The sequence below is a fragment of the Eschrichtius robustus genome, chromosome 6, assembly GCF_028021215.1.
Source record: "Eschrichtius robustus isolate mEscRob2 chromosome 6, mEscRob2.pri, whole genome shotgun sequence".
Taxonomy (NCBI): domain Eukaryota; kingdom Metazoa; phylum Chordata; class Mammalia; order Artiodactyla; family Eschrichtiidae; genus Eschrichtius; species Eschrichtius robustus.
Genome location: NC_090829.1, coordinates 50116262 through 50188350, shown reverse-complemented (window position 1 = coordinate 50188350; position 72089 = coordinate 50116262). Strand labels below are relative to the sequence as shown.

Genomic DNA, 72089 nt, shown 5'->3' with positions numbered 1-72089 from the left:
TAAAGGTTTTAATTTTTCCGTTGAATCTGAATGAGATCCTTGCTGGATAGAGTAATCTTGGTTGTAGGTTTTTCCCTTTCATCGCTTTAAATATGTCCTGCCACTCCCTTCTGGCTGTCAGTGTTTCTGCTGAAAGATCAGCTGTTAACCTTATGGGGATTCCCTTGTATGTTATTTGTTGTTTTTCCCTTGCTGCTTTTAATATTTTTTCTTTGTATTTAATTTTTGATAGTTTGATTAATATGTGTCTTGGCGTGTTTCTCCTTGGATTTATCCTGTATGGGACTCTCTGCACTTCCTGGACTTGATTGACTATTTCCTTTCCCTTATTAGGGAAGTTTTCAACTATAATCTCATAAAATATTTTCTCAGTCCCTTTCTTTTTCTCTTCTTCTTCTGGGCCCCCCTATAATTCGAATGTTGATGCATTTAATGTTGTCCCAGAGGTCTCTAAGACTGTCCTCAATTCTTTTCATTCTTTTTTCTTTATTCTGCTCTGCAATAGTTATTTCCGCTGTTTTATCTTCCAGGTCAGTTATCCGTTCTTCTGCCTCAGTTATTCTGCCATTGATTCCTTCTAGAGAATTTTTAATTTCATTTATTGTGTTGTTCATCATTGTTTGTTTGCTCTTTAGTTCTTCTAGGTCCTTTTTAAATGTTTCTTGTGTTTTCTCCATTCTATTTCCAAGATTTTGGATCATCTTTACTATCATTACTCTGAATTCTTTTTCAGGTAGACTGCCTATTTCCTCTTCATTTTTTTGGTCCGTTGGGTTTTTACCTTGCTCCTTCATCTGCTGTGTGTTTCTCTGTCTTCTCATTTTGCTTACTTACTGTGTTTGGGGTCTCCTTTTCACAGGCTCCGTGTTCATAGTTCCCGTTGTTTTTGGTGTCTGCCCTCAGTGGCTATGGTTGGTTTAGTGGGTTGTGTAGGCTTCCTGATGGAGAGGACTGTTGCCTGTGTTCTGGTGGATGAGGCTGGATATTGTCTTTCTGGTCGGCAGGACTGCATCCAGTGATGTGTTTTGGGGTGTCTGTGACCTTATTATGATTTTAGGCAGCCTCTCTGCTAATGGGTGGGGTTGTGTTCCTGTCTTGGTAGTTGTTTGGCATAGGGCGTCCAGCACTGTAGCTTGCTGGTTGTTGAGTTGAGCTGCATCTTAGCGTTGAGATGGAAATCTCTGGGAGAGCTTTCACTGTGTGATATTACGTGGAGCCGGGAGGTCTCTGGTGGACCAATGTCCTGAAGTCAACTCTCCCACCTCAGAGGCACGGGCCTGACCCCCAGCCAGAGCACCAAGACCCTGTCAGCCACACGGCTCAGGAGAAAAGGGAGAAAAAAAAGAAAGAAAGAAAGAAAGAAAGAAAGAAAAAATAAATAAAATAAAGTTATTAAAATAAAAAATTTTAAAAATTATTAAAAAGTAATAGAAAGAAAGAAGAGAGCAGCGAAACCAAAAAAACAAATCCACCAATGATAACAAGCACTAAAAACTATACTAAAGGAAAAAAAGAAAGCAAATAACGGACAGACAGAGCTCTAGGACAAATGTTAAAAGCAAAGCTATACAGACAAAATCACACAAAGAAGCATACACATACACACTCCCAAAAAGAGAAGAAGGAAAAAAATACATCTATCTATATGTATTCAAAAAAAAAGGAAGCGAGCAGCCAAATCAATAAACAAATGTACCAATGATAATAAACTCTGAATACTAAACTAAGATAAACATAAAACCAGGAACAAATTAGATGCAGAAAGCAAACCCCAAGTCTACAGCTGCTCCCAAAGTCCACTGCCTCAATTTTGGAATGATTCGTTGTCTATTCAGGTATTCCACAGATGCAGGTACATCAAGTTGATTGTGGAGATTTTATCCGCTGCTCCTGAGGCTGCTGGGAGAAATTTCCCTTTCTCCTCTTTGTTCGCACACCTCCTGGGGTTCAGCTTTGGATTTGGCCCTGCCTCTGCGTGTAGGTTACCTGAGGGCGTCTGTTCCCGCTCAGACAGGACGGGGTTAAAGGAGCAGCTGATCTGGGGGCTCTGGCTGACTCAGGCCCGGGGGAGGGAGGGGTACGGAATGCGGGGCGAGCCTGCGGGCAGCAGAGGCCGGCGTGACGTTGCACCAGCCCGAGGCGCACCATGCATTCTCCCGGGGAAGTTGACCCTGGATCACGGGACCCTGGCAGTGGCGGGCTGCACAGGCTCCCGGGAGGGGAGGTGTGAATAGTGACCTGTGCTTGCACACAGGCTTCTTGGTGGCTGCAGCAGCAGCCTTAGTGTGTCATGCCCGTCTCTGGTGTCCGTCCTTATAGCTGCGGCTCGCGCCCGTCTCTGGAGCTCGTTTAGGTGGTGCTCTGAATCCCCTCTCCTCGTGCACCCCGAAACAATGGTCTCTTGTCTCTTAGGCACGTCTAGAGTTTTCCCCGGACTCCCTCCCGGCTAGCTGTGGTGCACTAACTCCCTTCAGGCTGTGTTCACGCAGCCAACCCCAGTTCTCTCCCTGGGATCTGACCTCCGAAGCCCGAGCCTCAGCTCCCAGCCCCTACCCGCCTCGGTGGGTGAGCAGACAAGCCTCTTGGGCTGGTGAGTGCTGGTCGGCAGCAGTCCTCTGTGCGGGAATCTCTCCGCTTTGCCCTTTGCCCCTATTTCTGTGTTAGTGTGTGGAAACTTTTCCTCCTTCACAGCTCCCTCCCGGAGGTGCAGGTCCTGTCCCTCTTCTTTTGTCTTTGTTTTTCCTTTTTTCTTTTGCCCTATCCAGGTACGTGGGGAGTTTCTTGCCTTTTGGGAAATCTGAGGTCTTTTGCCAGCGTTCAGTAGGTGTTCTGTAGGAGTTGTTCCACATGTAGATGTATTTCTGATGTATTTGTGGGGAGGAAGGTGATCTCCACATCTTACTCCTCCGCGATCTTGAAGGTCTCCTCCTCCACCTGCATACTTTGAATGTTAGTTCCCTTATCTTTATTTTTTTTTTATGTATGTATGTATTTATTGATTGATTTTTGGTTGCGTTGGATGTTCATTGCTGCGTGCGGGCTTTCTCTGTTTGCAGCGAGCAGGGGCTACTCTTCTTTGTGGTGCGTGGGCTTCTTATTGCGGTGGCTTCTCTTGTTGAGGAGCCCAGGCTCTCGGTGCACAGGCTTCAGTAGTTGTGGCACATGGGCTCAGTAGTTGTGGCTTGCGGGCTCTAGAGCGCAGGCTCTGTAGTTGTGGTACGTGGGCTTAGTTGCTCTGCGGCTTGTGGGATCTTCCTGGACCAGGGCTTGAACCCATGTCCCCTGCATTGGCAGGCGGATTCTTAACCACTGTGCCTCTAAGGAAGTCCACTTCACCTATCTTTAAAATGCATATGATAATGATCTATCCTGAGGAGATAATCCTACAAATAAACAGCTTTGTGCATGAAAAATAAATCTTAAAGGTTATTGCAGGAAAAAAATATATTAAAGGTACTGGCTCATCAAAATTTATTGCTGATTTTTTAAAAAACTTTTTAGCCTACCTGCCTAAACTAGGACCCTTGGTTCCATTTGACTGAGACTTTGAAGCATCCATACTGCTCATGAACTGCAGTATAAAGCATTTATGTTCAGGTTTCCTAACCTTTTCTCAAGGAATAAAGCCCTTAATGAATGGATCTGATCAAGTCGTACAAGTAAATTATCACAGGTACCATTCGTTTCAAGAGATTTTTAAACTAAGTTGTTTCTGAAAATCTTTTAAAAGATTATTTTATTTTGTTCTGTCTGTCTTTTAAAGGTGAGTCGTTCATCTCTGCTGATTGAACAGCCTGTGAAAAAAAGGCCTATTTTGGATAATCAGGTGATAAATTCTGTGTGTGTTCAGCCAGAGCTACAGAATAATGCAAAGCATGCAGATAATTCATCTGACACAGAGATGGAAGACATGATTGCTGAAGGTTTGTGGATTTTTCTTTAAGATACCCTTTAACTTTGACGTTTATTGTTTGAAACAAGACATGGGTATTTATTCCACACAGATTTTCACTTGGAAGTATTTACTTTTTTTCTCATATAATGCATTATTTGACTAAAATAGTGGGAAAGCTAATCAGACTCTTAATGGTCATATAATTAAAATAGCAAGATTGGTGTTAATTTGTATACTATCAGTTTGACATTTGAAGGAGTGTGGTTGGGAAAAGTTCCATTATATATGAAACTAATTCAGAATTTTAGGATCAAAACAACCAATTCTCTTTCTTAAGCAGACTTAAGTAAATGACTATTTTGCTTAAAAATTTAGAGCTTCTGGGTTGTTTGGTTTTAGACTTTATGTATTCAGATGTTTGCTATCAGGTGGGTATTACAGTTGTGTTAAGGACGTAGTCTTCAATCAAAAGGTGATTAAATTTGTTCATGGAGGAAAATATCACTAAATCTCAGTGTCAAAGAATTTTTTTTATAGACCTTATTCTAATAGTGAATATTCCATAAAAGTCAAAGTGGTAATGCAAAGTGACTTTAGGAAAACAAACACAAATAAATGCAAAAATGATATATTTTACTTTTTATTGATTCTGATCATGGCTCTGCAGTTGGTACCGTTCAGTTTAATTAAATAGCATTTAATATAGTCAGAGCTCTATAATAGTGAATTAATTAACATCTGTGTCTAAGTAATTATCCTCAATATATTAATATATTTAATATATTAATATATGTCATCTAAAATTAATTTATTCATTTTATTCATTTTGTAAATATTTATTTAGCATATATTATGTGCCTGTACTTTGCTAAAATTAAGTAAAATAGCATGCTGGTAAGCAAAACAGATACTGACTTGGCTCGCAGTTTTCCTAATTCTAAAGAGGAAGGCACCTCTGTCATTGTGGTAAGTTATGAACTGTTGCAATGTATTTATCACTGTTTTACTTCTTATTTGAATAGCAAGGAGTATGATAGTAGTATAAAATTTTTTTACTGCTAACTTACGTTGAGTTCAATTTGATTTTTTGTAATTTAAAAGAATGTTAAACATGAAAATTTTCAAACATACATACAATTAGAGAGAACTGTATAATGAATCCCAACTCACCCAGATGCAACATTACCCAATTTTAAACATTATTTTGCCACACCAGCTTCATCCATCCCTTTTGATTTTTCTCCCTACATTCCCCCCTTCTCTGTTTCTCTGTTGCTTTTTCTCTTTCCCTTTTCTCCCTTTATTCCTCTGTTTAAAAAAAGGTCATGGTTCTTATTGTATTTTGCTAGTACATGCTTCAGTGTGCATCTATAAAAAGTGTACATTTTAATGCTGTGTCACACAAAACAACATTAATAACTCTTTGGTGTCATCTAGTACCTGGTCCATATTCAGATTTCCTCAATTGTATAATTGCTTAAATTGTATAAATGTTCTTTTATAGTTATTTTGTTCAAATCAGGATCCAAACAGTGTCTACATTTTGCCTTTTGTTGTTATGAATTTAATTTCATTTAATTCCTAAATACTTGCTTTTAGTTATGCATACTATTTATCTGAGAAAATTTTTCATTTGAGATAAAGAGTAGTAAAGATGAATGTGCAGGGTTTTTTTTTTTTTTTTTTCTTGTCTGTATCTATAAGAATAAGAAGTGTATAAACAAAAGTTTTCTAGGCTAATAAGCATATGTAATGTGCTCTCTTGTGTGCACATATTGGAGAAAAATAGAAAACTGCTTAGGAAGCTTCACAGCATATTTTGTGATCCTCATGGTTTATAATATAATACAATTAAAACATATGCTGGACTATGCTAGAACCTAGAGGAGCTTTTGATCTAGTAGGAAGTAGCAATCTCCACAACAGAACGATAACTAAGGAGCAACATGTGATAGGTATTAAATGAATTATTACAGACAGTAAGAACTTGGCACTTTAAAACTGGGTGAGATTATTGCCAGTTTGGTGAGTTTTCTGTAGAGATGGGATTTGACCTGGGTCTTGGCTGGTAAAGCATAGATTTAAGATAACAGGAATAACCTTTCAGGTTAGCATACCATGAATAAATGCACAAAAGATGTGCAAGTGCTAGGTAACTTCAGGAGGGGGCAGTGAAGAGTAGACAGTTGGGTTAGAGAAGTAGTGGGTAGGTAGTAAGGCAGTCAGAGTCTAGCATACTTCGATATTCGACTATGGAGTTAGGAGTTATCTTGCTGTCAAGAGGATGGTTACTGAAGATTTTTTAGGCAGGTGACACGAAAAAGAGTGTTTTTGGAAACTCTGCTGGTCACATGTAGGTGCAGTGTAGAGGTTTGGCATGTTATTGATACCTGTAGTCATGGTGGGAAGAGGAAGAGAAGGCAAAGGGTGGTTTTAAAGGACAAGATACCAGAGTAAGGAAAAGGGAGATTAAAGATGATTAATCTACGCAATGAATAATAAATAAGCTGTAGAGATCTAATGCATGGTATAATGAGTATAGACAGCAATATTGTACTATAGTCATCAACCTTGCTAAGAGACTTAAACTTAATAATCCCAGTGACTAAAATGAAAGGATAAAAATGTAATGTGATAGAAGTGCTCAATATTGCTACAAAGGCAGTCAAAATATAATATATAAATGTATCAAGTTAATGCATTTTACACCTTAAATTTACACGCTGTTTTATGTTAACTATATTCAGTTAAAAAGAAAGATTAATCTATTTCATAGTGGAGATATATTTACTGAAAATGTGTCAAATTTTAAAACACTTCATAATTTCCCAAGGTAATTTTATAAAGGGTTTCTGTTACTGTATACTTCGGTGTTTATGGGAAGTATTACAGGGTGAAATGGTGAGGTCACTTATTTAGTGGCTTTGGTTGTAGTAGTATATACAGTTTAATTCAGTATGAAAAACAATGTAAGGATTATTCTTTTTTTAAAGGATAAACTATGTCTCTATTTGGACTGGTTCTGTAACCAGAATCTCCAACCAAAATGTGATTTACCAGAATATCTTATGTCTTCCCTGGTAAATCATCACACTGATCATGGTTTCTATCTCCTCGCCTCTCTTTGCTGCTGATCGTCACATGATCTCAAGTCTTCAGGGAAATTGAAAAGTAACTCCTCCTTGCACAAAATAATTGGGGATCTCTATTAGTTAGGATATGTGTTTGGCCACTCCATTAGAGACCCAGAATAATACCTGATGAACTAAAAAAGTTTCATTTTCTCTGACTTAGTCTAAAGGTGAGCAGCGCAGGGCCCCATGGTGTTGGGCACCTAAGCTCTCAGCGGCTCTGCCATCCCTAGGATGCTGCTCACATTTCCAAGGTAGCTGATCTTCATGATCACGTTCTAACTGTAAGATGGGAGAAAGGGCACCACCTGGAATTTGGTCAGAAATTGGCCACACATGGGGCAGAAACTGTACTTTTTATTCCCAGTGGCCATATTCCTAGCTAAAAATTAGGATTTTGTTACTGCGGGAGAAAAGTGAAGAATGGATATGAGGGAATTGCCAGCCGTCTCTGCCATAGAATCCCATCTTTATTAGCTAAAGCAATAGTTTTTTAAACTCATTTGGCTCTGTAATTTTTTATTTACAAATGTGAAAAAGTAGCCTTGGTAACATTACCAGGTTTGTTGAAATTTTGACCAAATATTAGAACTGGACTTTTTTGAATCTGTTAATATTCCTCTCTTCTTTATGAGAAATAAAACTGATGTTCTATTTTTGTCAGGTTGTTAACCCTTAGACCATACCTGTTTGGGATCTCCCCTCTCTCACCAGCAAAAACATTTCCTTCTCCTTCATAAGGTATTCTAACCTATTATCAAGTGTTGCATATTATTATGTTAATTAATACAAACTTTTGAAATAAAGCTTTCAGTATAGTCGAAACGGAACAAGTTGACAGATGGGCTCTTTGGGGCTGGATTGGTGTCAGTGGTGGTCGAATGAGAGGTTCTGTCTCCTGTGCAGGCTTTTCAAGGTCAGATCTGGTTACAAGCGTGACAGCGTAAAAACAATACTCCTGGAAGTATGACACTAGGTCCCAGGGATGTGTTGAGGGGCACAACTGTGTGAAAGCCTTCATTGGAAGGAGCAGTTTTTACTTTACTTGCTTGGAGACTCTTTGTTCCTCATTGCTACTAAATAGATGAGTTTTGTTTATTAAGACAGTCTTGAGAATTTCCTTGAGATGATCACTTGCTAGTTTATGATTTGATTGGTCATGACAGTGTATTTGGATGTCCCTTGGAACTTCAAATATTTCACAGTGTGTTTTTTAGTTCTTGCTGCCTTCACTTAATTTAGCACTTTGCTGTTTGCTTCTCCAGTAACACTGGGATAATGTGATGCTTGAATGTACTGAGTACATGTCATCCATGTCTACATTTCAGAGCCCCTTTCTTCATCTTAACAACTCTTGCTTAAATGAATAGCATAGAAAAGCACATATGGAGCTCATAGCTAAAGGCTTTAGTTAGTGGAGTTCTTTTTTTGTATATTTTATATGACTCGGCACAGGAATTATGATGATGCATGAAAATGGCAAAATATGGTGGATTTAAGAATTTAACAGTTTTCATTGAAGTATTTCTTAAGCACTTATTACAGGTCTTAGTACTCTTAGTTCTTATGTGGAAAATAGGAAATGGAACTGTCACTTTTTTATGCCTGCTACCTATTGGGCATTCATGTAATCTTCACTGCAATTCTTTGGGAAAGGTATTTTAAACTCCATTTTACAGATGAGAAAACTGTGGGTCCTGAAGATTAAGTTGCTTACTTACAGGTGACTGCTGCTGCTGAATACTTGAGGATTTAGGTGGGAAGTTTCTTTGGGTCCTGTGGTATGACTTGAAAGTTATGGATATAGAGGTGGAGGGAAGGACATTCTCATTTAACAGAGAAGCACCCTGACAAAAAGGAGCAGAGGTTAGAAGTTACAAAACCAATGGTGATTTTGAAGGTAAATGTAAATTACTTTGTTTTAATATGATAAAACTAAAAGGGACTGTTTTATAATTAGATAAATACATCTTTATATATTCTGTTGTACATTGCAGATCTTTGAGAGTGTTAACTGTTTTAAATGCTCTTCTGAAATCAGACATCAAAATTTTACCTTCTTTTTGGATTCATCCTCATTTTCTCCAGTTAGAAGTGTGTTCTTTGCTATATATATTGTACATAGCACAGTGTATCAAAATTCACATACTACATGATGCTTTTTGAAAGGTAGCGACTTTGCTTTATTTTGCACATTTTAGGTAGGTTGGATTCTTAGCAAAATGAACCTTTAAAAATGTATTGCTTACTTATATAGAGAAAACTCCATAAAATATTTTCATGCAGGAGCAAGAGGGAATTGGTGGAAGTGGTTGTCTTGTGGGGCTTTGCCTTGCCGAAGTGGCTGTGGACTGAGAAGTTAAAAGACCGTTCCTTCTAAGTTTCCTGGAGGGTCTGAACACTAGCAGCATCCAACCAAAGTAGAAGCTAAAAGAAAATTTGCCACGATTAAATTTTTGGAAGTTTTTTCTTTGTTTTCTTCTTTTTAGAGGCATTAGAAGAAATGGACAGTGAGTTGCTCAAGTGTGAATTCTGTGGAAAGATGGGGTATGCTAATGAATTTCTGCGGTCAAAACGATTCTGCACTATGTCGTGTGCCAAAAGGTATTTCTGTTCTCTTGAATTTCCTAGAGCACAAGCCAGCAACTGCTGTAACAAAACCAAGAAACTTATAGAGTTTACCATTAGTCAAAACTAGATATTACAGAGGAGTGATATCAAATAGGCATTATTTGGAGCTACTTTGCTATTTAGTTGTTAACTTTTGCTCCGTGAAAACTGCATATTCATAACACATACAGCATAATCTGATATTGAAGTGGCAATCTTCTGGTGGTAAGAATATGCTTAGGAGAACCCCTCCTGTGAATAGACTACTAGTCCTTAAGGTGTCAAAACAATATTTGTTTTATCAATATTGAAATAACCTGGATTTACTTTGTTATATTTTAAAATGTTTCATTTCTTTTAACCGTATCCTATTTATTTTAGGTTTCTAAGTGGGACAGATATAGCATAAGTTCCCCACATTGTTATATTATCTGACAACAAAATGGCCTGTCTTCTAAACTTGTATTTTCAATAGTAATATTATAGGTGAATAGTATTACTATCAAAAAAATTTTTAGTATCTTCATTGATCTAGTCGCAAGTTTAGTTTACATTAAAGAACACCCCTCTAATTCTGATTATAAATCCTAATTATAGGTATTTCCCACTAAAGGTGAAGTGTATGCACAGGTTGATTATTTTGAAATTTGTTTTCTATTCCAAAAGTTATTATTCTCTCAAAGAATTTAAGATCTTAAAGATACATCCAGGGAATTTCTTGCTTGAATACATTATTTAGTATGGTGCCCCTAAAATATACTTAGTAAAACTTAAGTTAAATAACTAGTAGAAGTATTTTCCTCTAAAAATGGGTTATTGGTTTTTCAATTGTCAATCTGTTATTCAGATATTCTTTCATGTTACTGATAATCCTAATCAAATTATGTAACTCCTGTTTTAACTTAGGAGTTTTTCCAGTTTGCATGTACCACAAGAAAGAATATTGGCTCTCTGATTCTAAGGGATTAAAAACTGAGGGAGAAGGATTGCCTTTCAGAATATTTTAAACTTCTTGACTATTTAGAAATATTTCAGGACATTTAACACACTACGATCACTCTTCTCCCAGAGGTGATTGCTCAGTTGTCCTGTTATTATACCTTTAGGCGAAGCTCTTTAGAGGTTTAGGGGTCCTAATGTAGGAAAATGCAGACGAGAGAAGAGCAAGGAGGAGAGGATAAATTAGGTCTCACCTGAGAACTGCTGTTTACATGTCTGCCTAGGGATCTGTCTTAGATATCTAAATATTTAGGGACTAAATAGCAAGTGTAAAGTTAGTCTCTCTTCTCTGTTCTGTAGTCAGCTAGGAAAGAAGTTTTGTCAGTTGATGTGAATGGAAATCAGAAACCTTTAGAGCTGAGCCCACAGATGAGCATAATGAACGCGGGAGGAGCTTGTTGAATTGTCTTAGGGTAAAATGAAGTGACCATCAGGACACTTTTCTTTTTTATATTTTTAGTGGAAAAATAGCCTGTTCACTCTCATAGTACTCCTTACTTCTACCTCCTGATATTTTCATAAAACATAGGTGAGGAAATTCTTGTCATTTCCCTGAAAAATCATCTTAAAGCAAAAGAGTTTTGAAAATAAGATATTACAATGGCAGTTTTATGTGTAAAAAAAGAGGAACTGTGTATATTTTTCTTAGCCTTTGTGTAGCTTTTCAGACATTTGTCTTAGATCATCTCTTTCCACTCTTCTTTCTAGGGAAGGGGTTGGCAAACTATGCCCAGGCTGAGTCCTTTTTGGAGCCTATTTTTGTATGGTCCCTGAACTAAGAATAGTATTTAAATTTTTAGGTGGTTGAAAAAGAATCAAAAGAATAACATCTTGTGACACCTGAAAATTACATAGAATTCAAATTTAAATGTTATTAAATAAAGTTTTATTGGAACACATCCATGCTCATTCATTTTTTTTAAAAAGAAATTTATTTATTTATTTTTGCCTGCGTTGGGTCTTTGTTGCTGCTCACGGGCTTCCTCTAGTTGCGAGAGTGGGGGCTGCTTTTCATTGCGGTGCGCGGGCTTCTCATTGTGGTGGCTTTTCTTTGTTGCAGAGCACAGGCTGTAGGCGTGCAGGCTTCAGTAGTTGTGGCGCGCAGGCTCAGTAATTGTGGCTAGCAGGCTCTAGAGCACAGGCTCAGTAGTTGTGGCGCACGGGCCTAGTTGCTCTGTGGCATGTGGGATCTTCCCAGACCAGGGCTCGAACCTGTGTCTCCTGCATTGGCAGGCGGATTCTCAACCACTGCGCCACCAGGGAAGCCCCCATGCTCATTCATTATTGTCTATGGCTGCTTTCATGTTACAGTTGCAGAGTTGAGTAGTTGTGCCAGAAACTTGTGTGGCTTACAAAGCCTAAAATATTTAATATCTGGCCCTTTATAGAGGAAGTTTGCCAGCCCCTGTTCTAGGGTGTTGGAACTCAGTAAATGGCATAGGACTCTTTTAAGCTGTCATCATGCTTTATAAAGGTCTACATTAAAAAATTTTAGAGTGTTCACTTCGACAGCACATATTCTAAAATTGGAATGCTACAGAGAAGATAAGCATGGCCCCTGCACAAAGATGATAGGCAAATACATAAAGTGTTCCATATTTTAAATATATATATGTTAAAAATTTATATTTAAAAATATTAGACAGTCTATTTTGATAAAATAAAAATAATCTTTCAGCCAATTTTAAAGAATTATATATATTTGAATTCCTGAGAGCCATGAATTCCTTGTGGAACTTTGAAATCTCAACTTTACCTTTTCATTCCTTGATTTTAGTTATATTTGAAAAATATTTTACTAGCCATTTGAGATTTCCCCCTCTCTACTATATTAACCTCTTTTTATTAATCTCTCTTCAGAAATGATTACCTGGAAAAATAACAATTTGAACGTTTAAATAATTAATTCATAATTTCTTTTCTCCTGGAACCTTGAATTATTTTGCAGCTGGAAAAATGAGTTATCCTCTGTATTTTGCAGAGAGTTTCTATCATGCTGTTATTAGGAGAAAATATCAATACCTTGTTATAGGTGTCCAGTATTATATTGAGAGCTATATTATGATGTAGAACGAGGCCACTTTTTTTTTTTACTGTTAGCATAATTAAATCTATTGAACACTATGGTTTACTTTCTGAGGTATTACAGACCATAATGAAATAAATGGCACTTACTGATTCACAGCTGCACTTTAAGGTCATAATTAATTACTAAATGGAGTGTCCCATACATCATTTAATTTTTTTCTTACTTGAATTTCTTAGGTACAATGTTAGCTGTTCTAAAAAATTTGCACTTAGTCGTTGGAATCGTAAGCCTGATAATCAAAGTCTTGGGCATCGTGGCCGTCGTCCAAGTGGCCCTGATGGGGCAGCAAGAGAACATATCCTTAGGCAGGTCTGTAGAAACTTTGATTCAATGTACAATACCCTTTTCAGAAATACAAGGAAAGTGCAATGCTGTATTTTACCTGTACTACATTTTCCAGCTTCCAATTACTTATCCATCTGCAGAAGAAGACTTGGCTTCTCATGAAGATTCTGTGCCGTCTGCTATGACAACACGCCTGCGCAGGCAGAGTGAGCGGGAAAGAGAGCGTGAGCTTCGGGATGTGAGAATGAGGAAAATGCCTGAGAACAGTGACTTGCTACCAGTTGCACAAACGGAGCCATCTGTATGGACAGTTGATGACGTCTGGGCCTTCATCCATTCTTTGCCTGGTATGTGATTGACCACTTTAGCCTTAATATTTGTCTTGTGCACACACAGAGGAATGACGTTAGATCCATCCACACCTATTGCTCAAAAGGGTTAGAGAAGTTCTATGTATGTGTACTCATTAAATGGCATTTGGTATTGAAATGTGATCTGTCTCCTCTTGCTTATTCCCTCAGCACAACTGGGTATTTTCTCATACCCCCCAAGTCGATAAAAACTGACTAGTCCTGCTTCTGCTGTGACACCTCAGCCGGTGAAGAGATTAAAGGTGCTCTCTTCTCTTCAGTCTGATTTCTCTCGAGAGGTCAGTAGAGAGATTGAGTCAGACACTTCTTCCCTTCTGCGCTTCCAGTTTTCTATTCTATTTCCTCCTTATTTCCTAATTTAACCTTTTTTAAATGAAGTAAGAGAGACTATAATTTTTTTTTTTTTTTACTTTTTTGAAAGCTAATCAGCACCTTTTAGAATATAAAATTTTGGCTTCTTTAAACAAAAACAAGCTGTTTCTTTTAAAGGAGGCTGCATTCTTTGATTCTTTGCAGTAAATAGACATCAAGAATACTTATGAAACTAAGTAGACAACTGAAATTCAGTTATGATATTCCATTCCAGTATTGAGGGTTACTTTCTTATTTATGTTTTCTGCTCTCTCATTTGGTACTCTTTCCATCAGCTTAAGTCATTATGTTCTTTATCTTTTTTCTTTACTACAACAATAATCTTTTATTTCCACTTTCTCTAAGGGGCTGGCTACTGAAGACAGCTGCACCTTTGCTCATCATGAGACCCACACTGCTATATATGTTAAGACAATATATATTTTTTTAATCAGCAAACCTTTATCATTCACTTTGACCTTATAAATATGGAAAATAAGGTTTTAAAAATATTTGTTCCATTTTGGTTTTTCGGTGAATCTATCACTTCTCTTGACACAAGCTTTCCAGAAAAATACATCCCCTTTGAACTTGTCTACAGACTTATTAAAATTAATCCAGCTATTTTTGCTAATTAATCTTTCTATGAAGGTGACCACTGTCTCAGAAGCAAACTTAACAGCTAAAGTGTTGGGAGTTCCCTGGTGACCTAGACATTAGGATTCATCGCTTTCACTGCAGAGGCCCAGGTTCAGTCCCTGGTTGGGGAACCATCCCACATGTCACGTGGTGCGGCCAAAATACAAAAAAAAATAATAATAATAAAAATTAAAATAAATAAATAAAGTGTTGTATGAGTGAAGAAAGTATATTCAGAAGTATTCTGCTTTTTAAAAAAATCCTGACTTGTGATGGGTCGACTTAATGAACTTTCTATTTTATGGTGGTACAAAAACAATACACATGCAATAGAAACTGTGCTTCAGTTTTGAATTTTGATCTTTTGCTGGTGATATGAAGCACAGCACTCTCTCCTCAGGTTGGGTAGGGCAGCTCCCAGTCAGCCACGCTGTCACGAGGGTAAACAGCTGATAGAACCATTCTGCACCCATGCAACTCTGGTTTTCACTTTCAGCACAGTATTCAATAAATTACATGAGACATTTAACACTTTATTATAAAATAGGCTTTGTGTTAGAAAATTTTACCCAACTTACAGTAGGCTAATGTAAGTGTTCTGAGGACGTTTAAGGTAGGCTAGGCTAAACTACGACGTTCAGAAGGTTAGGTGTATTAAATGCATTTTCGACTTGATGTTTTCAACTTATGATGGGTTTATCAGGATGTAAGTTGAGGAAGATATATGTACAGAACTCTGAAATTTTATTAAATTATTTTTTCAATAGCTTGTTTTAGAAATGTTAAATAAGTTTTTCTTTTTTTTTAAACAAGGTATGGTCACTTTTAAAGAAAGATGAAATTGTTTAAAGAAGGGATACATTTTTCATGGGAAGATTTTTAAGCATGCACCTAGGAAAACTTAGGTGTGATTTAAGTGCTGACCGTGTGGGTTTAGAATCTGCTTTAAAAAGCTGACATATTAGAGAATGGTGAGTCTTCACTGGGTGTGGTTTTAATACTTAGTGCAAAAAATTTTAAGTTTTATACCAGTCTAGATATCTTGAGAATTAGCATTGGAATTGACACTAATCCCTGAGGCTGGACTTTGATTCTGTCATCTTCAGACATAGTCTCAGTCTTCCAAATGGGGTACATGAGCTGTTAGCCTGATTTCTCATTTGGCGGAAAATGTTTCTTTTCCTTTGGGGAGGAGGAAAGTAGTTGGCCAAATAATTAACAGATAATAGATACTGCTGATTCTTCTATGACTTCATATGCTTTTTTTTTTAGGGCTAGTTTTCTGATTTTCCCCAGCATCCATTTGCCACGAGACTACTCTTGGCTGCTTTATTAGAACAAAGGCTAACTCCTTTGTCTTACTCTTGCTTCATTTGAATTGAAAAAAATTATTTCTTATAACTTGAGATGCTTGTCTTATTGCGTTCATCAAGACACTTAATTTTGTTGCTAATTGTTTAGAGAACATTATATATAAAGCAGACTGCTTTATAATTTAGAATTGCTTGGTACTGTTTAAGAGTTTGCTGAATACAACTCTGCTTTTCTTTTACCTGATTAAATGGGAGTATTTCTAAACTGCTTTGACAGGCTAAATAACAGGCTTATTTGTGTGATCAGTTAACATCTTCTTTCTCAAAGTTTTTCTCTGAATAATGCCTGTAGCTTAAGGTAAATCTCAGCCAGAAAATCTTTATTTCTCTATGTTCCTCTGGCCTTTGTAAACTTCCTTTTGAGCCGCTTTCAGCTCATTCAGGGCTGGATTTTTTTTTTTTTTTTTTCCCTGAGCTTTTCTCATGGAGTGAACAAACTTGTAAATTTTGTAATCTCTTGTATTTTGTTTCCTTCCAGTTGAGGCTAGGTTTCCCTCTTTCATCAGGGCACCTATATTTATTCCTAAAGTTTTCTCTTCTCATTGTGTAATGTCATCTTGTGAACCATCTTGGTGGGACCATGTTAGAGCTGGTATGCAGACCAGTCTCAGAGCTGTTACCAGAGTGAAAAATTATTTTCTTCTAAATTTTTGTACATTAAAAAGTTCTCTATAGGAATGGTTCTTTTTATTCTCAGTTTACTGCAGTTATCTTCTTTAACTCTTCCTTGATATAGTGAACTGCCTTTTGCAAAGATCACTTTAGTCTTTAGTATTTGTTGATCTGTGATCACTTTAGTATTTGTTGATCTGTGAATCTGCAGTACATTTGGTTTCCCTGTAGGCATATAAAGTAGGTATTGTCTAAAGACATATGACTGCTTACTGGTTTTCATAATACTGATATTGAGACTTTTTAATCAGTAGTATTGAGTGCAGGTAATATCTTTTCATCATCCTTACTGATGTTAGTTTTGGGGTGGGGTGTTTTTGTTTTAGGTTTAGCTGGAAAAGTGACTGGACATTGGTAAGGTTCATTTGGGACCCATGTCCATGTGCAGAGGTCCATGCCCATTCTGGTGGCTGCTTGTGGTGAGGTAAAGCCAGTTGAGCCGACTGGTTGCTGCAGTTGGGATATGTTCTGTAATGTTCCTGGGGTGCCAGCTGTTTTACAGAAGTAGATTCTAAATATGTCAGAAATTCATAGAACTATAGCTCAGTATACCTTGAGCATCTAGGTTTTTAAAAAAAATTCATCTTTCTCTAATATGTTTCAGGAAAGCATATTTGCTTCTGCCTTTTTTTTTCCCATTTTTCTTCTTTAAGTCACTTTATTTTTTCATTTCTATACTAATGTATGGTATAAATACCCTTTTTGTGGTTGGCTTAAGAAAGTTGTGATCTAAAATTCTGAAGATAATTCATTCCTGTTTGATCATGCTGTTTCCCAACTTTTTGTTCTTTATTATTTTGCTAATACATTTACCGTCTGTCTACAAGAAGACATTTGAAGAGCGCTCTGATAATACCAAGGAACAAGCACATGCTATGAATTTCTTCATGGAGAACTCCTTGTTTCTATTCCCAAATGTAGCTCTTATGGTCCTCATTACTTCTCATTGCTTCTGTTTTCTGAATCTAAGTAAGTCCTACGCTATCTTTCTCTCTCTTCTTTTCTTTCCTGTGTTCTTGTAAGTAAGACTGAAGAGAGAAGAACATTTAGTTCTTTCATAAAAAGAAGGATGAAGTCACAACTAGATGCAAGATTAGTCAGTTTTGTCTGCCCAGTTTTGAGAGCTACCTCTGGGAAAAGAAAAGGGGCTTTTCTATGGTGAGTAATCCCATTTTAACTATATAGTTTCTTTTATATGGTAAGTGGCCAAAAGCATAAAAATTTTGCATAGGGTACTTTTGAAATGTCAGTTTTTAAAAATCTGAGAAATTATTAAAATAGAGAAATTGTAAAGCTGATTGCTGTATAGGAAACAGGAAGGATACAACCAACAGAGAAGATGGAAAAGAAATAACCAAGAGAAAAGCTGGCCACACAGCTGAATACAGAAAAAAAAGTTTGTGTTACTCTTACGGACAGCTCCTTTTTAGCAGATTCTGTTTTTGTTCATTATTCATTCAGTCAGTCCTTCACTTATCCAAAAATATATGTATTTAGCACCTACAATGTTTTGTGCTTGGTGCTGGGGTTATAGGGATGACATTATATAAGAGGGTGGCATCCTCTTATATAAACAAGAGGATGATACATTTGCCGTAGAAAGAATAATCATTCCAGCAAAATTGTATCCAAAGGTATAATGTAACCATTTCCATTATCTTTTTCTTTGTGTTCTCCCTTAGAATGCTAATTTGAATAGAAAAGAAAGACTTTAAGCTGTTAGTTTTTATTCTTAAATTCACTTTTATAATTTTGTCTTTTATAAGGAAGCTTCCACATTTTTGCATTGTCTCCTCTCATGGTTCCTTAATTCATTACCTTCCCTGCTGGTTTCTTTACCCTTAGTGGGGAAGTTTATTAGCCAGGCTGTGCAAAATTTGGTAGATAATAGAAACGTTTGAGGTTCAAGTAGAGTGCTCACGTTGTTACTTGCTCTAAAGCACTTGGTTCACACAGAGAGGTAAAATATTGGTTATTTGTCAAGAGATTAGCCAGCAAGCTCAAAATTTCAGTGAGAATTTATGTTTTCTTACCAGAAGTGGAGATTAGTCCAGTGATATTAAGATTTGAAGTTGAAAGTACAAGTTGATCATGGTAATACATTTCAGCAATAGATTGATACTGTAATTTTGATGGATTGTTTCTGTCCTGAGTGAATAATAAAAATGTTTTGGATGTGCCTGGCACATTGAAGGTTGTAAATCAGAATGAAGGTACAAATGATAATGAAAGTGGTACTTGAGAAAATATTTCTAAATTATTATTTAAATGGCAGAACATTATATCTTATTCTTTTGTACCTGTATGTGAAGGATATGTTATACAAAGTAAAGTTCTTGAGGTATAATGACTAGTTAATCCAAACTTGCTGTATGTGTGGCATGCTTTCAGGTGACAGCATTGTCCTTTTCATGAAGGTATGTTATATCTGGACTGAACAGTCTGTACATTTTACCTGACTTATAATTATTTCTGCAATATTATTTTTAGAACAAGAATTCCAAATAAATTGCTTTACCTGGATTTCGAATTCTTACATTTTAGAATGTCAGGAAATACTCTCTTCTTCAAGAGTGAACCCAAGACTACCATCAATAAATTTCATTTGTTTCTCAGCCTGTATTTCAGATACTCAGACCCAGGGAGAGCATAATTGTGACTGTTAGGAGTAACCTCTGATTGTTGTGTATTGATTCTAACATCCTTCCTCTGATCAAATTCTAGGCTGCCAGGATATCGCAGATGAGTTCAGAGCACAGGAGATTGATGGACAGGCTCTTCTCTTGCTAAAAGAAGACCATCTTATGAGTGCAATGAATATCAAGCTAGGCCCGGCCCTAAAGATCTGTGCACGCATCAACTCTCTGAAGGAATCTTAACGGGATCATGAGGCTTTGAGATAACAGCAGTTTTATTCTTAAACAAACTTGTAAGGTAAAGGCTCAAGTTGGCCTACAATATTATCACTTATTGTGATGGATAGCCAAGCACATTGGGATCTCTGCATTAAGGCTGACATTTCTTCTACAGATACAATAATTCATTATATTGATACATTTTCATAATTAGCTAACATTGGTGAATTAATTTTACAGGTTACACACAACATTGAAAGACTTGTTATAGAGGGCCATGATATTTTTCAAAGTGTTTTACTAGATAATTTTTTTAAAGGTGATGTTTATCATTAATATAAAAAATCCTTTTGAAAGTAATTTAATGATTTACATTTCTCCTCTTTTGATTCGGTTTTCTTATACATTTTTCTACCCTATAATTTTTCTATGGGTTGTTGTGAGAGATATAATTTAGGAGTGATTTAGGAATAATTTTGGAGTCCAGTGACCGGAATTGTATGCAGTGAGATATCACTGTATGTTTTAAAAAACATATCTTTCAGGCAATTGCTTTGTTTATAAAAAGGATTGCATTCTAGCATGAATAATACTGATCTAGAAGTTAGAAGATTTGGTTTCTATTCCAAACTTGACCAAGAATTTGGTGTGACTGAGGAAGTTAGTTTTCCTCTTAGTTTTTGTTCTTTTAGAGCAGTGGTTCTCAACAGAGGTCAGTTTTGTTCCCCAGGGGACATTTGAAAATGTCAAGGGACATTTTGGTTGTCATAGCTTAGGGGTTGGTGGGGGTGGGTTGCTATTGGTAGCTGACATGTGGACAGGGATGTCGCTAAATATCCTACAACGCACAGGACAGCCGTCTACAACGAAGAGCTATCTGGTCCAAAATGTCAGTAGTGCCAAGGGTGAGAAACCATAACGTAGGAGTGATAAATGTTGCTCTTTTTCACCCAGAGGGATATTTTGAGAAAAAAAATTTAAAAAGGGATGTAACAAGGAATACATTGTACAATGGAAGTATTTCAGATAGCATTAATGTTCTGCTAGAGTATTTTTCCCAGTTTTATGCATTCTAGAAAAAGGGGGAAAATCGGCCTGTAAAATGAGGACTAGCATACTTAGAATTTTGACTCTCAGTATTGAGTCATAATAACAATTATCTTTCATATCTCTCTGCACTGATGAAGGCATAATACGATTATGCCTTATGAACCAGTGCACAGCCTTTGCTGGCAGGGCAATACTTTGTAGTGGCTATGTGGTTGGTCTTTGGATTTTTCTAGTGTTGAACAAGCTGGATCTAGCTAGAATGCACATTCCTTTTTCCTTGACTAAATCCTTGTATGCTTCCTGCAAAGCAGTTATCCAACTGATCTCTCTTGGATAATTGGATCTAATTTTGTATGTACATGTTTTAGGGGAAAAAATTTTAAAGCAAAACCTTTCATTGAACAGTTAGTGTTCTGTTAGAATTATGGCACTAAAAATTGTGGCAGGCCTGTGAACTTTATAGTCCTGGACATCAAAAAGGTTTTAATCTTTTTTTTATCTTATCTTTACCATACAGTGGAAATGTTTTAATAATTGAAGGAACATACACAGATATTTGGCAGAAGTTCAGTAAGTGAGGAAGAGTCCATGGGTTTCAGTCATCGTCACTGATCTTTTAAAAAAGATTGTGTTACGCTAGTAGAAGACTAAAGATGTCATTAAAGACATCACAGATATTTATCTTTTGGCTTTGTGTACATTAGAGAATGTTGATTATTTTTATACAAAAATACAGCGGGTAATTTTTTTAACCTTTAGATGCCTCTTGTTTGAATGTATGCTTTGTGGGATTCTTTGTGTAGTAATGTTTTAAAAAAAAGACATTTACTGATAGTTACGTGTAGGATTAGAATATGTAATATAGTGTAAGGCTCATGTTCCAGACCTACAATAGCTTGTAGTCTATGTCACATATTTCTGTATATCACATTTTTAATTATTGGATTACAGTTTCAAGGAAAGGTAGGTACTCTACAGTTAATTTTCATTTATTAGCAGTAAATCATTATGACAGAGTCGTCATATGCTTTGACTTTTCCCCTCATCTTGTAATTTCAGAACACAAGTATAGGTTAAGCATTAGTAGGAGATGGTCCACTGTATGAGGGCTGAAGGGCACAATGGAAAATCTCCCCTGGAATTAAAACTTTGTCACAGATGATCCACAAACAATTCATACAGAATTGATTCTTTGGGGATAGATTCCCCTGGCAATAATGATTACCTCCCATAACTATATTATCTATATATAGCCTTTAAGGTATTAACTTGGAACTGTGGTCCCTCTTCTGATATCAGTTGTTATGTACTTACTGAAAGCCCCTGTGCGTAGCACTGTGTTAAGTATCCCAGAAAGCTTACAAGAGGGGTTTCCATTGGAGAGCACCTTATAATCCTAAATCTTATAATAATCTTAAGAATAGTCCAGATCTTCTGCTGTCCCTACTCAAAACATACCCAGAAAATATACTTGCTTTTTTCAAGTTATTTTATTTAGAAATGGCTCATTGGCTTTTAACTAGTAGTTTTCCCATTGATGCAGCTGTTTCTTTCTGGGTGATTTAACTATCTGAATTTCAAAATTTCAGTTATGTATAATGGATATAGACGATAACACTGGGTGTCCACCTCTCTCCTGAGCTTAAAGCACAGTTTTAGTATGAAATAGGTGGGGAGAGTGCTGTCATTTTTGTTTTCCTTCATATTACTAGTTGTCTTAGGATTTTGATTGAGGAGAGGGAATGACAAGCAGAAAGGGTACATGGGAAGTTCTTCCTACTTTTGCTACCTAAGTTTGCATTTTCTGACTTCTTTATACTGATGCACTCTTTTCCCGTTGAGGAAGAAAATCCCTACAAGTTTGAAATTTTATTTACTTTAAGCCACGTGTTCCTAAGAAAGTACACAGAGAGCTGGTTTATAAAAGTTGTTTCTTACGTGATGTGCATTTTCATCAAGCCTTGTGTAGGCATGTGTCTGACACAGCTGTGCAGCTGTGATATATAATCCGTGTAAGAGTGCTGTCCCACAACCTGGCACTTTTTAAGTGGCTGGTAATTTTTCCATGATGGTACTTTTAATTTGCTGGCGCATCCTCTAAACAGACATTTTTTAAAGTCCCAGTTTAAGGGCCGTCCCCTCAGAATAGAGAATGTGGAATAGAAGGAAAGAAATATTAGTGAAGGAGCTTGAGAATGGTGGAGAAGCAGACAAGAGACCTGGCACTTTGTTAGTTTATCCCACTTCAGCGCTGAACAAATTTCTGCACTTTTGAAGTTAATATTCATGTTTTACCTAGTTCTAAATAGAAATTATTTTTTGTAGGTAGCCCACTTTATTTTAATTTTTGACATAGCTTATCTTCCCATATCCAGTGTAATATTATAGTCAGACGTTTATTCAAATACCAGTCTTGGACTGAAATCTGTCCGAGTGCCCCGTATCACTGGCTTGTTCAATTAAATGTTATAAAGTCCCATTATTTGCATTTGCAGGGTTTTGGTAGCACCATGGCACAAGTATGGTAAGGAGGCAATATATAGATTGAGTATAGTCTTAGGCTGTGCTTGCATGTGTGTAAACAATCTTGGAAAGAATAAACTATTGCACATATATGGGAATGATGCTATCCTCATAGCCATATCGAGTGGAAGAAATCCCTGGCTGGACACACTGTTAAAACATTTCAAAGATATATTTTCAACCAGAACAGCCTGGTTATATTTTGTGGTTTGAAGATCCTCACCCTTAGTGAATGGCAGGAACTCATGCTGCCTCTGGGCAATGGGCATTGAGCATTACTGCCTAATAGGATGAAAGAGCCTCACTCCCCTTACCTCCTCAAGCCCCAAGGAAACTGTGTGAAAACTTTCTTCTTAGAGAGACCTTTGCCTGAAAATCCCTACAGAGGACTTTGTAGTAGGGTTAATTTTAGGGAGGTAACTGGGGCAGGAATTTCTAATACCTAACAGTCATGTCTTCGTAAACCCTCTGGGCAGTGGAAACTGGCCATTTATGTACAATGTTTGCTCAGTCTGTTGCCATGTAACTGTTTCCTTTGCAGGACATGTAACTATAACGGGGCCTTGGGGAAGGTTTTCTAGGGGAAAGGACAGGGAAGTGGAGGAGGAGACAAATGGGGAAAAGCATTCCAGACCCAAGAGGATAATATGGTTAACTGAGTGAGGTTGTGTAGTATAGATATGGCCATCAGTAGTTCAGAATAATAAATTGTAATGGTTGGGTCCCAGTTATAGCAATAAACAGAGTATAGTTTTCTTTATGTCAAGATTTACCTGTAATCAAACTCATTCTTTTACTCTCTTTATCAAGAGATTCTGCCCTTAGGAGCATATTAATAGTTCCAATGATACATAAATCGGTGATTTTTGACTTCTGAAAAAGGTGACAGTTATTATAGTTGGAGAATATTTGTCAAGAACTCAAAGGCTAATTGTTATAATTGAGTTATCAGAATTATATAGAGGAGAGAGAGTATCCATTGTCAGATACTACAGTTGAATCAACCTTGTGGATTGTTACAAAGAAAGGCATTTTTAAGATTTTTAAGATAGTGTTTTGTTAGGTTGTGTCTCAGTCTAAGAGTTGGATGACTAAGAGCTATAGGGTTCTGTTTATTAGCGTGGATTTCAGTAAACACAAGCCTACCTCTATTTCTTTGATGCACAGTAGTGTGGATCATGAAATGAACTGTTTAATCTACATTCATCAATATTGGTATTTTCTGAATCTGTTTAGAGCATTTGATTTCATCTTAACAATTGTGATTCAATTAAATAAGCACAAATACAATATTAGGGAAAGTAAATATGCAATCTTACTAAAATTTAATTTCAACCTATTATAAGCTGTACATCTTAAAAAAATTCTTTGGGAAGATATTCCTCTTTTGTTAGAAGTTCATAAAATGTATCATTATATAGTTTCCCTCATAGCACTAATATAAGCCATTTCTTCAATAAAAAAAGTGTTGAAAATTATATTATCTTCTTTGGAAAAAGTTTCCTAAATTTTTAGAAATTTTAAAGTTTTACATATTATTTTTCAGAGCTTATTTAATCTACTTTAAAATAATACTATGGTAAAGGTGCTTTTTTGGAAGTTGTAAAGCACTAACACAAATATAATTTTTACCATCATATTCCAGAGCAAAACGTCTGGCTTTTCCTGAACTTTCACTTTAGTACAAGTACATGAGAGGGAGACGTGCCCTCCTTCTCAGATCCGAAGCTCAGCTTCTCTAATGAAAACTCTCCCATTCTGCTCTACCACATGAACACACACCTCTGAAGTGCCATGTTCATGGGAGCTTTGGGAAATGTTTTCCACAAATGTTTCTTTTTTTTCCCTTTGTATAGCTTGTGAACATTTAATTTTACTTAAAGGTGACAATTTCAACCTCCGACATTAGAGAAGAGGTACATTTAAAAAGTATTTTTTTCTACTGCCTTTGAAAAGTACAGTTGCTCTCAGTGATATTGGTGGCGTCAGTATGAATCCATAGAAAAAGAAAACCTGTGCAAAGGTCTTAAAATGTATTGTTTAAAAGAAATAATAAATGAATTTTAATTTGGAAAAAAGAAATCTATATAAATTTAAAGCACTATTATGCTAACATGGTATAGTTTTAAATGTAAGAGTAATAAAAGTAAGTCCTTTTAGACCACCTATTTAAATTCACTCCACTAATCTTAAGGATGGATAGTAGCCGTCTTATTGACTTAAAAGTTATACTTTAGGGACTGTTATCAGTGTTAAATCCTTGATTTTGTGGAGCTTTAATTGATGGGAGGTGAAAAAGTTGGGGTTTATAAGAGCGGTGGGGAATGGTAGTGAAATGAACATCAACATATGCTAGAAAAAGGAACTTTTTTAGTCTTGCCTCAAGCAAACCAGATGTATCCATTGCTTAAAATCTTTTAGAATGCTTATGTTAAAGCCATAATTTTGTTTTAGGTAGTACTAAATAATTACTTCAATAGTAAATAATAGATGCACATAATCATTAAATTAACATGATAAATGAAGATAAAACACTGGCTGGGAGACTGGGGTTTTACTTCTAGTTGGTGAATTAGCTGTGTGACACCTTAGGCCATTACTTAGCTTTTAAGCTGTTTCCTCTTCTGAATATATAGCATGGAGCCTGTACTACTCAAAATGTTGATTTTGTTTAAAATCATCTTTAAGCTATATAAAACTACAATTCTAGGCCACATAATGGGGTATTTTTAAAAGTTGCTCCTACCTAATTCTCTTTTATCTTAATTCTCTTAATTTCCTTTCTTAATGGTTCATTTCACACTTAAGAGCTTTTGCTAAAAGATAATTATTTATTAAGCATCCGTTTCCTGGGTCACCCACAGTCTTTGTTCTCCTAAGGATTAAGGCAGAAACTTCACACAGATGAGCAAATGAGGACGTTTTTCTAAACGCTTCTTGCTGAACCACTGAACATGTGAACACATCTGAACATTGTCGTTCATTCATTTATCCGTTCATTTAGCAAACCATTTGAACATTGACTGTGCAGTGTGTGGTATACTTAAGGAACTAGTAATAAGTAAACAAAATCCTCTCTTCCCCCCATTTTTGACTGTGGCTTGAATAAACATGGATGTAATTATTATTACTTAATGTACCGAATGTAAAGTTGGAACTGAGAGGGAATTTTTATGCATTGGGTAAAGGATTAGGCTAGGTGATATCTAAGGGATCTGAGTGAATCACATCATAATTCCTATAACACATTTTGCATACTAATCCATATACCTGATTAGGTTACAAAATTAAAGGTACCTAATATTAGGTATTTACATTTTGAAACTGTTGTGACAGCCCATATTTCTCAGAATTATTTTGACACTTGAATCTATTCCAGAGGTGTTGCTATATGCAGGGTGTGTGACAGAACAATACAAAGAAGCTGGTGCTGATTTACTATACATTTTGAACTACACCCAGTATTGACAGTGCAGTAACTTTTGAAAACTGAAAAATCTCAGAAGAGCTTGCTGAACAGGTTTGGTTTTTATTTTGTTTTTGTCTTTTTAAAGCAAGAAAGATTACATAAAATTTTACTATTACCACAAATATCTACTTTCTGGAAAGTACTCATATATTGCATAGTAAAAGGGTTTCCTTTAAAATGCAGAACTGGTAAGCACTGAAACAGTTTTGTGCTTGGAGCTTGAATTTACAAGTATTTGGGGAGTAAATATAGAATGGGAGAATTGATTAATTGGGAAGAAGGTCCCTTACCACCGGAGGATTCTGTGAATTACATTGTGATTTCCTATTGACACTTTTTACATATTAATATCACTTGATACTAACATTCTCCATAAAGATACAAAATGAAAATAAATTAAAAAGATCTTTTATGTATCATAGTTACAGCTTTTTAAAGCAGGAAAATGTCCAAATACGTGTTAGACTAGAATCTATAATAAGGTGTTTGTAAACAGGAACACTAACATCCAAGTGACCAGATAGTCTGGGTTTAAAAAAATTTTTCCATGGTACTGGTTAAAACTTTTAAAATATTTTAACTTACATAGTTTTCCAAATATTTTTGCTGTTAAAATATCTGTTACATAAATACTTTTTGTATGTGTATTCTAAATTTTTAAAAACTCAGTGGGAGTGTGCAAAGATGGTATAATTTTGGACATCTAAGACGTTTAACTAGATTCCCAATCACCTCATTCAAAAGCTTGGTCTTTCTGTTTTTTCCATAGGAAAAAAAAGTCAAAGTAAGCTCCAGAAAACTATCCTCAAAGTAAGGGGTCAGCTTGTGGTGCAGGTTGGAGCTGTAGGCAGCAGTGTGCAGGATGGATACTGACACTGGTGTCAGGCATTTCAAGCCTCTTTGTTGAATTAGTGCTTTTTGTCTGCTGGCTTGTTGAAAACATTTTTTGCTGTCGACTTAACAAAGGCAAATTGTGATAAACTTTTTAAAATTTTTATTTTTGATGCCTTATGCACATGTTAACTGATTTTTTGATTCCTCCTTTTGCTTCCTACCATTGTTCTAATTAAATAGGACTTAAATATTATTAAAACCTCAAACACTGACCCAACCAGGATGAACAAAGCATCACCAAGGGGAAAGAAAACATTTTTTTATCTTTACAAAAAACAAATGTTAAGATTATATATAGATGTATTCTTTATGTTGGATATTGTACTAGAGTCCTCCTTGCAGGGAATGAGATAGTTTTAGCACTCTTAGCATTAGCGTTCCTAGCTTGGTGTCTGTAGCTACAGTTTTAAAATGTATAACCTGACAATGAAGTTAATTTTGCATTATAAGAGCACACCATGATCTATGTAAAAAGATTGTCCATTTGGTGTATTTTTTTAAAAAAGAGAAAGCACTTTCATATTAACAGTAGCATGTGTATGAATTTTAGATTTTCATATTTGTTGTGTCTGTATTCAGTGAAGTAAAATTGAACATTTCAAATGTTTGTTGATGGCAACATTAACTGTTAAATTAAAGCACCTTATACTCTGCTGCTTAAACTTGCTTGTAATTGCACCTTTGTTACCTGCACATTTTCACATAGAATATTGTTGTAACATTGCTTCATGTGGGTCTGGATGGAAGGTTAGTGGGCCTACAGGATCATTTATTTATATTGTTTATATTACAATAATATATTGTAGACCAGTTGTAAGTTCATTTCTTTACAAATAAAAGCCTCTTCCATTTGGCTGGTCAACTGAATAATTTCTTCTTTTCCTTTAAGCTTGTGAGGCATGGGCATCTTCTAAGTAAACAAGAGGGGCTTAGAGGGGCTTGAAATAGTTATACATTATCCAGATTTAAAATCTGCAGAGAGGATAAGTCTTTACTAATTAAGTAAAATATATTCTTAAGTATCTCAGTTCCACATATGGCCAATTAGAAAGCCAATACATTCAGAAGGAAAGTAACACAGAGAAGTTGAGCAGGTTTGTACATTGACTGACAAATTAGACGGTATCTGTGTAGCTTAACTCACAGAGTGATTTCAGATTTTTCTGCCGTTTAGATTGCTTCACTCCAGTAGTTCTCAACCGGGAACAGTTTTGCCCACTGAGGGGAGTATGGCAGTCTCTGGAGACATTTTGATTGTAGTGACTGGGAAAGGAGGTTCTGCTGGCACCTAGTGGATAGAAGGCAGAGATGCTGCCATACATGCTGCAGCGCACAGCACAGCTCCCCCAACGAAGGGTTATCCAACAGACAACGTCAGCAGTGCTGAGGGTGAGAAACCCTACCTTCACACGTGGTTATGTCGCCAACGTGATTACGGGGTCTCATGCAAATATATGAGATAAGTTACAACTGAAGATGATGGATCTGTTATGTCAGGGAAGAGACCTAGTCACCACCTCCCAGTTCTGTAAGGTGAGCAACCAAAACTTTTAGGACTATTTGCACTAAGAACAGAGATATATTTTTTTTAATAATTAGCTGAATTTATTTTTTTTTTTCATTTACCATTTTAACCACTTTATTTTTTTATTTATTTATTTATTTATTTATTTATTTATTTATTTATTTGTTGGCTGCATTGGGTCTTCGTTGCGGCACGTGGGCTTTCTCTCTAGCTGCGGCAAGCAGGAGCCTACTCTTCGTTGCGGTGCGCGGGCTTCTCATTGCGGTGGCTTCTCTTGCTGCGGAGCACGGGCTTTAGGCGCGCAGGCTTCAGTAGCTGCCTCACATGGGCTCAGTAGTCGCGGCACGCGGGCCCTAGAGCGCACAGGCTGCAGCAGTTGCAGCCCACGGGCTCTAAGGTGCGCGGGCTTCAGTAGTTGTGGCTCGCGGGCTCTAGAGCACAGGCTCTGTAGTTGTGGCGCACGGGCTTAGTTGCTCCGCGGCACGTGGGATCTTCCCGGACCAGGGCTCAAACCCATGTCCCCTGCAATTGGCAGGCGGATTCTTAACCACTGCACCACCAGGGAAGTCCTAAAATTAGCTAAATTGAAATTGCACTAATCATCTTTCCCCTTATGTTGTTAAAGAATATTTACACCAAATTATTTAAAGAAAACAATCTTGATTTTCTTGCTCTAAGTGTAATAAAATGTTTATTTAAATCTGAAAAGTTGGCAGTGAATCACAGATTTACCTAACAGTTTGTATCCAGTAGTTTTCTGGGTAACACAAATATCAGTATGGTCAACAGGTATAAATATTTCTTATTGGAAATATTTTGTTAAAAAAAAAAACCTAATAAATAATATCACAATCCCAAAAAGACACATTCTGAAAAGGTATGAAAGTTTGGGACGCGGGCGAGAGCTTTCAGTTCAGTTCATTCTTTATATGTCCCAAGTCATCATTCTTTCCCATTTGTAAAATTGTAATTCTTGTAGCTGTTAGTTTTAGTTTTAACATGGCAACACGTCAACAAATTATTACTGATATAGGCTTTTCGATTTGCTCAAGATTATGAATTGTAAGTGGAATGAAGCAGCATTTCCAGTTGACAAATGGATCCGCAGGTAATGCCATGTTTCTAAAATTAAGTTTGTGACAATTAAACCAAAAAACTGTAGCAATGAGAAAACTATTGACAAAGTACAACCACGGAATGTTCATCTCGATGTACGCTGGAATCTGTACTTTAAGTAAAAGGATAATTATTTGAAGTAGTACAAATGGTAACCAGGTACCAAGAAAACAGACTATCAACTTGGGCAAGAGTGTTTTTTTAGAGCTCACAGTATAACTAGAGTGGGATGAAAAGGGAAAATATAGGATAGTCTCATTCATATAGGAAGTTATCCTAACAGCCTGTACCAAGGTAATAACTTCTGACCAAGAGGTTATAAAAGCCATAAATAAAATCATCACCATGGAAAATGACAGCCAGTAACTCTGAATGCTAATGTAGAAAGGACACTGATGATAAGAATAAACATTCTGTGCCTTCAGGCTTTGGTAGATAGCTGGATCTCCCAAAACATAAGTAAGGACTGAAATCCAAATTAAAATAACTGCAAAGAAATAAAATACTTTTTGACACTTAAATGGAAGCTTGGTGGCTTTAGAGAAATTCAGGTAATAATCTATACAAGCTGTCAGAAAAACTGGATAATGCAAAAAGCCATAAGTAAAAGAAATAATTTGAGTAAATAGGCAGATGTGGTATTTAGTAAACCTAATGCCTAAAAGTACAAAATCCCTGAAATAGGATATAATGGAAATATTCACCAAAAGTAGAAGATCAGTAAATGCTAGTGAAACGCAAAAATATTCCATAAAATTTTGATGGGTGTTTTTTCTTCTCATTCCTAGTGTGAGGATATTTAATAATATTTTCCCAAGTGTAATCAAGAATAACAGACAGTTACCATCTAGGGGCTGATTTGTTTGATGTAGCTGGTACTGAAAAGAGCAGTTCTCTGAAGTAAGAGCAGTCATTTTTTTTCAGTTCAATTTCAAAGGCCTGCTGCTATAGTAAAACAGTGCTTCACTTTATTTTCCATCCCTGCAAAGAAAAGTGAAAAGAAAACCTTGATGTTATCTTGATGCTATCACTGTTTTAAAACTTTACAAAGCAAGCACCTCATCTCAAAAATCTATTTTAATCCAATCATTTCCCCAAATAAACATATTTCTCATACTTATAGAATACAGAATATGATCAAGAAGAATTAATGTGTATACTCTCGTCATTCTTTGAGACCCAGATGGTCCAGAACTCTCAGATCTATAACCAAACTGTTTTATATAAATTACTAACTTCTACATTAATAACTTGTTGAAAAAAGGTAGAAAAAACACTTATCTACCAGAGCCAAAATATAGGCTTCATATAACTGATTCACTTTGCTGTACAGCAGAAACTAACACAACATTATAAAGCAACTATATACTCCAATAAAAATTTTAAAAAATGACTGAAACACTCTTAGAAATACATCTACTATAAAAACAATCCATGTTTTATGTCATCCAATTTTATAACTGAAGAACTGGGAATAATTCAGAAAAAAGGCATAGAAACTCTGTGTAGCTCTAGAAAGAGGATCTAGGATACCTGATTTTCACTCCCTTACTCTCCTAGAAAGAGAATAGTTCCCTGGAAATAAAAACTGAGATCCTTCTTTCCAAAAAACTGGAAGGTTCCTGCATTAAGTCATGACATAATCATGAGATCATTCTACTATTAACTATGTTGTGAATAAGATATCACATTGATGGTTTGAATTTTCTCCTTTGGAAAAAAAACATTAGCAAGTTTGACTTCTAAAAATAAAATACATTCCAAGAAAATACAAAAAAATATATATATATTTTATATATATATATAGGCTTCAAATAGCAGCCTGATAGGAATACTCAGAACAATCCACTGATAGCTGTTGACTCAGTCCCACTCTGACACCAGACAACATTACCCGTTTTTGTCTTTCTGTCCATGAAATTTAGATAATGCTTATGAGGCCCCTTTAGTATAGCTGGTTTCAAAGCTTTTTAGCTGCAGGATCATCATTCAAATGAATCTCTGAAGCTCAAAGATATAAAACAGATGGTTCAGCTGAAAATCATGAAAATATTGGTTAAGGAAAAAGAAAGATTCATCAGGTGTGGCACCCGGAGAGATGAAAGAATATAGGGAAGGAGTAGGGTTACCTGAGAACGTTAAGAATTGCTAGGTAAGGGCAAAGGAACAGGAGCTGAGCTTGAGTGATAAATGCATTCAAAGCAGGAAAAAGATGATGAAAGGGAAAGTTCAAAGAGGAAGAAATCAGGAAAGGATGGAAGAAAAGGAAGGAAATTCAAGAAATTTAGCCTAAAAAAAAAAAAACCCCACACAAATTTATCCTTAAAAAAAAAAACACACACACAGTTGACCCAAAGTTGTTTCTGCAAGACTGTTCAACCAGTGTTTATTACAGCAAAACAAAACCCAAACAATAACAAAACCTACCCATGAAATGTCAACAATTAGGGATGCATTAAAAGTGATACATCCGTACGATGTACTGAGGTACTATTATGCAGCCATTAAAAATGTTTCTCGGGGGGCTTCCCTGGTGGTGCAGTGGTTGAGAGTCTGCCTGCCAATGCAGGGGACACGGGTTCGAGCCCTGGTCTGGGAGGATCCCACATGCCACGGAGCAAGTAGGGCCGTGCGCCACAACTACTGAGCCTGCGCGTCTGGAGCCTGTGCTCCGCAACAAGAGAGGCCGCGATAGTGAGAGGCCCGCGCACCGCGATGAACAGTGGCCCCCGCTTGCCACAACTAGAGAAAGCCCTCGCACAGAAACGAAGACCCAACACAGCCAAAAATAAATATTAAAAAAAAAAAAAAATGTTTCTCGGGGTAGGAAGACTTAGTTTTCACTCTACCTTTTCTATACTTGTTAAATGTTGTTATGCCTTGTGCTTTTGTTACATGTTAAAAAAAAAAAAAATACCATGATAAATTTCCACAGTATATTTACTTAAGTGAAATGCAGGATAAAAAATTATGCAGCAACATGTCATCTAATTTTTTACAGATATTATACATGTATAGAAAAAGACTGAAAAGATACATATCAAGTTATTAATATGGTAGTATTAGAGGTTTTTCTGATTTTCTCAAACTTTACAGAAAAAAAGTAAGGGAGTATCAAGTCTGAAAAGTAAGAGAACAATTTGCCTACAGATAACTGATGATTAATTTCAAGGAAGTAGTGAGGATACTGTCCGAGGGTAAAGAAAAGAGAGGGAGAGGGCCACCCGTTCTGCTGACAGAATGAACCCTCAGTTGACAAAGAGTCTCTCCTAGTTGAGAAGAGAATTCAGCTCTCTTCAACTAGGCCAACTTTTGAGCTTCTGTATTTGTCTTTTCATTGTCCAGTTTTAGCAAGAATATTGCTAAGTCGGTTTAGGCAGAATCTCTCACTCTCAATATCTGACCACGTTCCTCATCCCCATCATCCTTTAGTTTAGGTGATGTCTAATCACCTTGACCTGCCTTCAGCAAGAATTCTGGTAGGTCAGTTTCACCAGAATCCCCTCTTAACCCCTGATGTTTCCTTGGTAACAGTCCATTCACTGACCTGACCCCCACCTTCTTCCTTGGGTATAAATTCCCCCCTTTTCCTTGTTGTACTTGGAGTTGAGTCCAGTCTCTATACCCCCCCGACCCCAACTGCAAAATCCCATTATTGTGGTCCCCACACCTACTGCAGTCATCTTGAATAAACTCTGCCTCATTGTTCTTTAACAAGGATCATAAATAATTTTTTCTTTAACATATTCTCATGGCCATCAATCTACCTTGTCATTAACTAAGTTATTAAGACACACAAATAATGTATCTATTTACACACACGTATATGTAAAGACAGTTATAAAAAATCATCCAATACCTATTTTCATAACTATAGGTTATAAAAGAACAAATGAAACAAGTTCTTTTGTACGCTCAATTTTCTTCCTATACTCAAATATACTATATAGTTTAACTTTACCCTCTCAGAAAAAGTTCCATTCCAGATTTGATATACAGGGGCACAGAATCATGGCTGCCACCTTGACAAACACTACCGGCCTTGGATAAGGAAACCTGGGTGGAATGGTAAGACCATATGAAGTCCTCCTTGTGCCAACAAAAAAAACAGGCTTAGTTTTAAATAGCAAATGTTGGTTCAGAATGGGGGTGGGGAAGGGAAACGATGTGGGTTCATATTTATAAAGACCCACTTATTAAAAAGCATGTTTAGGATAAAAGAAAGAATTATCAGTATAAAATGACTATACCCTTTACAGTCCTATCCAAAATTAAAGCTAAGGAATCGTACTTAAGTAGGCGACATCCAAGGGATGTTTCCTCAGTTTCCATTTCACCACTGACTCTCCAAGGGGAGCTGATTGGAAGGCCAGGACAGCAGGCCTGTCCCTGCAGGAGGGAAGCAACCCTGAGTGCCTCCTAGGGGCCAAGGAAGTGGGGCGGGGGCGGGGGGTCAGCCACAGCCACCGAGGCACTAACCAAGGACCTCTTCAGAAGAAGATGGGGAGAAAGAAGACAACAAATCTGAAATGGAATATGTAAGAGAATCATAAAGCTGGAAGAAACTTCAGAGACAAGAAAGATAAGGCCTAGGGGAGATACGCAACTTGAGGCAATAAAAAGCAGTCAAAGGGGCTGTATGGAAAAATGTATGTTGGAAAATGAGGTTTTGGTCGTTTTACAATGGTTCCTGAACACCATAATCATGGAAACCAATGAAAACTTTCTTAGATGAAAATGTTAAACCCTACTACTTACTCCATAGACCACTGAAAGTATTCAAAATTCCATTATTTTGTTCTTTAAAAAAACCTCCCCATAGAAGACAAAAAGCCTTTGATGGGCTACCCATCCCCCAATTTTCCCTTGAAAAATGTTCACATTAACTACTGGGATGCAAAGATTTATGAAGATACCCTTTTCCTGCACGATGTTTTAAACTACTTATGAATCAAGTCATGCTTCATATACAATTTAAGAAGTTAATGTGCAAGTCCTTTTCAAGGCATCTTTGGGCTTGCTGTGTGATCTGGCCAGTTTAGAAGTATTAGTAGGGCCTGAGGGAAACAAACCATGGCTTCTTTTCACTGACCCAGTCTCTGCTTTTCCACTTATAACCCAATTAATTCTTAACAACACACCATACTTACTCTGCTTTCTCCAGTAGGTCTTTCTTGGCTGATCTTCCTATTTTACTTCAGTTTTACTGCCTTTAATTATCTCACTTTTGGTTCCTGGCATACCAAAATGCCACGTGAATAAGCTCTGTGTGAAAGATAGAAAATAAAATAACCGTCATTAATAGCCACCTAAATAACTGGAGTTCAGTGTAACTGCCTCCAGATCTCTGCTTAGAGAAACTGTTAACTATTTGTAGGATTACGACAAGTAACTTCTTTTTTCCAGCAAAAGGAAAAAGATTAAAAGTCACCAAAGACCCTGAGATATGGGTGCAGATAACATGGTATCTGTTTAAGGAAATACTGCTTACATTGCAGTTTTCACCCACAGGTTCAGAGTCTAAACTAGCAGCTCTCAAACTTTCATTTCAGGACCTTTTGACACTTGTTGCATGTTAACGTAAGTAACATTTTTTAAAGTGAAAAATTGCTGTGCTTTCCCAAACAAAACAATTGAGTGAGCAGAGTGCCACTGTTTCACATTTCGCAAATTACTTTAGTATCTGGCTCAACGGCAGACAGCTGGATTCTCATCTATAAAATCAGCTGTGATATAACACATGTAGCTTTTGGAAAATCCACTGTACATTCATGAGTTTGAGAGTAAAAAAGAGGTGTATAACTTCATAGCATAATTACAATCAAATAGTTGTGTTATGCAATCACAGAAAAGTTTCCTAACAAAACCATCTGCATTAAACAATAGGATGGGGCTTCCCTGGTGGCGCAGTGGTTGAGAATCTGCCTGCCAATGCAGGGGACACAGGTTCGAGCCCTGGTCTGGGAAGATCCCACATGCCGCGGAGCAACTAGGCCCGTGAGCCACAATTACTGAGCCTGCGCGTCTGGAGCCTGTGCTCCGCAACAAGAGAGGCCGCGATAGTGAGAGGCCCGCGCACCGCGATGAAGAGTGGCGCCCGCTTGCCGCAACTAGAGAAAGCCCTCGCACAGAAACGAAGACCCAACACAGCCAAAAATAAATAAATCAATAAATAAATTTAAAAAAACAATAGGATGGCAAGATGAGCACAGTTAATTAACGTTCTGGTCTACTATTATACAGAAAACGGGATTCGCACTGTAGCTGGATTTGCTGAGCCTCACAAGTGAAGAAAGCCTCTGGGAGAAATAATGTATTGAGCCTTGTCCAGGGATTTTACATACCTTTTATCTAATCCTTACAACAATCATGAAGGGTAGATATTATTTTTTTTGCACGAGGAAATGCTCGGGGGTTAACAAACTCATTTCCCTAGATGTGTGACTGCTAAGTGTTGAAACTTGAAGTTCAACCTCAGGTTTGATTTCAAAGCTCTTCAGTAAGCCACAATTATGGCTCAACTCACAACTGGAAATGTAGAAAGGGGTCCAATTTATGTATGTGAAAGAGCTTTCCAAATAAGAGTGACTGTGTAGATTATTGGCACCCAAAGGATCAGATGAGAGCCCCTTCAGTGTTCTCTTCCCCTGCCACAGGGAATAAACAGGATGTGTTCCAGATAGTACAGCTCAAGACAGTGGGGCCTCTGTCAATCTGGGTCCTTGAGTGACTGTGTGGGGCAGTGGAGCAAAGCCCCAGGTGATTCAGAATGGATGCACAGTGTAAGCAAGAAATGAAGTTTGTTGTATCAAGCTGGAAGGATTTTGTGATTATATGTTATGGCCTATCCTGACGCATAAAATTCCTTATAATTCTCTGTACCCTTAACATTTCTTTAAGAATTAGCATGTATTATTTATATTATCAGAATTTATAAATCTACAGTAGAAAAAAGAACTTTGAAAAGCAGGAAGGCAAATATAAGAAAACCAGCAAAATCAAAATTCAGTTTTAATTTCCACTACATTAATTGCTTTTGCACTGTATCGTTCTGAGACTCTTATATTTGCCTGTATTGGAAAGTAAGGTCTTGATTCAGTGACCTAAATTTCCACCTTAAGAAGAAGAAGAGTAAGGGAATTCCCTCATAGTCCAGTGGTTAGGACTCCACGCTTTCACTGCTGAGGGCTCAGGTTCAATACCTGTCAGGGAACTAAGATCCCACAAGCTGCGTGGTGTGGCCAAAAAAAAAAAAAAAAAAGAAAGAAAAGAGTAAATTAAACCCCAAAGTAAGCTAAAGGAAGGATATAATAAAGAACAGAAGACAATGAAATTTTAAAAACAAACAAAAATGAACCAAAAGCTGGTTCTTTCTAAAAACCAATAAAATTGTAAACCTCCAACCAAACTGAGAAAGACCTTAGCAAAATTAGGAGAGAGAGGACCTCAGCACAGATCCTATAAACATTAAAAAGATAATAGGGGACTATTAAGAATAATTTTATTCCGGGACTTCCCTGGTGGTGCAGTGGTTAAGAATCCACCTGCCAATGCAGGGGACATGGGTTCGAGCCCTGGTCCAGGAAGATCCCACATGCCGTGAAGCAACTAAGCCTGCACTCTAGAGCCTGCGAGCCACAACTACTGAAGCCCGTGTGCCTGTTACAGCCCGTGCTCTGCAACAAGAGAAGCCACTGCAATGAGAAGCCCGCACACCCCAACGAAGAGTAGCCCCCGCTCGCTCCAACTAGAGAAAGCCCGCCTGCAGCAACAAAGACCCAATGCAGCCAAAAATAAACAAATAAATATTTTTAAAAAAGAATTTCATTCCAATAAATGAGACAACTATGATGACACACAAATTTCTGGAAAGACATGAACTACCAAAACTCAAACAAAAAGATCCCTAAAAATCCCTATTAAAGAAATTGATTTTGTACTTAAAAACCTTCCCACAAAGAAAATTCTAGGCTCAGATGTCTTCACTGATGTATTTTGCCAAACATTTAAGGAAGAAATATCAAGCTTAAAGAGAACAGAAGAGAGAAACACATTCCAACTCAGTTTACAAGACCAGAATTACCCTTATAACAAAACCAAAGACATTTCAAGAAAACTAAATTACAAAGCATCATCCCTCAAGAATATAGAGGCAAAAATCCTTAATGAAAAAATTAAGTTCATTAATAAATGAAAATAATAATATAACCTAATACATCACAGTTTATGCAATCTTAGTTTAACATTAGAAAATCGACGTAATTCATCGTGTTAACAGAGTAAAGGAGAAAAACTATATGATCATCTAATAGATGTAGAAAAAGCATTTAACAAAATCCAACATGATAATAACTCTCATGAAAACAAATAATAGAAGGGAACTTCCCAACCAGATAAAAAGCATCTACGAAAAACCCACATCTACACTCAAATGCTGAAAGAGTGGGCTTTTTCCTCCCAAGATCAGGAACAATGCAAGGATGTCCACCCTCCAACCCTCATCAACATTTTATTAGAGGTCCTAGCCAGTGCGGTAACTAATTAACAAGAAATAAAAGGCATGTAGACTGGAAAGAAAGAAGTAAAGCTGTCTTTAATCATGGGTGACATGATCATGTACTTAGAAAGTCTGCAACAAGAGCTACAAAAGGTAACAAGTGAATTTAGCAAGGCTGCGGGTTAGTTTTTTAAAAATTGTATTTCTATATACCAGTGATAAATAATTGGAAATGAAATAACATTTGCCATAGCATCAAAAATATGGAACATTTAGGGATAAATTTGACAAAGCACAGGCAAGCACAGTATTCTGAATATTTTAAACATTGAAGAAATGGCACTTGTGTTGCTTTTGTGTAATTCGTGGACAAAGACTTACAGACAGATGCAAAAATAAATCCTCCTTTGCAACCCAGAACTCATTCTTCAGTGTGAGTTTTGATACAGAAGAAGGAACATGATACCTAAAACAGGTTCAAGTGATGGGGGTATTTATACACATAAAGGTTGCTTCCAGGACTATAAAACTGATAATTTAAAAGCATAAAATATGAGGGAAATTATCAGCTATACTGATTTAGGACTCTAATTTTAATGTTGACATGAAACAAGGATGGCTTCTTTTTTAAGGCTTGTATCTTGAGAACACAGTGTCTGGACTTTAAAAAGGTACTGGCATAAAGGAAACACTCCCATTTACCACCGCAACAAAAAGAATAAAATACCTAGGAATAAACCTACCTAAGGAGACAAAAGACCTGTATGCAGAAAACTATAAGACACTGATGAAAGAAATTAAAGATGATACAAACAGATAGAGAGATATACCATGTTCTTGGATTGGAAGAATCAACATTGTGAAAATGACTATACTACCCAGAGCAATCTACAGATTCAATGCAATCCCTATCAAACTACCAATGGCATTTTTCCCAGAACTAGAACAAAAAATTTCACAATTTGTATGGAAACACAAAAGACCCTGAATAGCCAAAGCAATCTTAAGAAAGAAAAACATAGCTGGAGGAATCAGGCTCCCTGACTTCAGACTATATTACAAAGCTATAGTAATCAAGGCAGTATGGTACTGGCACAACAACAGAAATATAGATCAATGGAACAGGATAGAAAGCCCAGAGATAAACCCACACACCTATGGTCACCTTATCTTTGATAAAGGAGGCAAGAATATACAATGGAGAAAAGACAGTCTCTTCAATAAGTGGTGCTGGGAAAACTGGACAACTACATGTAAAAGAATGAAATTGGAACACTCCCTAACACCATACACAAAAATAAACTCAAAATGGATTAAAGACCTAAATGTAAGGCCAGACACTATAAAACTCTTAGAGGAATACACAGGCAGAACACTCTATGACATAAATCACAGCAAGATCCTTTTTGACCCACCTCCTAGAGAAATGGAAATAAAAACAAAAATAAACAAATGGGACCTAATGAAACTTAAAACTTTTGCACAGCAAAGGAAACCATAAACAAGATGAAAAGACAACCCTCAGAATGGGAGAAAATATTTGCAAATGAAGCAACTGACAAAGGATTAATCTCTAAAATATACAAGCAGCTCATGCAGCTCAATATCAAAAAAACAAACAACCCAATCCAAAAATGGGCAGAAGACCTAAATAGACATTTCTCCAAAGAAGATATACAGATTGCTAACAAACACATGAAAGGATGCTCAACATCACTAATCATTAGAGAAATGCAAATCAAAACCACAGTGAGGTATCACCTCACACCAGTCAGAATGGCCATCGTCAAAAAATCTACAAACAATAAATGCTGGAGAGGGTGTGGAGAAAAGGGAACCCTCCTACACTGTTGGTGGGAATGTAAATTGATACAGCCACTATGGAGAACAGTATGGAGGTTCCTTAAAAAACTAAAAATAGAATTACCATATGACCCAGCAATCCCACTAGCAGGCATATACCCTGAGAAAACCATAATTCAGAAAGAGTCATGTACCACAATGTTCATTGCAGCACTATTTACAATAGCCAGGACATGGAAGCAACCTAAGTGTCCATCAACAGATGAATGGATAAGGAAGATGTGGCACATACATACAATGGAATATTACTCAGCCATAAAAAGAAACAAAATTGAGTTATTTGTAGTGAGGTAGATGGACCCAGAGTCTGTCATACAAAGTGAAGTAAGTCAGAAAGAGAAAAACAAATAACGTATGCTAACACATATATATATGGAATCTAAAAAAAAAAAAAAAGGTTCTGAAGAACTAGGGGCAGGACAGGAATAAAGACACAGAGGTAGAGAATGGATTTGAGGACACGGGGAGGGGGAAGGGTAGGCTGGGACGAAGTGAGAGTGGCATGGACATATATATACACTACTAAATATAAAATAGATAGCTAGTGGGAAGCAGCCGCATGGCACAGGGAGATCAGCTCGGTGCTTTGTGTCCACCTAGAGGGGTGGGATAGGGAGGGTGGGAGGGAGAGGCAAGAGGGAGGAGAAATGGGGATATACATATATGTATAGCTGATTCACTTTTTTATACAGCAGAAACTAACACACCATTGTAAAGCAATTATACTCCAATAAAGATGTTAAAAAAAAAAAAGGTACTGGCATAGCCCAATGATACGTACTGTTCTAGGGTGTGATAGCTTAGGAGTAATCTGATTTCAACTTAATGCATGTTTAGAGGGTGTCTAAAATTCAGAACCAGTCAGATCCATCTCCTCTGACACTAAACATGGTCCTAAAGTAAATTGCTTGAGGAAATTGGATCCCAAAGATTACAGGTGGGGAATTTATTTAAAGTGTGTCCATATTCTATGGGAGATCAAAGAAGCTGACCTAGAAGAACTGTGGACTGACTGACATGACAACTGTGGACTGAGCAAAAGTTCTTTTTGAAAGGGCTATCTTATCTTGAAGATTATGACTCAAACCTCGGAGGAACTAAGTGACTGGCAGTGGAAGGAATCAGAACACGTGAAATTCCTTTAAAATGTATTGACCTAAATAATTTTGCCTGTTTTATACAATTAAAAAAAATCCTTTACACTTACAAATAAATAAACAAAATATTTAATAAAACAGAAATTAAAGAAGATCTAAATCCATGGAGACATATATGATGGCTTGTAAGACTCAGCCAGTTTTTTTGTAGAAATTGGCAAGCTGATTGTACAATTTATATGGAAATGTAAAGGACCTAGCAGAGCCAAAATAATTTTTAAGAACAACAAATTTGGTGAACTTACACTACCTGATTTTAAGACTTGCTATAAAGGTATAGAAATAAAGAGGGGGTATTAGCATAAGGATAGTCCTATAAATCAATTGAACAGAAGAGAATCCAGAAGTAGACCCACATATTTATGGTCAATTGATTCTCAACAAAAGTACAAGGTAATTAATGGGGGAAAGGATAGTCTTTTCTAAAAATGGTGCTGGAAACCACATATCCATATGGGAAAAATTAACCTTAACCCTTACCTCACACCATACACAAAGTAAACTCAAAATGGATCATAAGGCTAAATGTAAAAGTGAAACTGAAATTTTTAGAAGAAAACAGGAGAAAATCGTTGTGGTCCTAGCTAGATGTATTAGTTCCCTAGGGCTGCCATAACAAATTACCACTGGGTAGTCAAAACAACAGAAATTAATTTTCTCACAGTTCTGGAGGCCAGAAATCTGAAATCAAGCTCCCAATAGAGCCATGCTCCCTTTGAAGGCTCTAGAGGAGCATCCTTCCTTGCTTCTTCCAGCTTCTGGAGGCTCCTGGCATTCCTTGGCTTGTGACAGCATAACACTTATCTCTGCCTCCATCATTACACAGCCTTCTCCCTTGTGTGTGTCTGTGTGTGTCCTCTCCTCTTTTTGTAAGAACCTAAATCACTGGATTTAGGGCCCACCCTATTCTGTTATTACCTTCATTACATCTGTAAAAACTTATTTCCAAATAAGTCACATTCCAGATAGACAAGAATTTTGTGGGGACACTAGGCACCCACTATAGTGGGCATAACTTTCTCAGGATGTGCACGTGTGCTCGTGCACATACACAAGTTGATAAACTGGACTCTGTTAAAGAGCAAGTACTTACTTCTCTTTGAAAGCACAGTTAAGAAAACCAAAAGGCAAGCTACAGACTGGGAGAAGATATTCACAATAAATATCTTACCAATGACTTGGTCTCAGAACATGAATGGACTCTTAAAACTCTAAGACAATTAGCCCATTAGAAAAATGGGCAGAAAATTTGAAGAGACACGTTGGGGAAATGAAAACCACAATGAGATACTGCTGCAACACCCACTAGAAGAGCTAAAATCTAAAAGACTGACAATACATGTGTTGACAAGGAAGGAGAACAACCTGACATTGCTTAAACTGTTTTGAGATTTCTTACAATGTTAACATTCAATTACCATTTTATCCAGTAATCCTACTCCTAGGTATTTACCCAAGAAAAATGAAGACATATATCCACAAAAAGACGTGTACACAAATGTGTGGCAGCTTGATTTACCATGGCTACAAACCCCATATATCCACCAACAGGAGAATGGATAAATAAACTGTAATATATCCATATGGTGGAATCCTTTTCAGCAATAAAAAGGAATACATGCTACACAGGGATACATGCTACACAGGGATAAATTGAAAAAACACGCTGAACGAAAGCATCCTGACACAAAAAAGTGTGGAATTCCGTAATTCCAATTATGTGGAATTCTAGAACAGCACAACTAATCTGTAGGGCCAGACAGACAATCAGTGGAAACCCAGGGCCAGGATGGGACAGAGGCACCAGGGAACTTTTTGTAGAGATGAAAATGTTCTAAAAAAAAAAAACCAAAATGTTCTTTATTTGGATTGGGGTGGTGGTTCAACAAGTGTATATACATCTTTCAAAATTCAAACAGAACGTGGAAATGGGTGTGTTTTATTAATTAATTTTTATATATTATTTATTTATTTATTTATTTTTGGCTACGTTGGGTCTTTGTTTCTGCGCACAGGCTTTCTCTAGTTGCGGCGAGCGGGGGCCGCTCTTCATTGTGGGCTTCTCACTGGGGTGGCTTCTCTTGTTGAAGAGCATGGGCTCTAGGCGTGTGGGCTTCAGTAGTTGTGGCACGTGGACTCAGTAGTTGTGGCACGTGGGCTCAGTAGTTGTGGCTCGCGGGCTCTAGAGCACAGGCTCAGTAGTTGTGGCACACGGGCTTAGTTGCTCCACGGCATGTGAGATCTTCCCGGACCAGGGCTTGAACCCGTGTCCCCTGCATTGGCAGGAGGATTCTTAACCACTGCGCCACCACGGAAGCCCTATTAATTTATTTTTAAGGCTGTTCATCTCATAATATTGCATTTAAAAGTAAAAACCTGGAATTACTTTAAATATCCAGCAATAGGAAATTGGCTACATAAATTATGATACAACTTCCAATGAAGCTGCTTCTTTTCTTTCCAAGAAAACAGGAGCAGGAACATAAGCATCACCTAGGAGCTTGTTATAAATACAGAATCTCAGGCTCCAACTTGGACCTACTGAATCAATCTGAATTTTTAATAAAATCTTCAGATGAATCGTATATACTGATAATAGACTGAAGAATGCCAGCAATGGAGAAAGCACAGTGGCAATCTAATTTACACGTCAGGGCCCTCAAAAGGCTCAGGAATTGTTGGTCCAGGTAACTTTGAAAAGGAATGCAAAGATGCGGCTAAAAACAAGAGGATTAGTTGCAAATGAAATAAACAGATCCCAGATCCCTTCCGCGACTCAGTGCAACAGGTAACTCTCTCTCCCCAGCTATGGAATGAGAATGGAGGTCTTCTCCTCTGGCAAGGGTAAAAGAGAGAGTCTCTAGAGTGTGGCCAAGATTTGAGGATGAAGGGGTACCGTGCTGAAAATGGAGACTGAGTAAAACTACACATATTAAAAGCTGAGACCTCTCCAGCCTTATATCCCCACTTGGATTTCAGGAATACCATTATCACAAAAGATAAAGATCCAAAAATCCTTCTCGAGGGATCAGCCCAAGAAGAAATATCTAAAGAAAGTGAAATTGAGTCTTCCTTAAGGAAACATCCCAGATGCCCTACTCATATGCATGACTAGACATCCACAGAGCCCCAGACATTCGAAGAAAATCTCTACAATGAAAAGTCAAACCCAAAAGCAGAAAAAAGATAACTTCGAGGAAAGAGACACAGTGCTAGAAGAAAACATTATTCAGAAACTCATTGTTTTCAGGGAGAAAGTATTGCATCCATGAAACAAGAAGAGAAGGCTATTTAAAACAACAATCACAGAAATCACTCTTGGAAAATAAAAGTCTGACGGCAGAAATGATAAGCTGAACTGAAGAGTTAGAAAATAAAGTTCAGGAAATTTCCCAGAAAATGTAGAACAAGAAGATAAAGGATAATAAAATAGAGAACAAATTTAGCAGGTGCAAAATCTGAATAATAGGAGTCACAGAAAGAGAATAAACTGGAGGGGAAGACATCAAGGAAGAAGAGGATGAACATTTTCTAGAACTGAAGGTTTTTCAAGATTGAAAACCTTCCACCTTGATGGAAGAAAACAGACCCATGCTGAGATACATCAGAAATTTCAAAACAGTGATAACAAAGAGAAGAGATAACCAGTTTCCCAAGAGAAAACAACAAGAGGAAGTTATATACAAAGAATTAAGGGATGGAATGGATATCTTGAAAACCAATAAATTAAAGGAAAAAATAAAGCATTTACCCTGCCATATATGAGATGTACCACTTGGTAACCAAGTAGTAGATGAGGGGAAGCATCTTTTTAAAGAGTGTTCCAACTTATAAATGAAAAATAAGTTGTAGACCTGGAATTCCACCCATGAATTAACAGATGTAGGCATTAAGCACCTATGGCTCTGATCTTCACAACAGGAGAGTAACCAGACATTCTGTGCCTTCTATAGGCTGAACCTGAGTCTGATCAAATCTCTGGATCCAGCTGCCAATTTGCAAGAAAGGCAGAGGACACAAAACTGGAAACAATCCAGATTTCTATCAACGAGTCAATGGATAAACAAAAGAGTGGTATATCCATGCAACGGAACACTACTCAGCAATAAGAAGGAAGAACTATCAATACATGCAACAACACAGATGAGTCTCAAAATAACTATGCTGAGTGAGAGAGGCCAGGCAAAACACAGAACGCACGCTGCATGATTCCATTTATATAAAATCTTAGAAAATACAAACTCACTTAGAATGACAGAAAGCAAATAATCAATTGCTGAGAAGATAGGGAGGGGTAGGAGGGAGAAATTACAAAGGGGCACAGGGAACTTTGGGGGTGATAAATATGTTTACTCTCCTGATGCTGGTGGTGTTTTCATTGGTGTAGACATATGGCAAAAGGCATCAAACTGTACACATTAAATATGTGCAGTTTATTGTATGTCAGTTATACTTCAATACAGCTGTTTTTAAACAAGGAAATAAATACAGAGGGACATACTGAGCTGCACCATGAGTGTGCAATCAGCAAAAGTCACAGTGGAAAACTCTAAAGGTCAAGTGGTCCAGTTCTTCAATAGAAGGAATGGAGAAGCGATCTATAGATTAAAAGAGAGACTTGAAAGACATCTCAAATACTTTTTAGAGAAAGGGTAAGACTAAACTAAAGTCTCCAGGGACACACACTTGGGTGATAAAACTATTTTTTAGAAATGCAAGAAAGGGGGCTTCCCTGGTGGCACAGTGGTTAAGAATCCTCCTGCCAACGCAGGGGACACAGGTTCAAGCCCTGGTCCGGGAAGATCCCACACGCCACAGAGCAACTAAGCCCATGTGCCACAACTACTGAGCCCATGCGCCACAACTACTGAAGCCCATGCGCCTAGAGCCCGTGCTCCACAACAAGAGAAGCCACTGCAATGAGAAGCCCGTGCACCGCAATGAAGAGTAGCCCCCACTTGCCACAACAAGAGAAAGCCCACGTGCAGCAATCGAGACCCAACACAGCCAAAAATTTAAAAATAAATAAAATAAATTTTTAAAAAATGCAAGAAAGCCTTCAGCCATAAAAAAGAATGAAATAATGCTATTTCCAGCAACATGGATGGACCTAGAGATTATCATACTAAGTCAGAAAGAGAAAGACAAATATCATATCACTTATATGTGGAATCTAAAATATGACATAAATGAACTTATCCATGAAACAGAAACAGACTCACAGACATAGAGAACAGACTTGTGGTTGCCAAGGGGAAGGGGGGGTGGGGGAGGGATGGATTGGGAGTTTGGGGTTAGCGGATGCAAACTAGTATATATAAGATGGATAAACAACAAGGTCCTACTGTATAGCAGAGAGAACTATATTCAATATCCTGTGATAAACCATAATGGAAAAGAGCATGAAAAAGAATATATACATGTTTAACTGAATCACTTTGCTGTACAGCAGAAACTAACACAACATTATAAATCAACTACGATAAAATAAATTTTAAAAAAAAAGAGGGCTTCCCTGGTGGCGCAGTGGTTGAGAGTCTGCCTGCCAATGCAGGGCACACGGGTTCGAGCCCTGGTCTGGGAAGGTTCCACATGCCGCGGAGCAACTCACATGCCGTGAGCCACAACTACTGAGCCTGCGCATCTGGAGCCTGTGCTCCGCAACAAGAGAGGCCGCGACGGTGAGAGGCCCGCGCACCGTGGTGAACAGTGGCCCCCGCTCGCCGCAACTAGAGAAAGCCCTCGCACAGAAACGAAGACCCAACACAGCCAAAAATAAATAAATCAATAAATTTATTTAAAAAAGAAAAGCAAGAAAGGGATTACTCTGAGTCAAGTTATTTGGGGGAAGGGGCTCATGGAACAGAAGTCTAGCTCTTTATCTGAGTGGTAGTTACCAGGGTGTTTGCCTTATGATAATTCATTAAGCTATATATTTTTGTGTATGGCTTTCTGTATCTGTACTTTATTTTTCAGTAAAAAGATATTTGTGTGTGTGTATAATCAGAATGGGGTCAGGCTCCTCAGCAACACCAGAAGCCAGAGATACCTTTACTCTAAGGGATTGTTAACTTCAACCAAATATTAACACTTTTCTGCAATAAAAACCACAGGCAAAATGAAAAGAAAATGAACTGGGAAATAAAATTATAAAATATAATCTCTTAGAAATCAAACAGGGAAAAGGTCAAAAGTCCAATAGTGAAATAGTAAAATGAGCAAAGGATTGGAAGAGACAATTCACAAAAAAGGAAAATGAGCTATTAAACATATGAAAAGATGGTCAACATCATTCATAAAGAAAACCAGAAACTTAAACTATACTGTCTGCCTCTTAAAAAGATAGGCAACACCCGCACCCCCAAATTCATCAAGAGAGTTTCTCTGTGAGACTGCAGGAATATAGGAAAACTCCTTTGAAATGCAATTCAACAATATCTATCAAAATTGCAAACATACGTGTGTATGTCCTTTGAGCCAACAATTCCACTCCTAAGGGTTTATCCTATAGATTCACTTGCATGCATGAAAAATTAAGTGTTTATAAGATTATTCATGGAAGCACTGTTCAGAATAACAAAGGAATGGAAATAACCTAAATATTCAACAATAAGGAAACAGTTAAATAAATTATGACACATCTATCCAATGCAATACTATGCAGTTATTTTTTCAAAAGGAAGAAACTCTCCATATACTGACATGGACATGTCTCCGACACACATTATTAAGGAAAAAAGCAAGATACAGAATAGTGCATAGAATATACCACCATTTGTGTAAAAAGGGTGAGAAAAAAAAAACATAGTTCCATATATGCATAAAGAAACCCTGGAAGGACACTTAAGTCAGAAAACAATGATAACATGGGCAGGAATTTGGCAGATGGGGTCATGGATGGAATGGAGACTTCAATACCCTTTTCCTACTATTAAAATTCTCTTAACCATGTGAATGTATTAATTATTCAAAAAAATTAAATACACTGAATAAGGAAAAAAACTAAAGTTATCTACAAATTGGTACAACTCCCAACTATACAAACTAAGTATCTGATTTACTTTTAAAAGCTTTTAAGTCTTTAATGGAATTAAGTCTTTAATTCAAAGTCAATTAAGTGTAGATATAAATCAAAGCTATTTTTAGATATGTGAAGACTCAAAAATGTCTGCATCACACAAAGTTCTTAGGAAGCAAACGGAAGGCATATTTCATCAAACCGAAGGAATAAACTAAGAAAGAGAAAGACATGGGATCCAGGAAACAGGGGATTCATTAGCAAAGAGGAAGAAGGGTCCCTTGGTGGGAGAAGATTAGATACACCAGGTGTAGAGCACACAATCTAAATTAGAGTAGCACCTGTGGCTACAAGAAGATGAAAATTCCAAATACCTTCGAGCATACTTAAAGCGATCTACAGAATAAGGAAGAGTTTGCAGTTGAATTACTGTGAAGTATAAAGAAACAAAAAAGAAGAAAGACCACTCAAAGGAAAACAAAAAAGTTGTTCAGGAAAGGAAACATAATATACAACATTGGTTAGCTGTTTTTGCAGTCATTATAACGTTAACATTATGAATGTGTACTGATCTAACCCTAACTGTAACATAGTTATATTGATAGCATGGGATCTGGAAAGTGTTCATGGGTGTAGTGATGGTGGAAGTGGGGCTTGTCAGCAAGGCAGAAGAGCCCTAAATAATCATCTTCCCTTTAGGAAGTCAACAGGTGAGACTTAAACTAAAAACTGTGGTATAAGCATGTTACCAGAGGTACAGAGGTAAATACTATCAGCTAAAGGAGTTGAAGTTGCCTGTGGGGAGCAGGCAGAGAAACAGCTTTTTTTTTTTCCCCTCTGTAATAAGCCTTGTGACCCAACTAGACAATCCTTGGAATAATGTATTTTTGTTACTTGGGTAAATATTAAAATTATATTTTTTAATGAAAATAAGGAAATTTTATTTTAAAAGAAAAGACTGTATTTCATCTACTTTAGGGCACACTGTTCCCCAACATTTTTTTTTTTCTAGTTGCGGTGAGCGGGGGCTACTCTTCGTTGTGATGCATGAGTTTCTCATTGTGGTGGCTTCTCGTTGTGCAACACGGGCTCTAGGCGTGCGGGCTTCAGTAGTTGTGGCACGCAGGCTCAGTAGTTGTGGCTCGCGGGCTCCAGAGCACAGGCTCAGTAGTTGTGGTGCACGGGCTTAGTTGCTCCACGGCATGTGGGATCTTCCCGGACCAGGGCTCGAACCCGTGTCCCCTGCATTGGCAGGCGGATTCTTAACCACTCTGCCACCAGGGAAGTCTCTCCCAACATTTTTTATATCTCCTAAGTCGGGATGCTGATGGCATCTTACAATCACTGTTAGCCAGCTTGTGGCTTGTTACTGCCCATGCAGGAATGAACTCAGGGGTTATTCCAGGTGGCATGTCTGGGCAAATACAGTCACTCAATGTTTTGGTCAACTACCATTTAAAGACCATTTCAGAAGTCCCAGTTGCTGTTTGAAACAATCTCTGTTGACATCTGGTAAGATCAGGAAGCATCAGCATTTGCAGACATAATGATGGAACACTTTTTTCTTTTTTAAACAGCTTTATTGGAATATAATTCACATATCATACAATTCATCCAATTAAAGTGTAAAATTCAAAGAGAGTGGAGCACTACTAAATGGTGTAGCATCCAGTGCTTTTCGTGGCGATACTGGGGGGGAAAACACAGGTACTGAAGACTAGATTGACATGTAATTTAGAAAAGTTGGACACTCAATGCGAAGAAGTTCTAGGAAGACCTTAACCAATTAATTTTGCTTATAACTTCCTAATTAGATATATACAAAAAAGGTATGACCAAAAAAAAAAAAAAAACTATGACTAATAAGTCTAAAGGGGCTCTTTCGATAAATATAAGAAGGTAAAACAAACAAACAAACAAAAAACCCCCACTGCATCATAATTTGGCAGGATATTCTTTTTAGTGGTACATAATAATGTCTTACAATTGATGGCATGTTAGAATGGATGAAATATGGTAATAAATCTCATTTAATAAAAAATATATTTTAAATTAAAGAAAACATACAGAGATATTATATAACCATTTAAAATAATGTCTTTGTGGGCTTCCCTGGTGGCGCAGTGGTTGAGAATCTGCCTGCTAATGCAGGGAACACAGGTTCGAGCCCTGGTCTGGGAAGATCCCACATGCCACGGAGCAACTAAGCCCGTGCGCCACAACTGCTGAGCCTGCGGGTCTGGAGCCTGGGCTCCGCAACGAGAGAGGCCGTGACAGTGAGAGGCCCGCGCACCGCGATGAAGAGTGGCCCCCGCTTGCCGCAACTAGAGGAAGCCCGTGCGCAGCAACGAAGACCCAACACAGCCATAAATAAATAAATAAATAAATAAAATAAATTTATAAAATAATGTCTTTGAGGTCTATTTAATGAAATGGAGAATTGTCAATAATATAGAAGAAAAAGAAGCAATATTAAAAACTATGTATGGTACAATTCAATTTTGTTTAAATATATGTAGACTGGATGAAAATATACCAAATTTTAACAATGGTTACCCTAGGTTATTCTTATATAGGTTAGCCCTATATTTTTCCTCTTTTCCTACAATGATTTTTTATTTTGTGATCAGATAGCCACTTTCTTAAATAGCTACAATACCATTATTTTACCCAGGACATTAGTTAGTAACATAATAATACTATCTAATACACAGTACATATTAAAATTTCCCCAATTGTCCCAATATTATCCTTTATAGCTTTTTTAAAAAAGTCCAAGATCCAATCAAGGATAACACATTGCATTTACTTGTTATGTCATTTCAGTCTCTTTTAATTTAGAACAGTTCCCTGCCATTTTTTTCTTTTTGATCCTTTATGACATTGACATTTTTGAAGACTCTAAGCCAATCATCTTATAGAATATTATACAACCTGTATTTGTCTAATTGTTTCCTCCGTATTAGATAAGCATTTTCCGTAAGAACACTAGATTATACATCTCATTGTGTCAGTCTGTCTCATTACTGGTCATGTGAAGTTAGAGCATTTGATGAAGGAGGGGTCTGCCCTATTTCTCTACTGTAGGGTACCTTTTCCCTTTTGTAATCAATAAGTAATCTCTAGGGTGATCGCTTGAGACTGTTAGACTCTGCTGTTCCCCAACAAAGTCTGACCTAATAGTTCCAGCATCCATTGCCTGAATCAATCACCATACTGGGAATTGCAAAACAGTGATTTTTCTAATTCTATGACTTATTGTGCTTTTACAAACTGGCAATTTTTCCCTCCCTGGAAATATATTATACATTCATGGATTTGTTTTTATTCAATATGTTATAATCCACTGCCATCATCATTCTTTTGAATGTTTAAACTTTCCCGCATTCATCCTGTCAGAGCTCCCTCCTCCCGGCACTCTGTGTCCTCCTGACATGTCCAGTCTTTAAGCATTTGTTTGCTTTTGGGCACCTTATACTTCTGCAGACCCAGAGTCATTTTTTTCAAGGTGCTCTAGTTCCTTTTAGTAAAAAACATTATTTAGAAAGCAAAACCTGGGTGAGAGGTGTGCACATTGCTATCGGAGCATCTTTGTGTCTAGGCCTTTTTAGTGGGCAGGACTAGAATTTTTTTTTTTTTTTTTTAAATCAAGAGTTGATACTGATAACCTCCAATTCAAAGCTAACATCACAGGAGTCTTTCTTATCTCATTCCTTATTTTTATTTCCTTCTCCCACAGTGATAACCTGGTTCCCAGTTACATTAAGATATTGATTGATTTATTCTAACTACAATACATACTAAATAGTTTCTGAGTTACTACACTGATACCATTGCCAACAACTAACCATATAAATAACTGTCACTCTTTTTTGCCCTAGACTATATCCTACTACGATTACAGAGTCTGAGCACTACGTTAAAAAGTTACCTGAATTCTTTTTTTTTCTTTATAGTTATATAATCAATTTGATATACTGCTTTTTATTATTAGTTGTTCTTTGTATATTCAATTACAGGATTTGCTGTTTTCATTTTTATTTAATTTTATGTAATTGAATATGTAAAATATTTACCTAGTTCAAAGTCAAAGCTACATATATAAAAACAGATACTCAGAAAAGCCCCATTTCCATCCTTATCCCTCCACCCATATCCACCCAACCCTTATCACTTGTTTCTGGTTTATAAGTTTATAAGTTACTAAGTACTTTCTGGAAAAATGATTTGTGGAGGTGTTTCCTCTGGAATAATTACTATAAACGGGACTGCTAGGTCAAAGGGTAAACTCTTACTTATATACTTTTGTCAGATATTGCCAAATTCTCCTCCATAGGGACTGCTGACCATTCTTGAATGATGGTTTAACAAGTATTAAATTCTAAGTTGAAGGTATGTACTCTTTTGTATTCTAAACGTTATTGTTAATGAGAAATCTGTTGTCAACTTCTGTTTCTTAGAGGTATGGCAGAAACGGTTAGTGGTTTTCAAAATCTGTGCTCTCTTCTCTTCCTGAAGCCCACAGGGGACCTATATTTCCCAGACTCTCTTGCAGTGAGCTATGGTCACATGACTGACTTCTAGCCAATGGGATGTGAGCAGACATGATAGTAGCCATTTCTGGGCAAAGCTCGTTCCGCCTTCCTACGGGCAACCAGAGCAACTCTGCAGGACACACGGTGAAGGCAGCCGCGCTACCATCAGCCGGGTCCCTGAGTATAGAGGGCCCCCCCCCAAAGACCTGAAATATCCGCCCAGGACTGTTATATGAGAGCAATAAACTTGTACTGAATTTGAGCCACTGTATTTTTAACCTATTTTTACAGCATTTTAGCCTATCCTACTTAATACAAAATACTTCTACTTGCTTCTTTTTCATATCCCTCCCATCTTGCTGCATGTATGTCCCTGCTTCTATTTCAAAATTTTTATCCACTGTAAGCCTTCACTGTATCTTCTGCCTGCTCCTCAGCCTCCTATAAGTATCCTTAGCCAGAGCACTGACTTACGTACGAGATTCGGTACTCTGCACATACCCATATTATAGTCATTGATGGCTCAACTACCTTGTGATTCACCGTGGCCCAGGGGCTTGTTCTGCCAGAATAGGCACAAAGCCAATCATTCTCCAATCTGAACTTCCTGCTTACAAAATTAGCCTTCATTTGATATTGTCCAGTTTGTAAGTACCTAATTTATCCAGGTTATTTTGACTTCCGTTTCCAGTATTTCTGGCACACAAACAAATATATACAGAATACATCAGTAGTCATAAAGTTTATTTAATGGGACTGGGTCCCAGAGTGACCTCTGAAGGGTTAACTGGTAAGTGCTATCCTGCACCAGCACCATACCCTTGATGTCTCTGACCTTCCCACCATCTGACTGTGGTATCATATAAGCTAAACTATGTTTCCCTGGGTTGTTGCTGATTATGTTATTCATAATTAAATCAACAGCATGAGAAAGTCAAGATATATGTGCCCTGTTTCCTCCAGATCCTTACAATGTTCTTGAAAAAATTAGGTTACATTGATGAGATTCGGTTTTCCATACAGCTGTCATTAATTTTTACCCAATGCCCTAGGTTCGCTTATAAACTAATATTCTGGTGATGTATATTTTCACATATCCCTCCCTCACAGTGTGACTGTGTCTTCTTATTTATTGCAAATTCCACACATATATATTCATCTCTTCATCATTTTGGTGGGAACACACAGATTAATACAAGTACAGTGTTCAGAATTAAGGAGAAAGGAGTTCCATACCTTGTATTAATTGCTTTTGCCACCAAATTTTAAGAAAGATAGCAATAAATAGGAATATAACTAAAGAAGTCAACACATAGGGGAAAGGGATTCATAAGAGTAATAGTTAAAGGGTTGTCAGATTGGGAATTGTTCAAAAGGAGGACATGTTAGTAGCTAGTGTTTGCACCACCACCAGAAATGTCCAAATACATATGGGACAACTGCTTAGTAAACATGTTTATAGAGGTTTAGTCCTCAAAGGACATTTGAACTAGAGACTGCTTCCTAGTTCTCAATGATTATCATCAACTTTAGTCCTGCTCTCAAGCAAAGGAAGGGGTTTAAGCATACAGTGATCTGGAAAGTACCAATCAGAAACCCCTGCTCAATGAGACCTCACTGGCAGTCCCAAGCTACTGAACATGGCTCCTGGGATGACTCAACAATCAGAGAGATGACGACACTGCTCAAGTTCAGTTGTCCATAGTTTCTAAAACTATGGCTCTGTTGGTCATTGCTGAGAAAGTGAACCAGGCCAATCACCTAAGGGAGATCCTTTTTTCAACTTCACACAACATGGGATAGCCTCCCCAATCAACCAAGGTCAAGCTGTCCTATAAGTCACTGATAACAGCATCCCAGACCTATGCCAGCTTACACTACTACCATAAACACCCACCTGTTTTTTCCATTCTCTCAGGATTCAGAAAATATAACATACACATCTCCTTATATTAAATAATTTCATTATTTTTATTGAAGTATAGTTGATTTACAATATTATATTGGTTTCAGGTATATAGCACAGTGATTCAGTATTTTTGCAGATTATTCTCCATTAAAAGTTATTACAAGACAATGGCTATAATTCCCAGTGCTATCAATATATCCTTGTTGCTTATCTATTTTATACATAGTAGTTTGTGTCTCTTAATCCCATACCCCTATCTTGCCCCTCCCTCCTTCCCTCTTCCTACTGGTAACCACTAGTTTGCTTTTTAATCTGTGAAAATGTTTCTGTTTTGGTCTATACATTTGCTTGTTTTATTTTTTAGATTCCACATATACATCATATCATATAGTATTTGTCTTTCTCTGACTTATTTCACTAAGCACCTTATTTCACTAGGTCCATCCACATTGCTGCAAATGGCAGAATTTCATTCTTTTTTATGGCTGAGTAATATTCCATTGTATACATATACAATATCTTCTTTACCCGTTCATCTGCTGATGGATACTTGGGTTGCTTCCATATGTTGGCTATTGTAAATAGTGCTGCTATGAACACTGGGTTGCATGTATCTTTTTGAATTCATGTTTTTGTTTTTTTTCAGATATAAACACAGGAGTGGAACTGCTGGATCATATGGTAGTTCTACTTTTAGTTTTTTTGAGGAACCTCCATACCTTTCTCCATAGTGGTTGCACCAATTTACATTCCCATCAAAAGTGTACAAGGGTTCCCTTTTCTCCACACCCTCGCCAACATTTGTTATTTGTGTTCTTTTTGACAATAGCCATTCTGCCAGGTCTGAAGTGATATCTCATTGTGATTTTGATTTGCATTTCTGTACAAATTAGTGATGTTGAGCCATCTGTATGTCTTCTTTGGAAAAATGTCTATTCAAGTGTTCTGCCCATTTTTGATTGGGTTTGATTGTTTGTTTTTGGATATTGGGTTGTATGAGCTCTTTATTTTGGATATTAACCCCTTGTCAGCCATATCATTTGCAAATACTTTCTCCCATTCAGTAAGTTGTCTTTTTGTTTTGTGGATGGTTTCCTTTGCTGTGCAAAAGCTTTTAGGTTTAATTAGGTCCCATTTGTTTATTTCTGTTTTTATTCCTTTGCCTTAGGAGACAGATCCAAAAAAAGTATTTCTACAGTTTATGTCAAAGAATGTTCTGCCAATGTTCTCTTTCAGGAGTTTTACAGTTTCAGGTCTTACATTTAGGTCTTTAATCCATTTTAAGTTTATTTTTGTATATGGTGAGAGGAAATATTCTAATCTCATTGTTTTACATGTAGCTGTCCAGTTTTCCCAGCACCACTTATTGAAGAGACTGTCTTTTCTCCATTGTATATTCTTGCCTACTTTGCCATAGATTAATTGACCATAGGTGTGTGGGTTTATTTCTGGGCTTTCTATTCTGTTCCATTAATCTATGTGTCTGTTTTTTGTGCCAGTACCGTGCTGTTTTGATTACTGTAACTTTGTAGTATAGTCTGAAGTCTGGGAGGGTGATAGCTCCACCCCAAATCATCTGAAATTCCTTTTAAGTCACTGATTTCTCCAGTGCTTAGACCAAGGACCATCGACTTCTTAGTCCCCCAGGATTTTCAGGTCAATGAAGAATTGGGACATAGGCAACGAGTATACTGATTTTTATGAGAATTTTTTTTTGAGAAATATTACTGGACACTTAAATGGAAGGACTTTGTCATATCCAAAAGTTAGGTCTCCCAAGCTCAGAAAGTAGGAAGTAAGACCTTTTAAGGTCAAAATCTCATTGTGTACAGTTCTGTTATTTTCATACTGATTTTTTTAAATTTATTATTTATTTATTTTATTTATAGCTGTGTTGGGTCTTCGTTTCTGTGCGAGGGCTTTCTCTAGTTGTGGCAAGCAGGGGTCACTCTTCATCGCAGTGTGTGGGCCTCTCACTGTCGCGGCCTCTCTTGTTGCGGAGCACAGGCTCCAGATGCTCAGGCTCAGTAATTGTGGCTCACGGGCCTAGCTGCTCTGCAGTATGTGGGATCTTCCCAGACCAGGGCTCGAACCCGTGTCCCCTGCATTAGCAGGCAGACTCTCAACCACTGCGCCACCAGGGAAGCCCCATACTGATTTTTTTAGGCATGAGACTAACAGCAGAAGTTTCAGAGATTAAGAGAAGTTTTGGGGGACAGGTAGGCCTCTTAAGTCAAATAATTCTACCTAAATATATACGGTGCTTTTTAGGTTATAAAGTATTTTATGGAGATTATCAGATTCAAATTGTCTAAATCATGCTCCTGAACCTACATTCAATGAATCATGCCAAGATGTTTGAGTGTTAGAAGTAGTAACGGTGGTCTTTTCCCTAATTTGACATGACGAAAAAGTGCCAAAAGATGAAAAAGAGACACATTCACATGAACAGAATAAAGGAAAACAAACCATATGATCATCTTGAGAAGTGCAGAAAAAAGCTTTTGACAAAATTCAACATCCATTCATGATAAAAACCTCTCAGCAAAGTAGGAATCGAGGGAAATTTCCTCAACCTGATAAAGGACATTTTTAAAAAATCTACAGCTATCATCATGCTTAACTGTGAAAAACTGACCACTTTTCCCTTAAAGGAACAAGGCAAGGAAAAAAAAAGGCATAGAGATTAGAAAGAATAAAGTAAAACTCTTTGTAGATGATGTTTATACATACAGAAAATCCTAAGGCATCTATCCAAAACTTACTGGAGTTACTAAGTTACTTTAGTAAGGTTGCAGATCAATTTTTTAAATTGCATATATATATATATATATATATATATATGTATGTGTGTGTATATATATATATATATATATATATATAGCATATATATAAAACAAAATTTGAAAATGTAAAAATTGCCATTTACAGTAGACTTTAAAATGTAAAATACATAGGAATAAATCTTTTAAAATGTGTACAAATCATCAGGGACTTCCCTGGTGGTCCAGTGGGTAAGACTCCGCACTTCCAACGCAGGGGGCCTGGGTTCAATCTCTGGTCAGGGAACTAGATCCCACATTCATGCTGCAACTAAGAAGCCTGCATGCCGCAACTAAGAGTCCGCATGCCGCAACTAAGAGTCCACACACCACAACTAAGGCCTGGAGCAGGCAAAATAATAAATAAATTAATTAAAAAAAAATAAAATATGTACAAATCATCAATGCTAAAAGCTATAAAACACTGCTGAGAAGATAACAACAACACTGCTGAGAGAAACTAAAGACCTAAATAAATGGCAAGATATACCATGTCTATGGAAGATTAATATTGTTAAGATGACAATGCTCTCTAGATTGGTAGATTCAATATTGTCCTGATCAAAATCCAACCAGGCTTTTTGGTAGAAACTGACAAGTTGCTTCTAAAGTGTATACGAAAAATGCAAAAGATTCACTTTGCTGTACAGCAGAAACTAACACAACATTGTAAAGCAACTATACTCCAATAAAACTTAATTAAAAAAAAAGAAAGAAAATGCAAAGGGCCAGAATAGTTGAAAATTTTTGAAAAAGAACAAAGTTGAAGGGCTTACACTACCTGATCTCAAGACTGATAAACTACAGAACTGAAGATAGTGTGGTACTAGCTTAAGAACAGACAAACAGATAGAACAGAGTAGAGAGTTCCAACAGTCCACTTGATTTACAAGAAAGTACCAAGGCAATTCAATGGAGGAAAGGAAAGTCTTTTCAATAAATGGTGCTGCAGTAAATGGATAACTGTATGAAAAAGAAGGAGCTCAATCCCATCTCACACCGTACTCACAAATTAATTCAGGATTGATCACAGGCCTAAATGTAAAAGCTAAGACGAAAGCATCTAGAAGGATAACAAAGAAGAAAATCTTTGCAACCTTGGGGGTAGGTAGAGAATTATTAAGCAAAACATAAAAGCGGGCTTCCCTGGTGGCGTAGTGGTTAAGAATCTGCCTGCCAATGCAGGGGACACGGGTTCGAGCCCTGGTCTGGGAAGATCCCACATGCCACGGAGCGACTAAGCCCGTGAGCCACAACTACTGAGCCTGCGCGTCTGGAGCCTGTGCTCCGCAAAGAGAGAGGCCGTGACAGTGAGAGGCCCGCGCACCGCGATGAAGAGTGGCCCCCGCTCTCTGCAACTGGAGAAAGCCCTCGCACAGAAACGAAGACCCAACACAGCCAAAAATAAATATAAATAAATAAATAAATTTATTTTAAAAAAAAACCAAAAAACATAAAAGCGCCAACCATGAAGAAAAAGTTATAAAGTAGACTCATTAAAATTAAAATCTTCTATTTATAAGAAAATGAAAAAGCAAGAGATACACTGGGGGAAGATATTCACTACACATATATCTAACAAATGATTTGTGCTCAGACTACCTATCTATCTATCTACCTACTTATCTACCTTCCTACCTTCCTACCTATCTTATCTATAATGTCTACAAATCAATAGTAAAAAGACAACTCAAAACAAAAATGGGCAATATACTTGAAAAGACAGTTCAAAAGGAAAATGAACAAATGGTCAACAGCATGTGAAAAGGTGCTCAACATCATTAGTCATCAGGAAAAAGCTAATTAAAAGCACATAGCCATACAATTTCACATCCATCAGGATGGCTAAAATTAAAAAGACCACGGGACTTCCCTGGCGATCCAGTGGTTAAGACTTCGCCTTCCAATGCAGGGGGTGCAGGTTCAATCCCTGGTCAGGGAGCTAAGATCCCACATGCCTCGGGGCCAAAAAAACAAAACATAAAGCAGCAGCAATGGTGTAACAAATTCAATAAGGACTTTAAAAATGGTCCACATCAAATGTAAATTGATACAGCCACTATGGAGAACAGTATGGAGGTTCCTTAAAAAACTAAAAATAGAATTACCATATGATCCAGCAATCCCACTACTGGGCATATACCCAGAGAAAACCGTAATTCAAAAAGACACATGCACCCCAGTGTTCATTGCAGCACTATTTACAATAGCCAGGACATGGAAGCAACCTAAATGCCCATCGACAGACGAATGGATAAAGAAGTTGTGGTACATATATACAATGGAATATTACTCAGCCATAAAAAGGAACGAAATTGAGTCATTTGTTGAGACATGGATGGATCTAGAGACTGTCATACAGAGTGAAGTAAGTCAGAGAGAGAAAAACAAATATCGTATATTAACGCATGTATGTGGAACCTAGACAAACTGGTACAGATGAACCGGTTTGCAGGGCAGAAGTTGAGACACAGATGTAGAGGACAAACGTATGGACACCAAGGGGGGAAAACCGCGGTGGGGTGGGGATGGTGGTGTGCTGAATTGGGCGATTGGGATTGACATGTATACACTGATGTGTATAAAACTGATGACTGATTAAAAAAAAAAAAAAGATAAGTGGTTGCCAGGAGATGTGGGGGAGGGGAACGAACAGGCAGAGCACAGAGGATTTTTAGGGCAGTGAAATTACTCTGTATGATACTGTAATGGTGGATACATGTCACTATACATTTGTCCAAAGCCACAGAATGCACACCACTGAGAGTGTACACTAACATAAATAATGGACTTTGGGTGATAATGATGTGTCAATATAGGTTCATCAAATGTATCACTGTAGTAATAAATGTAAAGTATGTACAATGTTAAAAAAAAAAAGAAGAAGAATTAATACCAGTCCTTCTTAAACTCTTGCAAAAAAGTGAAGAGGGGAAAATACTGCCAAACTCATTTTGTAAGGCTAGTATGACCCTGATACCAAAGCCAGACAAGGACACTACAAGAAAAAATTATGCCTAATATCCCTGATGAACACACATGGAAAAATCTTCAAAAAAGTTTAGCAAACTGCATTTAACAGTACATTAAAAGGATCACACACCATGATGAAGTGAATTTATTCCATGGATGCAAGATGGTTCAACATCCACAAATCAAGAAATGCGATACACCACATTAACAAAATGAAGGATAAAAATCAAATGATTGGGACTTCCCTGGTGGTCCAACAGTTAAGACTCTGCACTCCCAATGCAGGGGGCCGGGGTTCGATCCCTGGTCAGGGAACTAGATCCCGCGTGCCGCAACTAAAGATCCTGCGTGCCGCAACTAAAGATCCTTCACGCCGCAATGAAGATCCCACGTGCCACAACTAAGACCCAGCGCAGCCAAATAAATAAATAAATATTTTTAAAAATCAAAAAAAAAAAAAAAGGTCCACACCAAAAAATAAATAAATAAATAAAGCCTAAAATACCATTAAAAAAAAAAGACCAATACCAAGTATTGGGAAAGACGTAGGAGTATAAAATGGTACAACCCCTTGGAAAAGTCTGGCATTTAAACATACATCTATCCTATGATCCAGTACTTCCACTCCTAGGTATTTATGCAGGAGAAATTAAAATACATGTCCACAAAAAGACCTGTATGATAACACCATATGCTAGCGAGCATGTAGAGCAACAGGAACTCTCACTGCTAGTGGAAATACAAAATGGTACAGCCACTTGGGAAGACAGTTTAGATTGGTGGTTTCTTACAAAATTAAACATATTCTTATCATACGATCCAGTAATCGCCCTCCTTGGTATTTACCCATAGGAGTTTAAGACTTACGTCCACACAAAACCCTATACACAAGTCTTTATAACAGCTTTATTGATAATTGCCAAAAGTTGGAAGGAACCAAGATGTCCTTCAGAAAGTGACTGGATAAACTGTGATTACTTAGCATTAAAAAAAAAAAAAAAAAAAGCTATCAAGCCATGAAAAGACATGGAGGAACCTTAAAAAATGCATTTACTAGGTGAAAGAAGCCAATCTGAAAAAGCTATATACTGTATGATCCAACTATATGACCCTCTGAAAAAGGCAAAACTATGGAGACAGTAAAAAGATGAGTAGTTGCCAAGGGTTAGAGGGGAGGAAGGGATGAACAGGCGGAGCACAGAGGATTTTTAGTATTACTCTGTATGCTACTGTAATGGTGAATACATGTCACTATACATTTGTCCAAACCCACAGAATGTACACCACCAAGAGAGAACTGTAATGTAACCTATGGACTTTGGATGATTATGATGCGTCAGTGTAAGGTCAACAACTGTAACAAATGTACCACTGATTGGGGATGTTGATAATAGGGGAGGCTATGCATACGTGGACGCAGGAAATATATGAGAAATCTCTTTGGGAAACTGTACCTTCTCCTTAATTTTGTTGTGAATCTAAAATTGCTCTAAAAGGTAAAGTGTATTAAATAAAAAAGGCTTGTACACAGTTAGGAAATATTTCTTAGATATGTAATTAGAAGTGCAAACCATAAAAGAAAAGAAATTGGTATCTTAGACTTCATCAAAATTTAAAACTTTTTTCTTTAAAAGGTGCCATTAAGAAAATAAAAAAATAAGTCAAAGATTCATAGAAAATATTTGCATGTCATATATCTGATAAAGCCCTTGCCTCAGAATTTAAAAAAATATTTGAATAGTTTATTTCAAATATTTTTATTTGAATATTTTAAAGAATATTAACAATTTTTTGAAACTCCGTATGACGATGGTGACAACCCAATTAAAAAAATGGGCAAAAGATTTAACTAGATATTTCACCAAAGCAGATATATGAATGACTAATAATAATAAGCACATGAAAAGGTGCTAATCATCATTAGTCATTAGGGAAATGTAAATTTAAACTGTAATAAGGGAATTCCCTGGTGGTCCAGTGGTTAGGACTCCGAGCTTCCACTGCAGGGGGCACGGGTTCAATCCCCAATCAGGGAACTAATCTCGAAAGTGGCATGGCCAAAAAAAAAAAAAACCAAACAAAGAAAACACATAAACTGTAATAAGATACACTCATACAGCCATTAGGATGGCTATAATAAAAAAAACTAACAATATTGAGTGTTGGCAAGAATGTGGAGAAGTCAAAACCATCATACATTGTCAGTGGGACTCTAACATTGTACAGCCACTTTTGGAAAACAGTTTACCAGTTTCTTAAAAAGTTAAACATAAACTTGCCATATAATCTGGTAATTACACTCCTTAGAATCTACCCAAGAGAAATAAAAATATAGGCCCACACACACCTGTACATGAATGTGCACAGAAACATTATTTATAACAGTCAAAAACCAGAAACAATTCAAATGTCCATCAACTAGCGAAGAAATAAATGAAATGTGGTTACATCTGTAAAACTGAACTATTCAACAATACAAAGGAACAAGCTACTGATACATGCTGCAAATGGATGAACTTCAAAAATATGATGCTAAGTGAAAGAAGCTAGACACAAAAAACCTACATATTCTAGGATTCCATTTATAGGAAATATCTAGAAAAGGCAAGAGACAGAAAGTAGGTCAATGGCTGCCTGGGCTTAGGAGTGGGGACTTAAGCTGGCATGAGGGAACTTTCGGGATGATAGAAATGTTCAAAAATTAGATTGTGGTGATGGCTGTACAAATCTATAAAAATCATAGAATTGTACACTTACAATGGGTGGATTTTATGGCATGTAAATTGCACCTCAAGAAAACCGTGTTTTTAAAAAAGGACTTGTAAAAGAATGTTCACTGTTTTATGAAGCAGTTTCCTTCATAAAAGCCCCAAACTGAAAACAACCCAAATGGTCTTCCAGGCAGAATGGACAAATTAATGGTGGTATAATCAAAGAGTGGAATATTAGCTATTAATAAAAAATAACAAACTACTGAAATATACAACATGCATGAATCTCAAAAACATGTTGACAAAAGAAGCCACTTTTGTTTTCCTATTGTATACTGTATTCCATTCATAAAAGAGTCTGCTGTTTGCTGTAGACAACCTCTGACTCAATCACACTTATTTCCAGAAAGTATGGTGTGTGTGTGTGTCTATTTGGAAGTCATAACATGTCAAATACTTAATATAAATGAATGGCTAATGATTTAATATTTAGTTTAAAATGTTTTAATTATGTCATGTGATACACACAAATATATCTAATATATGTATGTTATTTAACATAATCAAACTCATTCTTTCTGTGCATATTCATTCACTCATTTACTCCAAACATATTTATAGAGGGCCAAGAATATATTCCTGGCATCCAAGTTCAAACTATGACTCAATCACAAATACAATGTTGATATTTCACTTTTTCTTCACGACAGAATCTGAGTGTACCTTTCAGAATACAGTTTATTTAACATGAGTTTCCTGGTCTGCTCCTGGGAGGAAAAAGGGTTACGAACCTAACAGTCACAGACTTATGGAGCAAAAACAAGTGTGGGGCCCATCAGGAACAGCAGATTCAGGACTAGTAAGTGAGGCTGTCATTTCAGGCCTCCACGAACTCCCCGTCCTGCCTGCGCCTGCCGCTGGAAGGCAAGCTAAAACATGCAGACACACCCTGAAGGAAGCTGCAGCCTGGTCAGTGGACTCAGGACTCAGGCCAGGAGGAAGAAATGCCACCATCACAGGCAGCTACCCATCCTTCAGGTAACTTCCCTCTCACTCCCCAAGCCCCCTGGGAGTCACACCTTAGAATCTGCTCTAAGCTGGGCCTTGACGTGTGTGATGATGAACAAGGCGTGATTGCTGCTCCCAAGAGAATCTATCTACAGACCACACTACCCAGTGCCCGGGAGAGGATATGTCAGGGTACTTTCTATACTCCTCCTGCATTTTAAAGAGTGTTTAGAATGTTCATGCCTTTTGATCCAGTATCTCCACTCCAGGAATTCATCATAAGGGAATAATCAGAGCTGAAGGAAGTAATTACGGCCTGAGCAGCTCACTTCAGCATACTTGTAATAGCCTCCAGAACACTCTCCCACCCCAAAAGGATCAGAACAATTTAAATGCCTCACAGTAAGGAAGTAGTCAAATGATTTATGACAGTCATAAGATGGATACCCCCCTGGGGTACCTGGTCTTTGATTTCGCCACTAAAGGGCAGGTCGGACACCGTACTTCACGGGGCCTGGGTCAGGACTTCGTATTTCTGTTAGCTCCTGCCAGCCTGCCTGTGAGGAGGGCACGTCCCCAGCCGACAGAAGCGGCACCGGAGAGGACTCAGGGGCCGCGAGCCCTGCCGCCGAGGCAGGGGCATCTGCCCCGTCTGCCCCCCCTCCATCAGGGGCAGGCCGGGGACCCATCTCCCTTCCAGAGTCACCGCGCATTTCAATCCCCAGACGACAGGGCAAAGCCCCAGTTCCCGGCCCGTCCTCGCCATCAGTTCCAAAGCTGCTCCTCCAGCAAAGCCCCTGCTGGCATCCAACACGGAGGTCGCTTCCTCAGGCCACGAGGCAGGCCAGGCTGCCTCTGAAAACAGGGAGGTCAGAGCTGGAAAGCGTTTCTACCCTGCAGCCTGCCTTCTAAAATTCTCGGGGGGGGATCCTCCAAATAAAGGCAAAAGCGAAGGAAGGCAGGGCTCCAGCGACGGCAATAGCAACGCTCAGGGAACCCCTACTCCGCGCCGGGCCCTCCGCGCGCCGCTTCGTCCTCGCAGCCCTGTGAGGTAGGTGTGACCAGGACTTTCATTTGACACGGGAGAAAACTGAAGGGCAGAGTGGTTAGAAAAACAGGTCAAGGTCACACAGCGAGGTGGTGGGAGAACCAGGAAGACATCAGCCACCTGGCGAGGGTCCACGCTCAGGGGCGCCACGCTTCACCCGTGTTTGCCGCGGCCGGTCATCAGCCTAGTCTCCTTGCGGGCCGCCGGTTTGACCTGGGAGTAGTCATCAGCTACCTGAGAGCACGCCCACACACCTGAGCCCCAGAGCTCCCCAGAAAGGCCCCGACCAACCCGCCGGCCTGGCGCTTCGGAAAGCCCTCAGCCTCTAGCGTCCTTCTTCCAACCACACAAGGCAGCCCGCCTGCAGCGCCCCCCACCCCGTCCCACGTCGCTTCTCACACTGGGGTACGCACACACCTAGACCGACAGCTCTAGTGACAAAGGTCTCAAAACAACACCTGACGTTACCTCAAAACCGCACGGCAAGGTTCCATCTGCACTTCCTCCTCTCCGCCTCCGCCTCACCCATGCCCACACCTCCACACAGAAGCCACGAGGACTCAGGACTCAGGGAGAGGAAACAAAGACCTAAACAGCAGCCTCCACTGCAACGGAACTCCACAGACAGGCAGAGGCGGGAACATCTGTCCCACGGCCCTTAAGTGAAAGTTTCAAGATGAGGAATCAGGCCACTCTTGGACTTGCACCCCAGGAACCTCTCAAAGGCTGGACTAGGGCGCCTCAGTCCCTCCTGCCTGCGGAGCTTTCCGACGGGGCCATGCCTCAGTGGTGTGTAGGACAGATCTCTCACCAGCTGGAGAGGGGCGGGCAGAGGAGGGGGAGGGGAGTACCTTCTGGGCCCCTCAGAGCAGAGAGCCAGGGCACAAGCTCAGGATCCCTCTGGATCCCGAAGTCAGGCTGCTTAAAGACGGAGGGCTTCTTGGTGGCCCACCCCTACAGGACCCTGGGGAACCCCCCCAGGTGCACAAGACCCATCTTCCCACTCACAAAGAGTCAGTGGTTTGGGGTTTGGGAGGCACTCCTTTTCTCTGCTGCAGCGTACCCACACATGTACTCCATTTTTATTGTACTGCAGGGGTAGTAAGCTCTAAAGTTCTATGTAAATGAGTAACACAGACAGGGTGTGAGAAAAATGATGACATACCTTGCATTTTCTGTCATAGAATCACTGCAGAGTAAACACAAAAGTCTTCATTCTCTCAAAGGAATATGCTCTTTCCCTTTTTCTTGGGACAAGAGCCCTCAAGCTCTCTTGGGTTATTCCATTTTGGGGAGATGCACACGTAGGAAGACCTCTTACTGTAAGAAACAATGGTGCAAGTGCGATGGTCCCCTGTCTCAAAGATGGGGACCACTATAGGGAGTGGTGGGGACCAGGGGGAAATGGAGTACGCTACCCTTCTCTAGAGAGAAGCCTGCTCCAGTACCGCCTTCAGGAATTCTTGGGGGCAGAATATTTGAAATCTCCCAATTGTCAACATTGGCTCAGCTTTGTTTTTGATTTTCCCAAACTCTGCGCTGGCCTGATAAAACATCCTTGTCGGCTGAATGTGGCACATGGCCCCAGTTTGTAACCAGGGAAGTTGAGGGTGGCAAAAAGATAGCTTGCCTAAACTAACTAAAGAACTCTTGGGTGTGGTAGCTCTGCTGTCTGCTAGAGTTTGGACCAGCACAGAGGCTGGAAATAACGTAAACTCTAAGGTCCAACAGATCTGAATTTGAATCCTGGCTCTATTTTTACCAGCTGCCAGACCTCAAGTGAACTACTAACCTCTCTTAGCTACAATTTCATCCACAAAATGGGTTGAAAATACCCAATTTAGAGAGCTTTGTGAGAATTAAAAACATGTGTGTGAAGTTGACTTGAACTCTTAATGTATGTTAAATTTCCTTCCCCCATATCTCCAAAGAAACCACCTGGCAAGCCTTCGCTTCTTTACATTTTCAAAGTTCTCATCTGCTAAAAACTAAAATAATCCTCCAGCACCGCTGCTGAACCCCACAGGACGGGATGAAGTGATGTAGATGAGAGCAGAGTGCTTACAAATTAGAAGAGGATTATTGACTGGATTGCCAACGCCCTTTCCTCTCATTTCCAGGCCAACAAAGCAGTATGTAATTTGCTTTTCTAACGTGTTTATACCCTTCCATAACATGATGTGGGAGAAGACGGTGTCACATCTGTGGTAATTCCTTAAAATGGCTATTAACAATCAACTCTCCAAAGCCCGCCCAAATCTACCATCCTCTCACAGAGGAGAGCAAACATGAGGTCACTGCCTGTTCACTTAAGAGCCTGGCAACTTCCTTTCCTCTCTCCATGTTCTTGTCTCAGAGAACGAGGTAGAAAATAAAGTCACTTAACAGTTGCATCTTTCTTTGATTCACACAAAGAAAACTGTCACAAGCCAAACAATTTCACTTAAGTACCATCATGAATTCACTATGATATTTTCCAACAGTAAGGGGATTTTTGTTGGTTCTCTCATTTTCCCATGCACTATGAGGAAACCAGGACATGCTTTGGCGTTTCCTCAACTGAATCTGACTTAAAGCATCTTTACAACTTTTTTTATTCTAGTGAATCTACATGGGCAAGGTCTAGGCTGAGGGGATTCATCTAACACTTCAACTTTCAGCTATCACTGATATAATTTACTTGACTTATTTTCTCTTAAAAGCAAGGAGGCATTAAAATCAGTTCCACGGTATCTACTAAGAAATGTGGGTTTATCTTTCAGGACTATGCCTCCCTTTCCTCCCTCTGTTGAACTTTAATAGCTCCCTCATAAGATCATCACTTTTCCAAATTACTAATCAGCCATGATAGAATGAGTAGGAATTATAAGATAAATCCAGAGGGGGCAAAAATAAGCAAGTTGGATGAATATATAGATATAAGTTCCCAGGTCCCTCCTCTTGAAAGCAGGGTTCTTGGAAAAGAATGCACAGAAATTTCAGGAGCCAGTTCTTTGCTAAATATTTACACTGCATGATACCTGAAACAAACAAGGTAAGGACAGGAAACAGGCCACACACACAGATAAGATCTCTCTCGGGTAATAAGTAGAGCTCCACTCACCTTGTGATTCCGTTTTCATAATGTTGACTTTGTATTGATGTATACAGTGCTTCCAAAAGTGTACACAAAACCTAAGTGTGTACGGGAGTGTTCACTACTCTGAGCTCTGTTTTTTGATGAGCATAACTTAGAAAGGATTTGGGCAGTTCAGAAAAATTGCTAACACATTTTACACAACCTGTCCATTTGGAGACAACTCAACCCCTATGCTCGCTAATACCCTTTGTATAAAAAAAAGCTGACCCAGCATCCACCTGCATCAACTTGATCCTCTCAGCTTTGTCACACTCAGCAAATACTCTATGCCTTCGCAACAAAATAAAGCGGCACCCCTGGGTGGGAGAAAAAGACTTGTTACGAGTCTGCAGAGGCAGCCTTTATACCCAGCTAACAAAGAGTGAGGATCTGTGGAAGGCTTTGAATCTAGAACCACTAGTGTTACCTTCCAAATCTACCTTCTGCAAAAAAGCTCCACAAGTGGTGTTAACGTTTAAAGGAAAATGCCAAACATACAAAAGCAGAGTCAAGAGTACAAGGCAGTCCATACCCCCATACCCTTCATCCATCTCCAACTATTAACAATTCATGGCCAACCTCCCTTCACCTTGTTCCCCCTCACTTCTCCACTAGCAGCCCTCCCCAAAACTGGCTTATTTTGAAGCAAATCCTCAACCTGTATTTCAAGTTTAGAATGTATTTCTAACAGATAAGGGTTTAAAAAAAACCCTAATCATGATACAGTTACCAAAAGTAACTAAACAAAACTAATATTCTTAATACTAAAAAACAACCAGTACAAATTACCTCTATTGGCACAACTTTTAAAAAAACTATTTTCACCAAATCAGGACCCAACCAAGGTTTACACATAGCATTGCCGCCTTCTGTCTCTTAAATAGTTTTTAAACCACAGGTTCCCTCTATCCCTGTGATTCTCATAGCAGCCAGGCGGATCCTCACCTGCAATGCCCAACAATTCTGTTCTAGAGATAACCACAAAGAAACTCCAGTCTTAGGGGCTGTCAAGAAAAAATGTGTATGTTAGTCGTTTTATAGTTAAAGAAGTTTAAAAGTAACCTGAAAAGCACAAACGAAATTGATCTGACTTGAAGCCATGAACAATTCTGAGATCCAAACACTCATTCAAGTGTCCTTTGCAATTCTGGTCTGTGGAGGATTTATCTCCGGGGTTTGAGCGACCCCCCCGCCCCCGCCCCGGCCCTTACCCGAGTCATTTGCACAAACAAAGCAATGGGGCGAAGCAAGTGCGTTTCCTCCCAGCTGGACCTTCCTCCGCAAGCCGGGTCCTCGCGGTCGCCTCCGGAATGCGGGGGGCGGGGGACCCTGCTGCCACCTCCCGAGGCCACCTGCCCAGGTGAGAAGAGGAGTTTCATTGAGCCAACAAGTTCCGGAGGGCGGTCCCAAGTTATTTAGAGAGAATTTTGAGCCATCCAGGCTGGGCACACAGGAACCACCCAGAACGCCACGGTCTCAGAGAACAACCAACCTGAAAAGCCCTCGGGCTTAATCCCAATGGCCGGCGCAGGCGGGGGCACCGTTCCCAACGCCCGAGGGCCAAGAGAGGGGACGCAAAGTCCGCCCCAACGAATACACGAGCATGTGTGTCCATGACTGTATGCCCACCTGTGTGTGCCAGGAAGGAAAGTTGCACACACTGTTTCTAAAACATCACCTGTTTTACAACGTTTAATAGCTCTCTCCCCTGGAAAGGGGGTGCGAGTGTCTGGATGTGAGTATACACCCAACCTAGGCCACCGGTTCCATCCCCGCACCCCACCCCCGGGTCCAAACCCGGGACGGACCCATGGCGCGAAGGCTACGATCACCCCCCAGCCGGAGCGCGGCGTCCTCGGCTTTCAGTCCAGGGCCACCACCCACTCCAGGATCTCTGAAGTAATAGAGAACCCCAGCCCCTGAATCCCCGGGAGTGAAATTCCTCTCCCTCCCCGACGCGCAGAGCACAGCCAGGGAAGCGGGGAGCGGCGCGGTGCCATCGGCCCCCCCCACCCACCCCGGAGCTCCGGGTGGGGAAGGAAGCAGCGGCAAGACGCCAGGCGCGGGTCCCCGCAACTCACCCGAGGCGCGGCGGCTCCCAGCTCCTGGCTCGCGCTCCGCGTCCGCGGCGCTGGGCGCCCAAACAGACCCGCGGCGAGCTCGCCGCCCGGGCACCTGCCGCGCCCGGCCCCAGGTGACCGGGGACAGGCCGGGGCTGAGAGCACGGCCCCGGGGACCCCGCAGCAACCCCGTGGCGGCCCCACGCGCTGCTACCAGGAAGTGCGGATGCAATCCTTTGAGCGCGCACGCCCCGTCGCGACCCCAGCGGGAGACTGGCCGGAGGGCGCCGCCTGCGGGCGGGGCGGCGAGAGGCGTCCAGGCCGCCACCCAGGCGCGCGGGAGAGGGGCCGGGGTCGAGGCTGGCACAGGGGACGCCCCGAGGGTGTAGGATGGAAGATGAGAGCCCCCCCCCCCCGCCTTTTGCGTGCCGGGCCTTCAGATACTCCCACCCCCAGCCCTGCCCAAGGAGCTCCCATCTCCTCAGCAGGGTGGGCACGGGGCCATTGCAGTTTCCTCCAGATGAGGGTATACATAGGGCGACAGAACCTGATATAAACAACCACCTGTAATGCACTATGAATTCACATTTAAAATAAAAATCCGCAAATTGCATATTTGGAAATAGCACACTTATACTGCATTGCCTTTCTTTGTGTCAACATTACTAATTTGTTATATTCAACAGATATTTGTTGAGCACCTACGACTTGCCAATCATTTAAACATTTAAAATATAGCGCAGGGAACTCCCTGGAAGTCCAGTGGTTAGGACTCTGCGCTTCCACTGCAAGGGCCACGGGTTCGATCCCCGGTTGGGTAAATAAGTGCCGCATGCCCAGCGGCGCGGCCAAAAACAAGAAAGAAGAAAAGAAAAACCCAGCACAGTTTCCTCCTCCTCCTTTTCCTGAAGAGGGTCCAATAAGTGGAGTGGGCTGGCCCTTTCTTAACCTCCCAGAAAGCTTTTACTGGTCTTGCAAGGAACTTAGCAACGGCCTGCCCAAAGGTGCAGTAAGAACTGAACCGTGATAGAAATAAGTGTGGGCTGCTAGAGGGCCTGAGGAGCCGCTTGACCCAACCTGGGGAGGTCAGAGAGGAATTTCTGGAGAAGGGCACATGTGTGCTGAGTCCTGAAGGACTACAGGATTCACCAGGATGTGAAGTGTTTCAGCCAAGATTCCACTGTGAGCAAAGCCAGGAGCCAAAAGCTGGCCAGAGTGCATGTTCTGACAGAGGAATAGCAAGTGAGTCAGTATAGCTGAGAAGAAGAGGATGTGAACTGAGTTAGAGCAGGGGGTGTGGGGACCAGATCATGTTCCTATCACAAATAACAGCTGCTGACATGTATACACTGACGTGTATAAAATGGATGACTAATAAGAACCTGCTGTATAAAAAATAATAATAATAACAGCTGCCATCTATGGAGTGTATAGCATAAAACAGGAACTGGACATGCATCACTTCAAACTATATGGTAGGGTTATTACTCCCCTTTAAAGAAGAGGAAAACGAGGACCAGGAA

General features: G+C 38.6%; 2 protein-coding genes and 2 non-coding genes across 12 annotated transcripts in view; 3 read left to right on the top strand and 1 right to left on the bottom strand.

Moving 5' to 3' along the window:
- The window catches only part of PHC3 (polyhomeotic homolog 3), an 81397-nt gene extending 57115 nt beyond the window's left edge, over positions 1-24282 (top strand). For 4 of the 7 annotated variants that reach the window (XM_068546235.1, XM_068546234.1, XM_068546231.1 and 1 more), the window contains 5 exons: positions 3764-3923; positions 9516-9630; positions 12901-13033; positions 13125-13356; positions 19140-24282. In XM_068546235.1, coding sequence (XP_068402336.1) covers positions 3764-3923; positions 9516-9630; positions 12901-13033; positions 13125-13356; positions 19140-19294 — 795 coding nt within the window. In that variant the 3' untranslated portion in view covers positions 19295-24282. Of the gene's footprint in view, positions 1-3763; positions 3924-9515; positions 9631-12900; positions 13034-13124; positions 13357-13530; positions 13659-19139 lie in introns of all 7 variants that reach the window. The other 3 variants (XR_011074288.1, XR_011074287.1, XR_011074286.1) reach the window with 2 other exon arrangements.
- LOC137766916 (U6 spliceosomal RNA) lies at positions 12132-12238 on the top strand. Its single transcript, XR_011074443.1, has one exon. It is a non-coding gene; the product is annotated as a U6 spliceosomal RNA (small nuclear RNA).
- A 5049-nt stretch (positions 24283-29331) lies between the features above and the next one.
- Positions 29332-70771, bottom strand: GPR160 (G protein-coupled receptor 160). 3 transcript variants are annotated; one of them, XM_068546229.1, is made up of 5 exons: positions 70588-70771; positions 69718-69858; positions 69452-69510; positions 34998-35112; positions 29332-30828 (listed from the first exon to the last, which is right to left on the bottom strand). In XM_068546229.1, the coding sequence occupies exon 5, from the start codon at positions 30759-30761 to the stop codon at positions 29742-29744; it is 1020 nt and encodes a 339-aa protein (XP_068402330.1). In that variant the 5' UTR covers positions 30762-30828; positions 34998-35112; positions 69452-69510; positions 69718-69858; positions 70588-70771; the 3' UTR covers positions 29332-29741. The 3 variants fall into 3 exon arrangements, with proteins under 3 accessions (XP_068402330.1, XP_068402329.1, XP_068402331.1); XM_068546228.1 differs by lacking the exon at positions 69452-69510; XM_068546230.1 differs by lacking the exons at positions 69452-69510; positions 69718-69858.
- LOC137766873 (small nucleolar RNA SNORA40) lies at positions 38683-38806 on the top strand. Its single transcript, XR_011074405.1, has one exon. It is a non-coding gene; the product is annotated as a small nucleolar RNA SNORA40 (small nucleolar RNA).
- Positions 70772-72089: the final 1318 nt, after the last annotated feature.

What these genes read in the sequence shown, in the direction of transcription:
- GPR160 (XM_068546229.1), bottom strand. Translation starts at nt 30,761, where the DNA reads ATGACTGCTCTTACTTCAGAGAACTGCTCTTTTCAGTACCAGCTACAT.